Raw genomic sequence first — 72,089 nt, forward strand, 5'->3', positions numbered from 1 at the left:
TCCCGCAACCGCCGGTCAATTTGAATAGCCAGTGCCATAGTATCATTCAGACCTGTGGGAATGGGAAAACCCACCATAACATTCTTAATGGCTTCAGAAAGACCATTTCTAAAATTAGCGGCCAGTGCACACTCGTTCCAATGTGTCAGCACGGACCATTTCCGAAATTTTTGGCAATACACTTCAGCCTCGTCCTGCCCCTGAGACATAGCCAGCAAGGCCTTTTCTGCCTGAATCTCAAGATTGGGTTCCTCATAAAGTAAACCGAGCGCCAGAAAAAACGCATCAAGATCAGCCAATGCCGGATCTCCTGGTGCCAGCGAAAAAGCCCAATCCTGAGGGTCGCCCCGTAAGAACGAAATAACAATTTTTACTTGCTGAGCAGAATCTCCAGATGAACAGGGTCTCAGGGACAAAAACAATTTACAATTATTCACGAAATTCCTAAACTTAAACCTGTCTCCGGAAAACAGTTCAGGAATCGGTATTTTAGGTTCTGACATAGGATTTCTGATAACATAGTCTTGTATGCCCTGCACACGAGTAGCCAGCTGGTCCACACTTGTAATCAAGGTCTGGACATTCATGTCTGCAGCAAGCATAGCCACTCTGAGGTAACGGGGAAGAAGAAAAAAAAAAAAAAAAAAAAAAAAAAACTCAGAATCTTCTTTCTTATAATCCCTCTTCTGCAATGCATTAAACATTTAATACGGGCCTGGCAAACTGTTATGACCCCAATGGCGAGGGTCTCAGAGGAACGTGGAAGTCTGCAGAATACAAAAATCCAGCTCATAGGGCAGTGGTAACTGGGTTGACCATATATCTACTCCTAACGCCAACACTAGAAGTAGCCGGGGATCATTCCTACGTTGATTCTAGATGACACGCGCCAGCCGGAGAATCTAGCTACCCCTAGTAGAGGAAAACAAAGACCTTTCTTGCCTCCAGAGAAGGGGACCCCAAAGCTGGATAGAAGCCCCCCACAAATAATGACGGTGAGGTAAGAGGAAATGACAAACACAGAAATGAACCAGGTTTAGCACAGAGAGGCCCGCTTACTGATAGCAGAATAAAGAAAGGTAACTTATATGGTCAACAAAAACCCTATCAAAATCCACACTGGAAATTCAAGAACCCCCGAACCGTCTAACGGTCCGGGGGGAGAACACCAGCCCCCTAGAGCTTCCAGCAAAGGTCAGGATGTAGATATGGAACAAGCTGGACAAAAATACAAAACCAAAACAAATAGCAAAAAGCAAAAGGCAGACTTAGCTGATATAACTGGAACCAGGATCAGTAGACAAGAGCACAGCAGACTAGCTCTGATAACTACGTTGCCAGGCATTGAACTGAAGGTCCAGGGAGCTTATATAGCAACACCCCTAACTAACGACCCAGGTGCGGATAAAAGGAATGACAGAAAAACCAGAGTCAAAAAACTAGTAACCACTAGAGGGAGCAAAAAGCAAATTCACAACAGATAACACACTGTTCAATATGTGGCCTGTATTTTTTTTTTATCGCAAAATAGTGTATAGAACTAGGGTAACACACAGGCAAAAAAGGTGAATGGAAGCCTCAAATGCCACAATTTGTAGCCCACGGATAGATGAGGCATGTGACAGAGACAGCCTACTTTCAAATATCTGGCCTGTATTTTTTTTTTTTGGCCAGCTAAATTGTGTCAATAAGTAGGCTATAACACAACAAAAAAAATTCTATGGAGGCCTGAAATGGCACAATTTTGAGCGCAATGATATGCGATCCGTGTGGCGGACAAAATCCAGTGTAAAATATCTGCCCTGTAGCTAAATATTTTTTGGGCAGCTAAATATTTTTTGGGAGCAGCAAAATGGTATAAAAAAAACTGTATAAGACACTTCAAAAAAATTCTTCAGTACCACAAAAAATGGCAGAATTTTCTGCGTTCTCTGATGTGATGGCTGGGATGGGCAAACCCATTTAAAATTGCTGGATTTTCACGCTGTACTATGAAAAGGATCTGGCTGCATCAACAAGCAAATATATGAATAAAGATAATTATTATTATTATTATTAACCCCTTCATGACCCAGCCTATTTTGACCTTAATGACCGGGCCGTTTTTTGCAATTCTGACCAGTGTCCCTTTATGAGGTAATAACTCAGGAACGCTTCAATGGATCCTAGCGGTTCTGAGAATGTTTTTTCATGACATATTGGGCTTCATGTTAGTGGTAAATTTAGGTCGATAATTTTTGCATTTATTTGTGAAAAAAATGGAAATTTAGCGAAAAATTTGAAAATTTTGCAATTTTCAAATTTTGAATTTTTATTCTGTTAAACGAGAGAGTTATGTGACACAAAATAGTTAATAAATAACATTACCCACAAGTTTACTTTACATCAGCACAATTTTGGAAACAAATTTTTTTTTTGCTAGGAAGTTGTAAGGGTTAAAATTTGACCAGCGATTTCTCATTTTTGCAACGAAATTTGCAAAACCATTTTTTTAGGGACCACCTCACATTTGAAGTCAGTTTGAAGGATCTATATGGCTGAAAATACCCAAAAGTGACACCATTCTAAAAACTGCACCCCTCAAGGTGCTCAAAACCACATTCAAAAAGTTTATTAACCTTACAGGTGCTTCACAGCAGCAGAAGCAACATGGAAGGAAAAAATTAACATTTAACTTTTTAGTCACAAAAATGATCTTTTAGCAACAATTTTTTCATTTTCCCAAGGGTAAAAAGAGAAACTGGAACCCAAAAGTTATTGTACAATATGTCCTGAGTACGCCAATACCCCATATGTTGGGGGAAACCACTGTTTGGGCGCACAACAGGCTTCGGAAGGGCAGGAGCGCCATTTGACTTTTTCAATGAAAAATTGGCTCCAATCTTTAGCGGACACCATGTCGCGTTTGGAGAGCCCCTGTGTGCCTAAACATTGGAGCTCCCCCACAAGTGACCCCATTTTGGAAACTGGACCCCTCAAGGAACTTATCTAGATGCACAGTGAGCACTTTGAACCCCCAGGTGCTTCACAAATTGATTGGTAAAAATGAAAAAGGACTTTTTTTTCACAAATTTCTTTTAGCCTCAATTTGTTCGTTTCCACATGGGCAACATGATAAAATGGATCCTAAAATTTATTGGGCAATTTCTCCTGAGTACACTGATACCTCACATGTGGGGGTAAACCACTGTTTGGGCACACGGCAGGGCTTGGAAGGGAAGGAGCGCCATTTGACTTTTGAATGAAAAATTAGCTCCAATTGTTAGCGGACACCATGTCGCGTTTGGAGAGCCCGATGTACCTAAAGATTGGAGCTCCCCCACAAGTGACCCCATTTTGGAAACTAGACCCCCCAAGGAACTTATCTAGACATGTGGTGAGCACTTTCAACCCCCAAGTGCTTCACAGAAGTTTACAATGCAGAGCCGTGAAAATAAAAAATCATTTTTCTTTCCTCAAAAATTATGTTTTAGTAAGTAATTTTTTATTTTCACAAGGTTAACAGGAGAAGTGGACCCCAATATTTGTTGCATTTTTGTCCTGAGTATGCTGATACCCAATATGTGAGGGTAAACCACTGCTTGGGAGTACGTCGGGGCTCGGAAGGGAAGTAGTGACGTTTAGAAATGCAGACTTTGATGGAATGGTCTGCGGGCATCACGTTGCATTTGCAGAGCCCCTGATCTGCCTAAACAGTAGAAACCCCCCCACAAGTGACCCCATTTTGGAAACTAGACCCCCCAAGGAACTTATCCAGATTTGTGGTGAGCACTTTGAACCCCCAAGTGCTTCACAGAAGTTTATAATGCAGAGCCATGAAAATAAAAAATAATTTTTCTTTCCTCAAAAATTATGTTTTAGCAAGCAATTTTTTATTTTTGCAAGGGTAACAGGAGAAATTGGACCCCAATAGTTGTTGCCCAGTTTGTCCTGAGTATGCTGGTACCCCATATGTGGGGGTACACCACTGTTTGGGCGCATGTCAGGGCTTGGAAGGGAGGGAGCACCATTTGACTTTTTGAACGCAAGATTGGCTGGAATCAATGGTGGCGCCATGTTGCGTTTGGAGACCCCTGATGTGCCTAAACAGTGGAAACCCCTCAATTCTAACTCCAACACTAACCCCAACACACCCCTAACCCTAATCCCAACTCTAGCCATAACCCTAATCACAACCCTAACCCCAACACACCCCTAACCACAACCCTAACCCCGACACACCCCTAATCCTAATCCCAACCCTAATCCTAACCCTAATCCCAACCCTAACCACAACCCTAACCCCAACACACCCCTAACCATAACCCTAACCACAAGCCTAATCTTAACCCTATTTTCAACCCTAGCCCTAATTCCAACCCTAACTCTAATTACAACCCTAAACCTAAGGCTATGTGCCCACGTTGCAGATTCATGTGAGATTTTTCCGCACCATTTTTGAAAAATCCGCAGGTAAAATGCACCGCGTTTTACCTGCGGATTTACCGCGGATTTCCAGCGTTTTTTGTGCGGATTTCACCTGCGGATTCCTGTTGAGGAACAGGTGTAAAACGCTGCGGAATCCGCACAAAGAATTGACATGCTGCAGAAAATACAATGCAGCATTTCCATGCGGTATTTTCCGCACCATGGGCACAGCGGATTTGGTTTTCCATAGGTTTACATGGTACTGTAAACCTGATGGAAAACTGCTACCAATCCACAGCGGCCAATCCGCTGCGGATCCGCAGCCAAATCCGCACCTTGTGCACATAGCCTTAGGGTATGTGCCCACGCTGCGGATTCCATTGTGGAATTTTCCGCAGCGGAATTGATAAATCCGCAGTGCAAAACCGTGGTTTCTAGTGCGGTTTCCACTGCGGGTTTACACCTGCAGTTTTCTATTGAAGCAGGTGTAAACCCGAAGCGGAATCCGCACAAAGAATTGACATGCTGCGGAATATAAACCGCTGCGTTTCCGCACGTTTTTTTTTTCCGCAGCATGTGCACTGCGGATTTCGTTTCCCATAGGTTTACATTGTACTGTAAACTTATGGGAAACCGCTGCGGACCCGCAGCTGCGGAAATGCTGCGGTTCCGCAGCGAAATCCGCAGCATGTGCACATACCCTAATTCTAACCCTAACCCTAATTCTAACCCTAATTCTAACCCTAACCCTAGAGCCCGAACCCTAGCCCTAACCCTAACCCTAACCCTAGCTCTAACCCTAACCCTAGTGTAAAAATAAAAGTAAATATATTTTCTTTATTTTTATTATTGTCCCTACCTATGGGCGTAATAAAGGGAGGGTTCATTTACTATTTTTTTTATTTTGATCACTGTGATAGGTTTTATCACAGTGATCAAAATGTACCTAGAACAAATCTGCCGGCCAGAAGATGGCGGCACCCATGGAGCAGACGGGCGGACACCGGGAGGCTCGGTAAGTATGAGGGGGGGATCAGAGCACGGGGGGATCGGAGCACGAGGGGGTGGGATCGGAGCACAGGGGAGCGGACAGGAGGACGGGGGAGCGGACAGGCAGACGGAGGGGAGCAGAGCACAGGACAGAGGACTGGGGAGGCGATCGGTGGAAGTGGGGGGGGGGGCAGATCAGGGTTTCCAGCCATGGCCGATGATATTGCAGCATCGGCCATGGCTGGATTGTAATATTTCACCATTTTCATAGGTGAAATATTACAAATCGCTCTGATTGGCTGTTTCACTTTCAACAGCCAATCAGAGCGATCGTAGCCACGAGGGGGTGAAGCCACCCCCCCCCTGGGCTGAAGTACCACTCCCCCTGTCCCTGCAGATCGGGTGAAATTGGAGTTAACCCTTTCACCCGATCTGCAGGGTCGCGATCCCTCCATGACGCCACATAGGCATCGCAGGTCGGATTGGCACCGACTTTCATGACGCCTACGTGGCGTCACTGGTCAGGAAGGGGTTAATGGAGAAAAAAGGGGGCTCTGGATTGCTTTGGAATAAAATAATCAGGATTAAGAGGCAAAAAAAATTATTCCTAGCCACTGATACCTGTGGCTAGTTATATACGGTCAATATATATAATAGGCAGCAGCAGACAGTAATGGAATGGACCCTCTTGATGTATGCAATGATATCTACATACCCACATACAGTGCCTGCATGCCTTGCACTGATATGTATATAGCCACATACACTCCCCTGCCTACCTAGCACTGCAAGCTATATACCCTCTAATCAGTCCTTAGAAAGACTGTTGGTTTAGCTGGATTTGTGGATTCTATGATGTGTGAGGCAGTGACTCCTGTTACAGCTAGGGGGCGCTGTTTGTGCTCTCCAGAAGGCGTAGTGAGGTGTAGTGAGGCCATGAGGACGTATTGTGGTCACAGCGGAAGCTGTGATTAGAATGGTGAAGCAGTGACTGATTAAAAGCCCTGTAGTTAAGGGGAGGTGTGTCAGTGTTGGGCTTGGAAGCAGACAGAGCAGTTGTCTGCAGAGCACTCCCTGTGTGAGGCAACACAGGGACTAGAGGTTCCAAAGAGACTGACACCCTGCATCTCAGGCTGTCTTTTGTTTACCAGGCTGCGATCCGGAGGATAAAACGTGCTGTGCACTGCGTGAGTAAAGAGACTTGGTCCCGGCGTGCGGACGCCCATGGAAACTGGAAGGGAAGTCCGGCCTGTTTAGGGACTGCAAACTAAAGCCATGTACTATGTATTCTAATTGTCTGTGTGACACATTAGAGGAACGTTTTGTTTTGACCTTGCTTGGGTCACTGCCGTTTCACTGCGTACGGTGCTACCACTGGATCACAGATGGTATACCCACACTAACTTATAAATCGCCAAATCTGACCCTATCTCGGCAGCAACTATCCCTACACTATCTGAATGCGAGGAGCATGGCAGCGGCAGGTCTCTTATAGATCTGGTGACGCTGTGCAGCCAGCCAATCACTGTAATACCACAACCAAGATGGCTGCTGCATTACAATGCGTGGCAGACAATCCCTGCATGTTAATTGGCTCTCTAAAGAGCGCCAAATAGGCAGGGCGGGGACCCGAGCTCTCGCTGAATAATAACGGAAATGCTCGGCTCTCCCCGAGTACAGCGAGCACAGCGATGCTTGGGTGAGTACCGAGCATTACCGAGTATGCTCGCTCATCACTATTGATGTCCCATGATCTGTCCCATGTGCACAATGATAACACTCACAATGCAATGTATTGTTTATTTGGCTGGTACCTGCTACGAGAATATATGATTTTCCTAAAGAGAAAGAGGCAAAGCATAACAAGGTTGAATTTGATACCCTTCTGAGGATATAATTATTTATGTAATGATAAAGCAGAGATTTACTATTATAAAGAATAAATCAAATAAAAAAATATAATTTTAAGACATGCCTTCAGCTAGAGGCGTAAAGTGAACACTGTAATTGACTTCAAAGCCATCGTTGTACATGTAGAGTAGGCGGTCATTGGCATTGTAGGACAGACTGTGAATATTATCTAATGTCTTGTCAAATGGTATTTTCAGATGATGCTCCTCACTGGTGTTGGTATCATATGAGTAGAAGATCTCTTCTTCCCTAGTGTTGATGGTTCTTGTTGCATACATGATCCCACATACCATGAATGCGTTGGTAACACTTGGCTTATACACAGAAGTGGTCCATGTTTCTATTAGATCAAGGGATGTTGTATTCAGCAGTCCAATAACCATGTTACCCAGCACATCTTCTTTTGAATAAAGCACCCACAGACCATACTCATCTCCCTCAAAATCTACATCTTGGTTCAAGGAACCTGCATAAGAAAATCTGGTACCTAAATTAGGTAGAGTCTTACGCTCCACTTTATTGGTATCCAGGTTGAGTTTGCATATATCCCTGGTGTTGCAGTTGTAGAAAATTGAGTTGTTATACAGCGTTAACCCACTGCCTCTACCAGATGTTGGAGTTGACTGGTCTTTGAAGTTTTTGTACTGCTTGAGATCTTTATAGGTTTGATATAATCTTACATTAGTGATGTAGTAGCTATTATCGCTGGAGAGCACCCAGTATAACTCCTGTGTAGAGCCAAAAAATGAATCCTTGCCCCATCCACCTGTTTTGAAGGATGTTCCTCTCCAGTTGACCTGGACAACTTGTGGTTTGCTAACATTCAAAATTCTACCATGTTCACAAGTAACTGAAAGAAAAGAAGTACAGTAATTTAATAGAAAAACTAAATAAAATGCATTACCATTTTGTCATGGGTTTACCACGACAAAGAAGCACCAGAAGATCACATCGTTTGATTTCACATACTCCTGCACTGATCATAAGCACTTCTCCTTCATACTAAATGGTGCAGGTTTCTATTAACAGTGCAGGGGTTATTCTGTTCAGCTTGGAGTTTCTGAAGCTTGCCACCTTGGATGATCTCAGCTGTTAAGTAGTGGCCACTCCCCTCTCCTATATATATTGCTTCTGGGAATCTCGAATGCCAGTGTTAAGTCTTGCACTGCCTGGTGAGGAGTGGAGGTGTTGGTTGTTGGTAGAGGCTTTTGGAGTGTTTACCTTTCACTGTTGCTAGGTGTTTCAGCTGTGTGCAAATCCTCATCCTCTCCTATTTAGTTTCCATTGCTTCTCTACCCAGTGTTCCTCTCTGTTGTCTGTGAGTACATATTTGTATGATTGGTAGTTTTCCATGTGTAAGGGGGTGACAGAGGACGTCATATGCCTCCCCCTCATTGAACAGTGTTCACATTAAATACGTGCAGTTCCATAGAGTTTATAAATGCTAATGTATTCATTTACTGTTATTGTGATGTGTATGTGTAACACCTCAGGTTCCTGTTTGTTACATTGGCATTGCTTTCCTCACGGGGAGAGTGATGTCATGCTTGGAAGCGAGCAATGATTCCTTTTATCATGTATTCACACCAGTAGCGTAGCGTTGTAGCCACGCCCCCTTGAGTTGCCTCACCGCCCGCCTCCGGCTTCCTCCTCAACTATAGACGTGGGCGGACTCTGAGGACAGAGCGGCAGCACCCGGACTGGTTTCTGGCACGGGGGCAGAGTTGTGAGACACTCCGTGTCTGTGTGACCGCGGGAGCAGCGAGCGGATCTCCAGACTGTAAGTGAATGTATGTGTCTCTCCCCCTCTCCATGCAGCGCTGCCCTGCTGCGGTTACAGCAGAGACTCTGACAGCATAGGAGGACTGACAAACTAAACTTTGTCTCCCCATGGTGCGCGCACCCCGCTCCCACTCTCCCCCTGGTACCCATCCATCGGATTCTCCACCAACCTGGTGCAGCACCCCTTACATTCTATGGGGGCTGCCACCTGCCTGCGTTACATTCTATGGGGGCTGCCACCTGCCTGCGTTACATTCTATGGGGGCTGCCACCTGCCTGCGTTACATTCTATGGGGGCTGTGCAGCATTATATTCTATGGGGCTGTGCTGTATTACATTCTATGGGGACTGAGCTGTAATGCTGGATACAGCAGTCAGCGGCGCAGCTGGATGACACCATTCAGCGCCGTGGGAGTGGAAGCTGCCGGCTGCTGCGAGGGAGCGCGGTGAAAGGTGTTTGTGTGTACTGATGGAGAAGGCAATGATGGGGGTGGGGTAACCATGTGTGGCCATTATACTGCACCCAGCATTGTGTGGGGCCATTATACTGTACCCAGCATTGTGTGGCCATTATACTATACCCAGCATCGTGTGGGGCCATTATACTGTACAAAGCATCATGTGGCGCCATTATACTGTATGGACCATCACGTGGGGCAAGTATACTGTACGCAGCATCATGTGGGGCCATTATACAGTATGGAGCATAATGTGGCCAATGGCCATTGTACAGTATGGAGCGTCGTGTGTGGCCATATTTTTTTGTTCATAATTATTGTTAACGAAACATTGTGATCAGAAGTGCTAAATGGGTGTGGTTGGGGCGTGGCTAGTTGTGAAATGGGTGTGGCCTAAAATTTGCGGAGGGGGACAGGGTACTGAGGGGTGAATGTGAGACCATTTGGGTGTTGTGAGAGCAGAAGGTGGGTGAGGTGGGACAGGGCACTGAGGGGTGGATGTGAGATGATGGGGGTATTGGGGCTAAAGTGGGGGAGGGGAGACAGGTCACTGGGGGCTGAATATTATAATGTTTTGTTATGATATTATATGTACTCCATCATGTAATATTTGCTGGCTGGAGATGGGGGGATGGTAGGGGGCTATTGATAAGTACCACCTGGGTCTTTTATGAGTATTAGTATAAGGAGCCCGCATACAGTAACCAAGAGCTGCATCACATTTACAGCACCACTCCAGCATTTTTTTTTATTTCATTGCTGGAGTGGAGCTGAAAATCCCCGTCCCCTGCCCCCCTGTCTGATACTCACCTTCCGGCATTTTCATCTGTTTTTGTCTCCGCTCGGCTCCGTCTCCTGCAGTTTGTGACCTGTCCGAGGCTCCAGTGTTTCATGGAGCGGCGCAGAGGTCACTAATCAATGTGAGTCTGTGGGAGCCTCGTCCTGGCCTGTTCTTTGCTCTCAGGCTATGTGCCCACAGTGCGGATTGGCCGCTGCGGATTTGCAGCAGTTTTCCATCTGGTGTACAGTGCCATGTAAACCTATGGAAAACCAAATCCGCAGTGCACATGGTGCGGAAAATACCGCACGGAAACGCTGCGTTGTATTTTCCGCAGCATGTCAATTCTTTTTGCGGATTCCGCAGCATTTTACATCTACTCCTGTAAAGGATTCCGCAGGTGCTAAAACGCAGGTGAAATCTGCACAAAAACACAGGAAATCCGTGGTAAATCCGCACACGAATCCGCAACAAGTGCACATAGCCTCATAGTCTTACATTGAGCGCTTGTGACATAGCTTCTAACTTCTGGCCTGTCAGAAGCTGCGCTCACAAGTTTGAGCAGTGGGACTGCAGCAGTGCCGCAAAATAGTGAATACGCCGGAGGATGAGTAAATGACCGGGGCATCCAAATCATTACAGGGAGCTGTGAGTCCATCATACTGTGTATACGGGAGCTGCGGGCCCATCATACTGTGTATAAGGAAGCTGCGGGCCCATCATACTGTGTATACGGGAGCTGCGGGCCCATCATACTGTGTATAAGGGAGCTGCGGGCCCATCACACTGTGTATAAGGGAGCTGCGGGCCAATCATACTGTGTATAAGGAAGCTGTGGGCCCATCACACTGTGTATAAGGGAGCTGCGGGCCCATCATACTGTGTATAAGGGAGCTGCAGGCCCATCATACTGTGCATAAGGGAGCTGCGGGCCCATCATACTGTGCATAAGGGAGCTGCGGGCCCATCATACTGTGTATAAGGAAGCTGCGAGTCCATCATACTGTGTATAAGGGAGCTGCGGGCCCATCATACTGTGTATAAGGGAGCTGCGGGCCCATCATACTGTGTATAAGGAAGCTGCGAGTCCATCATACTGTGTATACGGGAGCTGCGGGCCCATCATACTGTGTATAAGGGAGCTGCGGGCCCATCATACTGTGTATAAGGAAGCTGCGAGTCCATCATACTGTGTATAAGGGAGCTGCGGGCCCATCATACTGTGTATACGGGAGCTGCAGGCCAATCATACTGTGTATAAGGGAGCTGGGGGTCCATCATACTGTGTATAAGAAAGCTGCGGGTCCATCATACTGTGTATAAGGGAGCTGTAAGTCCATCATACTGTGTATAAGGGAGCTGCGGGCCCATCATACTGTGTATAAGGGAGCTGCAGGCCAATCATACTATGTATAAGGGAGCTGTGGGCCCATCATACTGTGTATAAGGAAGCTGTGCACACATCATACTGTGTATAAGGGAGCTGCGGGCCCATCATACTGTGTATAAGGGAACTGTGGGCCCATCATACTGTGTATACGGGAGCTGTGGGTCCATCATACTGTGTATAAGGGAGCTGTGGGCCCATCATACTGTGTATACGGGAGCTGTGGGTCCATCATACTGTGTATAAGGGAGCTGCGGGCCCATCATACTGTGTATATGGGAGCTGTGGGCCCATCATACTGTGTATACGGGAGCTGCGGGCCAATCATACTGTGTATAAGGGAGCTGCGGGTCCATCATACTGTGTATAAGGGAGCTGGGGGCCAATCATACTATGTATACAGGAGCTGTGAGTCCATCATACTGTGTATAAGGGAGCTGCAGGCCAATCATACTGTGTATAAGGGAGCTGTGCACACATCATACTGTGTATAAGGGAGCTGTGGGCCCATCATACTGTGTGTAAGGGAGCTGCGAGCCCATCATACTGTGTATAAGGGAGCTGCGGGCCCATCATACTGTGTATAAGGGAGCTGCAAGCCCATCACACTGTGTATAAGGGAGCTGCGGGCCCATCATACTGTGTATAAGGGAGCTGCAGGCCCATCATACTGTGCATAAGGGAGCTGCGGGCCCATCACACTGTGTATAAGAGAGCTGCGGGCCCATCATACTGTGCATAAGGGAGCTGCGGGCCCATCATACTGTGCATAAGGGAGCTGCAGGCCCATCATACTGTGCATAAGGGAGTTGCGGCCCATCATACTGTGTATAAGGGAGCTGTGGGCCCATCATACTGTGTATAAGGGAGCTGTGGGCCCATCATACTGTGTATAAGGAAGCTGTGGGCCCATCATATTGTGTACAGGGGAACTGTGAGGGACATCTGTTGTGAAATTGGATTTTGGGCTCCCCCGGTGGCCACTGGTGGAATTGAACTGGTGTGCATCATCCCCTCTGTTCACCTGTTTCCATCAGGATGTGGGAGTCGCTATTTAACCTTGCTCCTCTGTCACTTCCATGCCGGTCAACATTGTAATCAGAAGCCTTTCTGTGCATGTTCCTGCTGCTAGACAACTCCCAGCTAAGTTGGACTTTAGTCCTCGTTTGTTTTTGCATTTTGTTCCAGTTCACAGCTGTAGTTTCGTTTCTGTGTCTGGAAAGCTCTTGTGATCTGAAATTGCCACTCTGATGTTATGAGTTAATACTAGAGTCTTAAAGTAATTTCAGGATGGTATTTTGATAGGGTTTTCAGCTGACCATGAAAGTGCCCTTTCTGTCTTCCTGCTATCTAGTAAGCGGACCTCAATTTTGCTAAACCTATTTTCATACTACGTTTGTCATTTCATCTAAAATCACCGCCAATATATGTGGGGGCCTCTGTCTGCCTATCGGGGAAATTTCTCTAGAGGTGAGCCAGGACTATATTTTCCTCTGCCAGGATTAGTTAGTCCTCCGGCCGGCGCTGGGCGTCTAGGGATAAAAACGTAGGCAACGCTACCCGGCTACTGTTAGTTGTGCGGCAGGTTTAGTTCATGGTCAGTTTAGGTTCCATCCTTACAAGAGCTAGTACTTATGTTTGCTGGGCTATGTTCTATTGCCATTGAGAACCATAACAGTTTGACCGGCCCAAAAGGGTTAAATTAATTGACAGAGAAAGGAGAGAAAAGAGAAGTCTGCTGAAGATTTTTTTTTTTTTTTTTTTCCCTTCCCTTCAGTTCTGAGTGTGCTTGTAATTGAATCTCTTGCAAGTCTGCCTATATTGCAGCCTTTCTCTCTCTCTCTCTCTCCTTCTAATCCTGGAATGGCTCTGTGTTCACCTGTTTAAAATGGATATTCAGAGTTTAGCTGCAGGTTTGAATAATCTCACCACGAAAGTTCAAAATTTACAAGATTTTGTTGTTCATGTTCCTATATCTGAACCTAGAATTCCTTTGCCTGAATTTTTCTCGGGGAATAGATCTTGCTTTCAAAATTTCAAAAAATAATTGCAAGTTGTTTTTGTCCCTGAAATCTCGCTCTGCTGGAGATCCTGCTCAGCAGGTCAGGATTGTGATTTCCTTGCTCCGGGGCGACCCTCAGGATTGGGCTTTTGCATTGGCTCCAGGGGATCCTGCGTTGCTCAATGTGGATGCGTTTTTTCTGGCCTTGGGGTTGCTTTATGAGGAACCTCAGTTAGAGCTTCAGGCGGAAAAGGCCTTGATGTCCCTATCTCAGGGGCAAGACGAAGCTGAAATATACTGCCAGAAATTCCGTAAATGGGCTGTGCTTACTCAGTGGAATGAGTGCGCCCTGGCGGCGAATTTCAGAGAGGGTCTCTCTGATGCCATTAAGGATGTTATGGTGGGGTTCCCTGTGCCTGCGGGTCTGAATGAGTCCATGACAATGGCTATCCAGATCGATAGGCGTCTGCGGGAGCGCAAACCTGTGCACCATTTGGCGGTGTCTACTGAGAAGACGCCAGAGAATATGCAATGTGATAGAATTCTGTCCAGAAGTGAACGGCAGAATTTAAGACGGAAAAAATGGGTTGTGCTTCTATTGCGGTGATTCAACTCATGTTATATCAGCATGCTCTAAGCGTACTAAGAAGCTTGATAAGTCTGTTTCAATTGGCACTTTACAGTCTAAGTTTATTCTATCTGTGACCCTGATTTGTTCTTTATCATCTATTACCGCGGATGCCTATGTCGACTCTGGCGCCGCTTTGAGTCTTATGGATTGGTCCTTTGCCAAACGCTGTGGGTATGATTTAGAGCCTCTTGAAACTCCTATACCCCTGAAGGGGATTGACTCCACCCCATTGGCTAGTAATAAACCACAATACTGGACACAAGTAACTATGCGGATTAATCCGGATCATCAGGAGATTATTCGCTTTCTTGTGCTGTATAACCTACATGATGTGTTGGTGCTTGGATTGCCATGGCTGCAATCTCATAACCCAGTCCTTGACTGGAAAGCTATGTCTGTGTTAAGCTGGGGATGTAAGGGGACGCATGGGGACGTACCTGTGGTTTCCATTTCATCATCTATTCCCTCTGAGATTCCTGAATTCTTAACTGAATATCGTGACGTTTTTGAAGAACCTAAGCTTGGTTCATTACCTCCGCACCGGGAGTGCGATTGTGCCATAGATTTGATTCCGGGTAGTAAATACCCTAAGGGTCGTTTATTTAATCTGTCTGTGCCTGAACATGCTGCTATGCGAGAATATATAAAGGAGTCCTTGGAAAAGGGACATATTCATCCTTCGTCATCTCCCTTAGGAGCCGGTTTTTTCTTTGTGGCTAAGAAAGATGGCTCTTTGAGACCGTGTATTGATTATCGGCTTTTGAATAAAATCACGGTTAAATATCAATATCCGTTGCCACTGCTGACTGATTTGTTTGCTCGCATAAAGGGGGCCAAGTGGTTCTCTAAGATAGATCTCCGTGGGGCGTATAATTTGGTGTGAATTAAGCAGGGGGATGAGTGGAAGACCGCATTTAATACGCCCGAGGGCCACTTTGAGTATTTGGTGATGCCTTTTGGTCTTTCAAATGCCCCTTCAGTCTTTCAGTCCTTTATGCATGACATTTTCCGTGATTATTTGGATAAATTTATGATTGTGTATCTGGATGATATTTTGATTTTTTCGGATGACTGGGACTCTCATGTCCAGCAGGTCAGGAGGGTTTTTCAGGTTTTGCGGTCTAATTCCTTGTGTGTGAAGGGTTCTAAGTGCGTTTTTGGGGTTCAAAAGATTTCCTTTTTGGGATATATTTTTTCCCCCTCTTCCATCGAGATGGATCCTGTCAAGGTTCAGGCTATTTGTGATTGGACGCAACCCTCTTCTCTTAAGAGTCTTCAGAAATTTTTGGGCTTTGCTAACTTTTATCGTCGATTTATTGCTGGTTTTTCTGATGTTGTTAAACCATTGACTGATTTGACTAAGAAGGGTGCTGATGTTGCTGATTGGTCCCCTGCTGCTGTGGAGGCCTTTCGGGAGCTTAAGCGCCGCTTTTCTTCCGCCCCTGTGTTGCGTCAGCCTGATGTTGCTCTTCCTTTTCAGGTTGAGGTCGACGCTTCTGAAATCGGAGCTGGGGCAGTTTTGTCGCAGAGAAGTTCCGATTGTTCCGTGATGAGACCTTGTGCCTTTTTCTCGCGTAAATTTTCGCCCGCCGAGCGGAATTATGATGTTGGGAATCGGGAGCTTTTGGCCATGAAGTGGGCTTTTGAGGAGTGGCGTCATTGGCTTGAGGGGGCTAGACATCAGGTGGTGGTATTGACTGACCACAAAAATCTAATTTATCTTGAGTCCGCCAGACGCCTGAATCCTAGACAGGCGCGCTGGTCGTTGTTTTTCTCTCGGTTTAATTTTGTGGTGTCCTACCTGCCGGGTTCTAAGAATGTTAAGGCGGATGCCCTTTCTAGGAGTTTTGAGCCTGACTCCCATGGTAACTCTGAACCTACAGGTATCCTTAAGGATGGAGTGATATTGTCTGCCGTTTCTCCAGACCTGCGGCGGGCCTTGCAGGAGTTTCAGGCGGATAGACCTGATCGTTGCCCACCTGGTAGACTGTTTGTTCCTGATGATTGGACCAGTAAAGTCATTTCTGAGGTTCATTCTTCTGCGTTGACAGGTCATCCTGGAATCTTTGGTACCAGGGATTTGGTGGCAAGGTCCTTCTGGTGGCCTTCCCTGTCTCGAGATGTGCGAGGCTTTGTGCAGTCTTGTGACGTTTGTGCTCGGGCCAAGCCTTGTTGTTCTCGGGCTAGTGGATTGTTGTTGCCCTTGCCTATCCCGAAGAGGCCCTGGACGCACATCTCGATGGATTTTATTTCGGATCTTCCTGTTTCTCAGAAGATGTCTGTCATCTGGGTGGTGTGTGACCGTTTCTCTAAGATGGTCTATTTGGTTCCCCTGCCTAAGTTGCCTTCTTCTTCCGAGTTGGTTCCTCTGTTTTTTCAAAATGTGGTCCGTTTGCATGGTATTCCGGAGAATATCGTTTCTGACAGAGGAACCCAATTCGTGTCTAGATTTTGGCGAGCATTCTGTGCTAGGATGGGCATAGATTTGTCTTTCTCGTCTGCTTTCCATCCTCAGACAAATGGCCAGACCGAGCGGACGAATCAGACCTTGGAGACATATTTGAGGTGTTTTGTGTCTGCAGATCAGGATGATTGGGTTGCTTTTTTGCCTTTAGCGGAGTTTGCCCTCAATAATCGGGCCAGCTCTGCCACCTTGGTGTCTCCTTTTTTCTGTAATTCGGGGTTTCATCCTCGATTTTCTTCTGGTCAGGTGGAATCTTCGGATTGTCCTGGAGTGGATGCTGTGGTGGAGAGGTTGCATCAGATTTGGGGGCAGGTAGTGGACAATTTGAAGTTGTCCCAGGAGAAGACTCAGCTTTTTGCCAACCGCCGGCGTCGGGTTGGTCCTCGGCTTTGTGTTGGGGACTTGGTGTGGTTGTCTTCTCGTTTTGTCCCTATGAGGGTTTCTTCTCCTAAGTTTAAGCCTCGGTTCATCGGCCCGTACAAGATATTGGAGATTCTTAACCCTGTGTCCTTCCGTTTGGACCTCCCTGCATCTTTTTCTATTCATAATGTTTTTCATCGGTCATTGTTGCGCAGGTATGAGGTACCGGTTGTGCCTTCCGTTGAGCCTCCTGCTCCGGTGTTGGTTGAGGGCGAGTTGGAGTACGTTGTGGAAAAAATCTTGGACTCCCGTGTTTCCAGACGGAAACTCCAGTATCTGGTCAAATGGAAGGGATACGGTCAGGAGGATAATTCTTGGGTGACTGCCTCTGATGTTCATGCCTCCGATCTGGTCCGTGCCTTTCATAGGGCTCATCCTGATCGCCCTGGTGGTTCTGGTGAGGGTTCGGTGCCCCCTCCTTGAGGGGGGGGTACTGTTGTGAAATTGGATTTTGGGCTCCCCCGGTGGCCACTGGTGGAATTGAACTGGTGTGCATCATCCCCTCTGTTCACCTGTTTCCATCAGGATGTGGGAGTCGCTATTTAACCTTGCTCCTCTGTCACTTCCATGCCGGTCAACATTGTAATCAGAAGCCTTTCTGTGCATGTTCCTGCTGCTAGACAACTCCCAGCTAAGTTGGACTTTAGTCCTCGTTTGTTTTTGCATTTTGTTCCAGTTCACAGCTGTAGTTTCGTTTCTGTGTCTGGAAAGCTCTTGTGATCTGAAATTGCCACTCTGATGTTATGAGTTAATACTAGAGTCTTAAAGTAATTTCAGGATGGTATTTTGATAGGGTTTTCAGCTGACCATGAAAGTGCCCTTTCTGTCTTCCTGCTATCTGGTAAGCGGACCTCAATTTTGCTAAACCTATTTTCATACTACGTTTGTCATTTCATCTAAAATCACCGCCAATATATGTGGGGGCCTCTGTCTGCCTATCGGGGAAATTTCTCTAGAGGTGAGCCAGGACTATATTTTCCTCTGCCAGGATTAGTTAGTCCTCCGGCCGGCGCTGGGCGTCTAGGGATAAAAACGTAGGCAACGCTACCCGGCTACTGTTAGTTGTGTGGCAGGTTTAGTTCATGGTCAGTTTAGGTTCCATCCTTACAAGAGCTAGTACTTATGTTTGCTGGGCTATGTTCTTTTGCCATTGAGAACCATAACAGACATCATACTGTTTGACGGGAGCTGCAGGCCCATCATACTGTGTATAGGGAACTGTGAATGCATATTGTGCATATGGGAGCTGTTGGCCCATTACACTGTATATAGGGGAGCTCTGGGGGGCATTATACTTTCTATAGTTCTGTCAGCATTACACTGTGTATAGGGGAGCATTGGGCTCATACTATCTATAGGGGAGCAGTGGGATCATACTGTGTAGAGGGGAGCAGTGGGAACATCATACTGTGTAAAGGGGAGTTATAGAATCATCATACTGTGTATAGGGGAGCTGTGGGGGCCTTAGACTGTGTATAGGGAAGCTTTAAGTTCACGATACTGTGTGTAATGGAGCAGTACATGGGGGAACTTAGGGGACATTATTATTGTGCATATGGTCCAATATGGCGGTAAAGTCAATGTTCGTTTTTGTATATAGATTTATTTTCAATAACAGTAGGGTCACATTTTGAGGTTCCCCTATATTCACAATAAGTGCGCAACCGTAGCTGTAATCAGGGTTAGCTGGTTAGGGGCCCACTCAGATGTTTCGCCCCCCCTAAGTTGAAACCCTAGCTACGCCTCTGATTCACACACATGCAACACAGTTATGACTCCAGGCCAGAAGGGGAGGCTCTAAACCCGGTTTCAGGGGAGCTTCCCTGTATATAAATATATATTGTAGTCTGGGGGAGGAGTTAGACAGTCTGTCAGAGGGACAGAATGGAGAGGAAGTACACGGTGAGAGTCTGAGAGAGAAAGAGGCACGGTGCAGCCATGAGAGGTGCTGCAGCTTCTTGAAGAAATTAGAACAGAACAGTTTTCAGAGACAGTGAAGGAGGGAAAGAAGCAAAGGAGAGTTAAGAGCTGGAGAGAGAAGCTGTGACTGGGCTTCCTCCATGCTGAGTGCAGAAACCGGTAGCCGTAAGACCGAAGTTGTAGAGGTAACTCTATGCCCCACGGAAGAAACCGGCGGACAGCGGATTGCAAGTTACCTGTTCACCATTGACATCCGAGGACACAGTATCAGAATAGAGCCCGTGATAGAGATCCTGTAAAAAGGCTCCAGCTACCTGTCATACGGGTAGTGTCCTACCCACAAGGGGGACAGAGAAGAAATGTGAGGACCTTGTGTGAGGCCTAAGGCAGCAAGGGACAACACCACAGTGCTAGTAGGAAGGCTTCCAACCCCACCTCGTAAAGGGGAGACTGCAACCCTGTGTCCTCCATTTCTTTCTATACCACCTACCACCGGTCCCAACTACACCGGGAGCCCTGGGGACCCAGCTTCACCTGTGGGAAGCCATACCATGCCTGCTGCCACAACATCACCCCAGAGGACCCCGTTAAGCAGCGTTGGTCACCCCTTACCGAGTACCACAGGTGGCATCACGAACTTTTATTACTTTATTCAAATCCCTTTAAAAGACTGTCCCTTTTACTTTGGCGACCAGGGCCACAGACCGGGCCGCCGCCGCTGTGACACATCCCTTAAAGTACTGGACCCGGTACCGAGTACCCCATGGCCCTGGTGGGCATTCCATATGTACTTTACATGTATTGTGTACAGGATCAGGGATAGAAGATAGAATAGAAAGGTAGCGGTAGCATATGACAATAGTGGGGCATACTAGAGCTAGAGAATGAGAGTGTTAGAATAAGCATAGTTAGGATAAGGGGTTTTCCCGACTGGGAGGAGTTACAGATGGATGTAGGGCAGAGCAGTGGGCTATAGTGGGAGACTTCCTTGTTGGTAGACAGTAGTGATGCAGCAATGAGAGAAGGCAGTCAGATAGCCATGGGGGTGAAGTTGCTGAGGCAAGAAGGGATCCCAGGCTGAGCAGCGTGCAAGTAGTCACCATCTTATGCAGTAACCATTCCAAGGAGCATCCAGGGCCTACAGCAGGGATTAGGCAGAGCTGAGCTCTCGTTTTACCTTTTCCTATTGAAACCGGACAAGGGGAATGGGAGGAAGCTGGTGGACCTAGGGGCATGGATGCTGCAGAAGGGAATGGAGTATTTGCAGGGGCAGAGTTTGCTGAGACAGACAGAGATTGTCAGAAGAGGCAGAGATTGCCAGGAGATACAGAGATTGTTGGTCGAGCCAGGGATATCAGTGTCTTCAGGAAGGAAGTTGTCAGAGGGGGCATGGAAAGCTCCAGGAATGTCCTTGTATGTGAACTGTGCTGTATCTGTAATAAGAACCCTGTTGAAAAGTAAAGTTGAACTGTTATGTATGGACATGGAGTCTGTAGTTGTTTGTGAGAACCGTGAATCTGGGGCCGGGATGGTCAAAACAGAAGGGACCCTGGAATCTAATGTAAGTGTTCTAATTTGTGTTTCCTTTGTGGGGTGCCAGGGTGTGGGAATGCAACAACACCTCGCCACGACTACCACCCTGACCTCCTCACACATGTACGTCCTTTCTTGTTTGTCTGGTTTGTGTATATACATACAATATTCCTCCCCACTTCCCATGGTAGAGGAGGGTGACAGATCTAGGGCTGATTCAGCAAGGTTCAGCAAGGTACATGGCCCCAGCATCTTCACCATCAGAGGTAATCTGGGGACCAGTGATACCTAGGGTGCCCCTAGCATTAGGGACAGGGAAGGAGCTCATGGCCCTGGGTACTCTGACGACAGAATCGTGACACATTTATTGCTACAAAATGAAAATAGGTCCAGAGGCCATGTCGGTCATTTATGACCAGCAGACAAGAGCCCTGTCAGCCTCTTCTTACCTGCCAGTATGGCTATTGTCTCTTCTGATTAGTAGGTTCGGAGCTACTAGACTCAGGTAACTTACAAAGGATGTTTATTTTTTCACTTTGGTTTATCAAAATGCAAGTTTCCAAGGTGCTCTACCTATGTAGCCTAGGTATCTTTGTATTTGTATATATTTTTACTGCATAACAAACAGCATAAAAACAAAAACAAAAAAAACATTGTGGAATTGTGAGATTTTCACATTTTTAACTCACTTGGAATTTTTTTTACTGTTGTCCAATACATTGCATCATAGAATTGATGATGTCATTCAAAAGTACAACTTGTCGCATAAAAACATAAAAAACAAACCCCTCATATGGCGGTTGGAAAAAGGGGAGAAAAAAATGAAAGCGCAAAAACAGAAAATAGCCCAGTCAATAAGAGGTTAAACATCACTAAAAAATCTGCAGTAATTGCCTGAAAATTCACTTCACATACTTCTTGCTCTGTTCACCTTCTGCATGCACTCTACACATAAGGCCGGAGTCACACTACCGTAGAATACGGACGAGTGCTATGCGAGAAAACATCGGCTCAGTGTTAATCTATGGGGCAGCTCACATCACCGTATTTTTTCTCAGGCGTATTCGACTTGTGAGTAAAATCGCAGCATGCTGCGATTGTATACGTATATTGTCCAAGACTCACCAATGCAAGCCTATGGGTGCGAGAAAAACTCGGACGCCACACGGATCATCAGACTAGCTTGCGACAAATACGCACACATTTTCCTCATTTCAGCCCATTGAGCCATTAAATTCAATGGGGAAAATCAGTGAGAAATTTAAAGCCACACGGATGTCATACGGATGCATAAGTGAGAGAAAATCGCATCATCGCATTGCAAACGCATTACACACGGATTGCACAGTGAGACTCGGACCAATTTTCCATACGTGTGTCTCCAGCCTAAGGGCTCATTTCCACTGGCGAGGAAAACGGACGAGTGCAATCCGATAAAAAATCGGATTGCACTCGGACCAATGTTATTCAATAGTTGTCTTTTCATTTGCGATTTTTTTCTCAGCCGAAATCGGACTGAGAAAAAAATCGCAGCATGCTGCAATTTGCTGCGAGTCTCAGACGAGACTCGCCAATGCAAGTCAATGGGTGCGAGAAAAAAATCACACAGCACTCGCACCATGCGAGTTCTGTCCGATTTGTACGCACCGGTGTCCTTTGAAAAGCCGGTAATTCAGCGCGGTGTACAGTAAAATCACACTGACAGGTTGGAATAGAGTAGATATATACACATAGAATAGGTATATATACATATATATATATATGTCAGTGAGACACCTATATATGTATATTTATATTTAATGCAGCGCAAGATAGCATTAAAGCCGCTAATTCAATTGCCGGCTTTTCATTTCTCCTTCCCAAACCCGACATGATATGAGACATGGTTTTCATACAGTAAACCATCTCATATCCCCCTTTTTTTTGCATATTCCACACTACTAATGTTAGTGGTGTGTATGTGCAAAACTTGGCCGCTGTAGCTGCTCAAATAAAGGGTTAAATGGCGGAAAAAATTGGCGTGGGCTCCCGCGCAATTTTCTCCGCCAGAGTGGTAAAGCCAGTGACTAAGGGCAGATATTAATAGCCTAGAGAGGGTCCATGGTTATTGGCCCCCCCTGGCTAAAAACATCTGCCCCCAGCCACCCCAGAAAAGGCACATCTGGAAGATGCGCCTATTCTGGCACTTGGCCACTCTCTTCCCACTCCCTGTAGCGGTGGGATATGGGGTAATGAAGGGTTAATGCCACCTTGCTATTGGAAGGTGACATTAAGCCAGGTTAATAATGGAGAGGTGTCAATTATGACACCTATCCATTATTAATCCAATTGTTTGAAAGTGTTAAAAAACACACACACATGATTTAAAAGTATTTTAATGAAATAAACACAGCGGTTGTTTTAATATTTTATTGCTCTCTCAATCCATTTGCAGACCCTCGCTTGGCAAAACAATAAACACACAATATACATACCTTCTGCTGACCCGTCACGTCCCACGAGGTAATCCATCTGAAGGGGTTAAAATAATTTACAAGCAGGAGCCCTGCAAAAGCAGCTGTGCTCGTGCTTGTAATTCCCCGGCGAATGAAGGAAATGTAGGTCATTGACCTACATTTCCTTCAGTCGCGGTGATGCGCCCCCTGGTGGATGTCCTCATATGACCTGGAGCGTGGGAAAAAGTTCCCAGGCTGCAGTTCATGAGAACATCCAGCAGGGGCGCATCACCGCGACTCAATGTAAGTATAGATCACTGCTTTCCTTTCAGCACCCGGGGATTACAGGCACGAGCGAGTGGTTTATCGCAGCTCCTGCCTGTAATATTAGTTAACCCCTCCAGATGGATTACTTCGTGGGACGTGATAGGACATCAGAGAGGGTATGTATCTTGTGTGTTTATTGTTTTGCCAAGCGAGGGTCTGAAAATGGATTGAGAGAGCAATACAATATTAAAACAACCGCTGTGTTTATTTCATTAAAATCCTTTTTAATCATGTGTGTGTGTGTTTTTTAACCCTTTCAAACAATTGCATTAATAATGGATAGGTGACATAATTGACGCCTCTCCATTATTAATCTGGCTTAATGTCACCTTCCAATAGCAAGGTGGCATTAACCCTTCATTACCCCATATCCCACGCTACAGGGAGTGGGAAGAGAGTGGCCAAGTGCCAGAATAGGCGCATCTTCCAGATGTGCCTTTTCTGGGGTGGCTGGGGGCAGATGTTTGTAGCCAGGGGGGGCCAATAACCATGGACCCTCTCTAGACTATTAATATCTGCCCTCAGTCACTGGCTTTACCACTCTGGCGGAGAAAATTGCGCGGGAGCCCACGCCAATTTTTTCCGCAATTTAACCCTTTAATTTCATAGCTAGAGACCCCAAATTTGACCCACAGACACTTCTTACATTAGTGAAGAGGAATATGTAATAAAAGAAGGGATATGAGATGGTTTACTGTATGTAAACCATGTCTCATATCCTGTCGGGTTTGTGAAGAAGAAGGAAAAAGCCGGCAATTGAATTAGTGGCTTTTATGTTATCTAGCGCTGCATTAAATATAAATATACACATATAGGTGTCTCACTGACATATATATATGTATATATACCTATTCTATGTGTATATATCTTCTCTATTCTAACCTGTCAGTGTGATTTTACTGTACACAGCGCTGATTTGCCGGCTTTTCAAAGGACACCGGTGCGTAAAAATCGGACAGCAATACGGATGTCATACGGATGTCAGACGGATGTTGCGATAAAAAATCGCATGACACTCGCATGATTTTCCTCCGTTTTTTCGGTCCGTTAATCTTACCGATTTGTCTCTCGCCAGTGGAAATGAGCCCTACTTCTTAGAGTACACTGCACCATTTTATCTGCTTCCCCAAGTATTTGGACCAGAAAGCATCAGCAATATCAGCATTTTTCCAATTAATTGATGATATTTTCTTTGACAATCCTTCTCTTGACTGATTTTTAATTTCTGAATCACAGCTACATTGATCCTATAAATTTCATAATGCCATTGATATCAAGCTTATGAATTTCAAACAATTAACCTCTTTCTGACATCGAGAGTAATAGTATGCCGATGTCGGACTCCCTCTATTTGATGTGGGCTCTAGCCGCAGGAGGAATTGCGATCCACCTGCGGCTGTTAACCCGTTAAATGCCGTTGTAAAACTCTGACAGTGGCATTTAAAACAGGCATCCGGCAAGCACGCCGGAAATCTGCCCATCGGTGACCCCCGTCATGTGATCGCAGGTAACCGATGGGTTGGCATGACAACCAGAGGTCTCCTGCAGACCTCTATGGTTGTCACTGCCGGATTGCTATGAGCGCCACCCGGTGGTCGACTGTCATAGCAAGCGAGTAATACTACTATATAGAAGGGATCTGATCATTGCCTGTATGTAGCATAGCCGATCAGATTATGGCAGCTTCTAGTCTCCCATGGAGAATATTGAAGCATGCCAAAAGTTAAAAAAAAAATGTTTTAAAATATTAAAAAAATAAAAAATGTATAAAAGTTTAAAAAAAAATCAAACCTACACATATTTAGTATCGGCGAGTTCAGAATTGCCCGATCTATCAATAAAAAAAAAAATGATTTGATCACTAAACAGTGTAGCGAGAAAAAAAGTCACAACGCCAGAATTACATTTTTGTGGTCGCAAGTACATTGCATTAAAATGCAATAATGGGAGATCAAAAGATCGTATCTGCACCAAAATGGTATCATTAAAAACGTCATCTCGACAAGCAAAAATATGCCCTCACGCAACCCCAGATCACGAAAAATGGAGACGCTACGGGTATCGGAAAATGGTGCATTTTTTATTTTTTTTAACAAAGTTTGGAATTTTTTTCACCACTTACATAAAAAAGAACCTAGATATGTTTGGTGTCTATGAACTCGTAAAGATCTGGAGAATCATAATAGCAGGTCAGTTTTAGCATTTAATGAACATAGTAAAAAAGCAAAACAAAAAACAAGTGTGGAATCGCACTATTTTTGCAATGTCACCACACTTGGAATTTTTTTCCCGTTTTCCAGTACGCGATGTGTTAAAACCAATGGTGTAGTTTCAAAGTACAGCTCGTCCTGCAAACAACAAGCCCTCACATGGCCATGTTGACGAAAAAATAAAAAAGTTCTGGCTCTGGGAAGAAGGGGAGCAAAAAACAAAATACTTAAAAGCAAAAATACCTCCGGTCATGAAGGCGTTAAACCACCGATGATCAGAGGAACTTAATTGATGTAAATATGATCCCCAGTAGATGAGATCTAGGAATTTATACTCCACTTAAAGGGAACCTGTCAGCAGGATTGTGCACAGTAACCTACAGACAGTGTCAGGTTGGGGCCGTTATACTGATTAAAATTATACCTTGGTTGATGAAATCCGTCTTGTGGTTGTTGTTTAATTTTGATTAACCCCTTAACTCCTGGGCCATTTCCTGTTTGTGCGTTTTCATTTTTTGCTCCCCTTCTTCCCAGAGCTATAACTTTTTTATTTTTTAGTCAATATGGCCATGTGAGGGCTTGTTTTTTGTGGGACAAGTTGTACTTTTGAACAACACCATTTAACATATCATGTACTGGAAAATGTTAACAAAAATTCCAAATGTGGTGAAAAAAAATCAAAAATTTGTAAAAAAAAATAAAAATGGCACCATTATCTTGAGACCTGTAGCGTCTCCATTTTTCATTACCTGGGGCTTGGTGGTGGCTTATTTCTTGCGTGTCGAGCTGACATTTATATTGATACAATTTTGGTGTAGATACAATGTTTTGATTGCTGGTTATTGCATTTTATTGCAATGAAAGTGGCACCCAAAAAATTTAATTCTGGCGTTTTTATTTTTTTTCTTGTTACGCTGTAACGATTGGGTTAATTCTTTTTTTATATTGATAGATCGGGCGATTCTGAATGCGGCGACACCAAATATGTGTCTATTTAATTTTTTTAGGGTATGTGTCCACGTTCAGGAAACGCTGCGTTTTTGACACAGCGCTGAGCCGCAGCGCCAAAAACGCAGCGTCCAGATGTTAATGAAATCCCATCTCCACTGTGCAGGAAAAAACGCATGCGTTTTTCCCGCAAAAATGCACATGCGTTGCGTTTTTTCAGAACGCAGCATGTTGCTACAATGAGCAAAACACGCAGGAACACCGCAGGTGACCTGCCAGTGACCTCAGGATTTTACCTGCATAAAATCCTGACCAAAGCCTGAAGCAAACCTGAACATGGACACATACCCTAATTGTTTTATTTTGAATGAGGTGAAAGGGGGGGTGAGTTGAACTTTTAGATTTTTTTTTTATATTTTTAAAAACATTTTTTTTTACTTTTTGCATGCTTCAATAGTCTCCATGGGAGACTAGAAGCTGCAGTACTTTGATTGCCTCTTCTACATACAGGGGATGATCAGATCTCCTGTGTGTAGCAGAAATGTTCACTTGCTAAAGGCCCCGTCTCACATAGCGAGATCGCTAGCGAGATCGCTGCTGAGTCACAAGTTTTGTGACGCAACAGCGACCTCAGTAGCGATCTCGCTATGTGTGACACGTACCAGCGATCAGGCCCCTGCTGCGAGATCGCTGGTCGTGTCGGAATGGCCTGGACCGTTTTTTGGTCGTTGAGGTCCCGCTGACATCGCTGAATCGGTGTGTGTGACACCGATCCAGCGATGTCTTCACTGGTAACCAGGGTAAACATCGGGTTACTAAGCGCAGGGCCGCGCTTAGTAACCCGATGTTTACCCTGGTTACCAAAAAAACAAACAGTACATACTCGCCTTTCGGTGTCCAGGTCCTTTGCCGTCTGCTTCCTGCTCTGACTGACTGCGGCCGTACAGTGAGAACACAGCACGTCACCGCTGCGCTCTGCTCTCACTGTACGGCGGCTCAGTCAGAGCAGGAAGCAGACGGCAAGGGACCTGGACACCGAAAGGCGAGTATGTACTGTTTGTTTTTTTTGGTAACCAGGGTAAACATCGGGTTACTAAGCGCGGCCCTGCGCTTAGTAACCCGATGTTTACCCTGGTTACCGGGTGCTGCAGGGGGACTTCGGCATCGTTGAAGACAGTTTCAACGATGCCGAAGTCGTTCCCCTGATTGTTGGACGCTGGAGAGAGCTGTCTGTGTGACAGCTCCCCAGCGACCACACAACGACTTACCAACGATCACAGCCAGGTCATATCGCTGGTCGTGATCGTTGGTAAATCGCTATGTGAGACGGGGCCTTAAGAGCGCCGACCATGGCAATCTGGCAATGACAACCACAGAGGTCTGCTGCAGGTCTCTGGTTGTCATGCCTGCCCATTGGTGACAGGATCCTTCCTGTAAGCACGAGTTTAATGCCGCTGTCAGAGATTGACAGAGGCATTTAACTAGTTAACAGTCATGGGTGGATCATGATTCCACCTGCGGCTGTTGCGGGCACATGTCAGCTGTATAGATCAGCTGTCATGTATTTGGAAATGTGTGGGCTCAGCACTGGAGCCTTCGCCAAAGGCCGGGGTCACACTAGTCTGTAATACGGATCAGTGCTATGCGATAAAGAATCGGATAGAACTCGGACCAATGTTAATCTATGGGGCAGTGTTATGATCCTAGTGGGAAAGGATCTCTTGTATTCCTGCTAGGTTTGCAAAACTAAAAACCAGCTCTAGGGAGGTGGTAACTAGGCTGACCGCATACCTAATCCTAACACTCAACTAGAAGTAGCCGGTGAACGTACCTAAACAATTCCTAGATGTCTCGAGCCAGCCGGAGAACTAACTACCCCTAGAGAGAAGACCTCACTTGCCTCTAGGGAAATTAACCCCAAGATATAGGAAGCCCCCAACAAATAATAACGGTGAGGTAAGAGGAAAACACAAACATAGAGATGAAAATCAGATTCAGCAAAGTGAGGCCCACTAAGACTAGATAGCTGAAAATAGGAAGTGGACTATGCGGTCAGCAGAAAACCCTGTAAAACATCCACGCTGGATATTCAAGAACCCCCACACCGACTAACGGTGTGAGGGGAGAATATCAGCAACCCTAGAGCTACCAGCAAGCAAGAAAATCACATTTTGGCAAGCTGGACAAAAAAACATGAATAAGACAAATGATCCAAAGTATGCAAAAAACACTTAGCTTCTCTTGCTAGAGACAGATGGCAGGAATCAGGAAGAAACAGATTTGGACTGAATACATTGATGACCGGCACAAGACTGAGGCTCCAAGAGGGCTAAATAGGGAACACCCACAGCCCTAACGAAACAGCTGAAGTCCAAGCCAGAAGAAAGACAAATCTATACAATACCGCTTGTGACCACAAGAGGGAGCCCAGAAACACAGTTCACAACAGTACCCCCCCCTTGAGGAGGGGTCACCGAACCCTCACCAAGACCCCCAGGGCGATCAGGATGAGCAGCGTGAAAGGCATGAACCAAATCGGCCGCATGAACATCAGAGGCGACAACCCAGGAATTATCCTCCTGACCATAGCCCTTCCACTTAACCAAATACTGAAGCTTCCGTCTAGAGATACGAGAATCCAAGGTCTTCTCCACCACGTACTCCAACTCGCCCTCAACCAACACCGGAGCAGGAGGCTCAACAACAGGAACCACAGGCACCACATAGCGCCGCAACAAAGACCTATGGAACACATTATGAATGGTAAACGACGCCGGGAGGTCCAAACGAAAAGACACCGGGTTAAGAACCTCCAAAATCTTATAAGGACCGATAAAGCGAGGCTTGAACTTAGGAGAGGAGACCTTCAAAGGGACATACCGAGAAGACAACCAAACCAAATCCCCAACACGAAGTCGGGGACCCACACCGCGGCGGCGGTTGGCAAAACGCTGAGCCTCCTCCTGTGACAATTTCAAATTGTCCACCACATGGTTCCAAATCCGCTGCAACCTATCCACCACAGAATCAACCCCAGGACAGTCAGAAGGCTCAACCTGACCCGAGGAAAAACGAAGATGAAAACCAGAATTGCAGAAAAAGGGCGAAACCAAAGTAGCAGAACTAGCCCGATTATTAAGGGCAAACTCGGCCAGTGGCAAGAAAGTCACCCAATCATCCTGATCAGCAGAAACAAAACATCTTAAATAAGTTTCCAACGTCTGATTAGTTCGCTCGGTTTGGCCATTAGTCTGAGGATGGAAAGCCGACGAAAAAGATAAATCAATGCCCATCTTAGCACAAAAAGATCGCCAGAATCTGGACACAAACTGGGATCCTCTGTCAGACACAATATTCTCAGGGATGCCATGCAAACGAACCACATTCTGAAAGAACAAAGGAACCAAATCAGAGGAGGAAGGCAACTTAGGCAAGGGCACCAAATGGACCATCTTAGAAAAACGATCACACACCACCCAGATGACAGACATTCTCTGAGACACTGGAAGATCCGAAATAAAATCCATGGAAATGTGCGTCCAAGGCCTCTTCGGGATAGGCAAGGGCAAAAGCAACCCGCTGGCACGAGAACAGCAAGGCTTAGCCCGAGCACAAATCCCACAGGACTGCACAAAGGAACGCACATCCCGTGACAAGGAAGGCCACCAAAAGGACCTAGCCACCAAATCTCTGGTACCAAAAATCCCAGGATGCCCCGCTAACACCGAAGAATGAACCTCGGAAATAACTCTGCTGGTCCATCTATCAGGGACAAACAATTTCTCTGGTGGGCAACGATCAGGTCTATCAGCCTGAAATTCCTGCAGCGCTCGTCGCAAATCTGGGGAAATGGCAGACAAAATCACTCCCTCTCTGAGAATACCAGCAGGTTCTGAGACTCCCGGAGAGTCAGGCACAAAACTCCTAGAAAGAGCATCAGCCTTCACGTTCTTCGAACCAGGCAGGTACGAGACCACAAAGTCAAAACGGGAGAAAAACAACGACCAACGAGCCTGTCTAGGATTCAGGCGCTTGGCAGACTCAAGATAAATCAGATTTTTGTGATCAGTCAAGACCACCACACGATGCTTAGCTCCCTCGAGCCAATGTCGCCACTCCTCAAATGCCCACTTCATAGCCAACAACTCCCGATTACCAACATCATAGTTCCGCTCAGCAGGCGAAAATTTCCTTGAAAAGAAAGCACATGGCTTCATCACAGAGCCTTCAGAGCTTCTCTGCGACAAAACAGCCCCTGCACCAATCTCAGAAGCATCCACTTCGACCTGGAAGGGAAGCGAGACATCTGGCTGGCACAAGACTGGCGCTGAAGTAAACCGGCGCTTAAGCTCCCGAAAGGCCTCCACGGCTGCAGGAGACCAATTAGTAACATCAGAACCTTTCTTGGTCATATCCGTCAAAGGTTTAACCACGCCAGAAAAATTAGCGATAAAACAACGGTAAAAATTAGCAAAACCCAAGAACTTCTGAAGACTCTTAACAGACGTGGGCTGAGTCCAGTCATGAATGGCTCGGACCTTAACTGGGTCCATCTCCACCGTAGAAGGGGAAAAAATAAAACCCAGAAAGGAAACCTTCTGTACTCCGAAGAGACATTTTGAGCCCTTCACAAACAAAGCATTATCACGCAGGACCTGAAACATCATCCTGACCTGCCTCACATGGGAATCCCAATCATCAGAAAAAAACAAAATATCATCCAGATAAACAATCATAAATTTATCCAGATAATTCCGGAAGATGTCATGCATGAAGGACTGAAACACAGAAGGAGCATTAGAGAGTCCAAAAGGCATCACCAAGTACTCAAAATGGCCCTCGGGCGTATTAAATGCTGTTTTCCATTCATCTCCCTGCTTAATGCGCACAAGGTTATACGCACCGCGAAGATCTATCTTGGTGAACCAACTGGCACCCTTAATCCGAGCAAACAAATCAGACAATAATGGCAAAGGATACTGAAATTTAACTGTGATTTTATTCAAAAGATGATAATCAATACAAGGTCTCAAAGACCCGTCTTTCTTGGCTACAAAAAAAAATCCTGCACCAAGAGGGGAAGAGGATGGGCGAATATGTCCCTTCTCCAAAGACTCCTTGATATAACTCCGCATCGCGGCATGTTCTGGCACAGATAAATTAAAAAGTCGTCCCTTAGGAAATTTACTACCAGGAATCAAATTTATAGCACAATCACAGTCCCTATGAGGAGGAAGGGCACTAGCCCTGGGCTCATTAAATACATCCTGGTAGTCAGACAAAAACTCAGGGATCTCAGAAGGAGTGGAAGAAGCAATAGACACCAACGGAGCATCGCCATGAATTCCCTGACAACCCCAAGTTGACACAGTCATAGCTTTCCAATCTAGAACTGGATTATGGGCCTGTAGCCATGGCAGACCCAAAACGACGACACCACGCAAATTGTGCAGTACAAGAAAACGAATCACCTCCTGATGTACAGGAGTTATGCACATTGTCACTTGCGTCCAATACTGAGGTTTATTCTCTGCCAATGGCGTTGCATCAATTCCTCTAAGAGGAATAGGAAATTCCAAAGGCTCCAGGACAAAACCACAGCGCCTGGCAAACGACAACTCCATCAGACTCAGGGCAGCACCAGAATCCACAAAAGCCATGACTGAGTAAGAAGACAATGAACAAATTAAAGTCACAGACAAAATAAATTTAGGCTGTAGAGTACCAATGGCGACAGGATTAACGACTTTTTTTAAGCGTTTAGAGCATGCTGAGATAACATGCGTAGAATCACCACAGTAAAAGCACAACCCATTTTGACGTCTATGATTTTGCCGTTCGGCTCTGGTCAGAATTCTGTCACATTGCATAGAGTCAGGTGTCTGTTCAGAGAGCACCGCCAGAGGATTAGCAGATTTGCGCTCCCGCAAACGCCGATCAATCTGAATGGCCAGAGTCATAGAATCCTTCAGATTTGTAGGGATGGGAAACCCCACCATCACATTCTTAATTGCTTCAGAAAGACCATTTCTGAAATTTGCGGCCAGAGCACACTCATTCCATTGAGTAAGCACGGACCATTTCCGAAATTTCTGACAATACACTTCAGCTTCATCCTGACCCCGAGAGATAGCCAGCAAAGCCCTTTCTGCCTGATTTTCAAGATTAGGCTCCTCATAGAGCAATCCAAGCGCCAGGGAAAACGCATCAACATTCACCAATGCAGGATCTCCTGGCGCCAGAGAGAAGGCCCAATCTTGAGGGTCGCCACGCAAGAAAGAAATAACAATTTTAACCTGGTGAGCAGAATCACCAGAGGAACAAGGTTTCAAAGACAGAAACAATTTACAATTATTCCTAAAATTCAGGAACTTAGATCTATCTCCAAAGAACAGCTCAGGAATAGGTATCTTTGGCTCAGACATAGGACTACGAGTGACAAAATCCTGAATGCCTTGCACCCTTGCAGCAAGCTGATCCACACTAGAAATCAGAGTCTGAACATTCATGTCTGCCTCAGAGCTCAAGGCCACTCAGAGTATAAGGGGATGAAAGAAGCTAGACAGACTGCAGCAAAAAAAAAAATCTACTCAGAACTTCTTTTTGATCCCGCTTCTGCAATGCATTAAACATTTCCTTTTTGGCCGGTCATACTGTTATGATCCTAGTGGGAAAGGATCTCTTGTATTCCTGCTAGGTTTGCAAAACTAAAAACCAGCTCTAGGGAGGTGGTAACTAGGCTGACCGCATACCTAATCCTAACACACAACTAGAAGTAGCCGGTGAACGTACCTAAACAATTCCTAGACGTCTCGAGCCAGCCGGAGAACTAACTACCCCTAGAGAGAAAAGAAGACCTCACTTGCCTCTAGGGAAATTAACCCCAAGATATAGGAAGCCCCCAACAAATAATAACGGTGAGGTAAGAGGAAAACACAAACATAGAGATGAAAATCAGATTCAGCAAAGTGAGGCCCACTAAGACTAGATAGCTGAAAATAGGAAGTGGACTATGCGGTCAGCAGAAAACCCTGTAAAACATCCACGCTGGATATTCAAGAACCCCCACACCGACTAACGGTGTGAGGGGAGAATATCAGCACCCCTAGAGCTACCAGCAAGCAAGAAAATCACATTTTGGCAAGCTGGACAAAAAAACATGAATAAGACAAATGATCCAAAGTATGCAAACAACACTTAGCTTCTCTTGCTAGAGACAGATGGCAGGAATCAGGAAGAAACAGATTTGGACTGAATACATTGATGACCGGCACAAGACTGAGGCTCCAAGAGGGCTAAATAGGGAACACCCACAGCCCTAACGAAACAGCTGAAGTCCAAGCCAGAAGAAAGACAAAACTATACAATACCGCTTGTGACCACAAGAGGGAGCCCAGAAACACAGTTCACAACAGGGCAGCTCCTATTATCTGTTTTTTTCTCGGATATTCAGGATTTGAGTGAAATCGCAGCATGCAGCGATTGTCAGCGTATCTTGGCCGATAATTGCCAATGAAAGTCTATGGGGGTGAGAAAAATACGGATTACACACGGACCATCAGTGTGACTTGCGAGAAATGCGCAGTGGTGTTCAATAGAAAAGCCGGTAATTCAGTGTGGTGTACAGTAAAATCACACTGGCAGGTTAGAATAGAATAGATAGACTAAATGTCTACACATAGTATAGGGAGATATATATACAGTATGTCAGTGAGACACATATATATATTTATATTTAATACAGCGCTAGATAGCAGGAAAGCCAGTAATTCAATTGTCGGCTTTTGCTATCTCCTTCCCAAACCTGACAGGATATGAGACATGGTTTACATACAGTAAACCATTTCATATCACTTCTTTTTTTACATATTCCTCACTTCTAATGTTCGAAGTGTCTGTGTGTAAAATTTTGTGGCTATGGCTGTTAAAATAAAGGGCTAAATCATGGAAAAAATTGGCGTGGGCTCCAGCACAATTTTCTTTGCCAGAGTGGGAAAGCCAATGACTGATGGCAGATATTAATAGCCTAGAGAGGGACCATGGTTATTGCCCCCCCCCCCCCCTGGCTAAAAACATCTGCCCCCAGCCACCTCAGAAAAGGCACGTCTGTAAGATGCGCCTATTCCGGCACTTGGCCTCTCTCTTCCCACTCCCCTGTAGCGGTGGGATATGGGGTAATAAAGGGTTAATGTCACCTTGCTATTGTAAGGTGACAGTAAGCCTGGTTAATAATGGAGAGATGTCAATAAGACACCTATCCATTATTAATACAATAGTAGGAAATGGTTAATAAAACACACACACATTTTGAAAAAAGTATTTTAATGAAATAATGACACATGGTGCTGTAATAGTTTCGAGCATGGGAAAATATTCAGAAAAATTCCCATGCTACAGTTCATATGAGGTTATGCCAGCAGGGGGCGCAGCACCGCAAGTCTAGGTAGCTATGTTCCCCTGCTTTCCATTCATTTCCCACTTTTTACAGGCAGGAGCACAGCTGCATTAGCAGGCTTTTGCTTGTAAAATTATTTAACCCCTTCTGATGGATTTACATCGTGGGACATGACTGTAACGCCGGAGAGGTATGGGATATTGTTTTTTTTTTATTTTAACTTTGTTTCAGGTGACAAGGGTCTTCAATTAGATTGAGCGTATAATAAGCTATTACAACACCCTGTGTCTTTATTTCATTAAAATACTTTTTTCCTAATGTGTGTGTGTATTATTAACCCTTTATTAATATAGGATTAATAATGGATAGGTGTCTTATTGACACCTCTCCATTATTAACGTGGTTTAATTTCACCTTACAATAGCAAGGTGACATTAACCCCTTATTACCCCATATCCCACCGCTACAGGGGAGTGGGAAGAGAGGCTAAGTGCCAGAATAGGCGCATCTTACAGATGTGCCTTTTCTGGGGTGGCTGGGGCAGATGTTTTTAGCCAGGGGGGGGTCCTATAACCATGGTCCCTCTCTAGGTTATTAATATCTGCCCTCAGTCACTGTCTTTCCCACTCTGGAGGAGAAAATTGCACGGGTGCCCACGCCAGCTTTTCCATGATTTAACCCTTTATTTTAACAGCTAGAACCCCCAAATTTTGCACACAGACACTTCTAACATTAGTTATGAGGAACATGTAAAACAAGAAGGGATATGAAATGGTTTACTGTATGTAAACCAGGTCTCATATCCTGTCAGGTTTGGGAAGGAGATAGCAAAAGCCGGCAATTGAATTACTGGCTTTTCTGCTTTCTAGCGCTGTATTAAATATAAATATATATATATATATATATATATATATACATATATATATATATATATATATATATATAATATATGTGTGTGTCTCACTGACAAATATATATATATATATATGTATAGATAGATATGTATATATATATATATATATATATATATATATATATATATATATATATATAGACTGTATATATGTTTTTACGAATATTTGAGCCCATGGATCCATTCTATGTCCATTTTGCAAGCCGGCGAGAAAATCTCGCCGTATGGATGCCATACGGATGACACACGGATATTTTTTGGAGAAAAAATCGCATCCTCCCATTGAATACGGATCACTGTTCAGGAGATTTTCTGCATATCTCGGCCATAAAAAACGGACCGTATTTTTATACGTTGTGTGTGACTCCGGCCAAACAGAGGTAATCCGACACGTGTGTACTATTACGTCACATATCAGAAAGGGGTTAAACAACAACCACAAGACGAATTTCATCAAGAAAGGTATCATTTTAATCAGTATAATGGCGCCAACTTGACAATGTGTGTAGGTTACTCTGCACAATTCTGCTGGCAGGTTCCCTTTAAGCAGCACAGAGTAAATATGCACTTAGAGTAAATATGCACTTACCAAATTGTGTGCGAAGAGGAGACTGATGACTCAGTTTGCATTCATTCAGACGTTTTTGTAAGGAAGAAATTTCCCTTCGGACTTTTAGAATGTTGTTCTTGTCATGTCTCTCCAGCTGGTTCACCAAGACAGATATGTTCTGAAGCTATCAGAAGATTAACAAAATGTGCTTATTTTTGTACTAATATAGTCCTATATATTAAATATAAAAATTCAACAAATTCCAAACTTTATCTATGCAATATATGGTAAGATGTCATGTCCATTAGAATCCTCATGAATCACCAGAATTAACTATTTAATGGAAGACTGAAGATCTGAGTTTTATCACCAAGGATTTCATAAAGTCTAATTTCAAATTTTGCTTCTTTTTGTTCAAGTTTTCACGTCTGTACTAGGGATGAGCAAATAGCTTCAGATAAGAGGTTATCTGAATAGCTATAGCGCTTACCGAATAGCTGCATCGGTAAACCCGGATACATGGAGCGCTCCTAATAATCAGCTGTGAGCCCAACAAACAAGCTCTCCATACATGTTTTGTGACTGTCACACAGCCATGAAGAGAAAACACCGTGTGCACTGCTATTTATGGTGCGGAGACTAGGTACCCAAATCCTTAAGATAGATAGAAGAAAAAAGTCTCGCACTCAACTTCAGTATATTCGTAGATTTAATGGGTGCTGATGTAGCACTAGATCTAGTGCTACATCAGCACCCATTAAATCTACGAATATACTGAAGTTGAGTGCGAGACTTTTTTCTTCTATCTGTCACACAGCCATGACACATGTAGCTGCAGCGCCGAACAGCTGATTATTGGGAGCGCCCAGGTATCCGAGTTCCCGATGCAGCTATTCGGTAAGCGCTATAGCTATTCAGATAACCTCTTATCTGAAGCTATTCGCTCATCCATAGTCTGTACATGTCTATTGTCGATTAACTACAGTTGTCATAAGAACTTAACTTCATTTTTTTTTATTTAAACCACTTATTAATGATCTAAGTCCCATTACCAGCCAGGGACTCAGACTCAACAACCTCAACTTCAAGCATCTTAATATCTCATATATTTAGCTTCCCTATGTCAAAGGCTTCTTGTTCATTAATTACAAGACTCATCAGTCCTTACCTCTATGTACAGAGCTTCTACTTTCTCATTTGAACCATTTAATGAAGTTTTTAGTTCCATCACCAAAGCTTCCATTTCATTAATCTCCACTTTCAACATATCAAAATCTAGTTGGTTGTAAGAAACATCTTTGTCACATGTCTCCACCTTCAATGTCAAGTTCCTTATATTTTCTAGGTAACTATCCAGCCTTTGTTGGTAGTTTTGTATCTGACAAATAAAATATAAGAATAAGAACACATTATATAGAGCAAGAGCAAGATTCTGGGATACTTTTGATCAAGGTCCCAATCTTTGAGTTCATGACTATGAGTTCTATGTTCTCAATGAGTTGGCTTCTGTGTTCTCCACCAACCTTGCAAGCCATAATAAATTAACAGATAGGCCAATTAGATTCTGAGCCCGACAGAGACTCCTTTATAAAATTGGCTAACAGTTTATCTCTATTGTTATCTCTGTTGACTATACACATTAGATGACTACTGCCTCAACCCACCACTTTCAGGAGAGTCAGCTAGCCATCGAATGTGTATGAGGGTATCTAAACGCTCTTTGGACAGTAGATTTGGGGAAAAGATGGTTCAGGCATGTATAATCTTTCAAGATTTAAACCAAAAAAGAAAAGGAGTATAAATAACCTAATCAATATGCAAATTTGGTTCAAGTAGACAACTAGACCTTATACCTAAAAAAACGCTAGAACACTAGAATCAATCATGAAAACGTAATACAAAGAATCACATTCATAATAAACACAACTTTATTAAGGACACCAAGCAAAAATACACTACAAAAATGAGACTAGACATGATAAAAACATATAACAAATAACTAAAAACAAGGGGAGCAGGGCATCACATACAATACAAACATGATCTATAATAAGATAAGGAGAATATCATAGCCAAAAATATATCATTAAATCTTATTAATTAATAAAGTGCTATGCATATAGTAAATCGAGATGGTACTGGAAGAAGTTTATATAATAAATAAAAAAGGGTGCTAAGTACATATAAGGTGGTATATATATATATATATATATATATATATATATATATATATATATTTATAGATGCCCCAAAGTGCAAATAATGGTCTATAAATTGCTCCATAGAGAGTAACGATAAAGTAAATATACTAACCAGGATTCATCCTATATGTGGTGCCGCTGCTACCCTGTGTTTATAATGAATTTCATTCTTTGTATTACGTTTTCATGATTGATTCTAGTGTCCAAGCAGTTTTTCAGGTATAATAATCTTTCAAAATGCCTGACCCTTCTTTTCCCGAATGAAAAAAAATGGTTTCTGGCAATGAGTATCTCCAACCCATCGGCAACCCACAATCAAGTCACGGGTGGGCCGATGGCAAGTGGAATGATGCGCTTCCATGACAACTGTGATTTTTAAGGCAGGTTCTGGTTGTAATACACAGCTGGGTATGATCTGCTGGGTATGAGACGATCTCACCCGTGCACACTGCATGTACCCATTTCCAACTTGCACCGTACATGTATGGCCGATGTCAGGAAGGGGTTAAGAAAGTATCAGCTGCATCCCTCCATGTATCCCTGTACCTTTTCAATTTCTTTCTGAAATCTGAGACTCAAGTTCAGGTTGGATGCCTCCAAAAATTCCATCCTTTCTGCTGGAAACATGTCTGGAATGGCAAAAGAACAATGGCAGGTCCCATGTTCATCCATTGAGCCAACCACAACCTTCTACAAAAAAAATAGAAGAAAACATTTTAAATTCTTCCTTTAAAATTATTTACATTTTACTCTCAAGAAGAAAAAAATTAACTAAACTATATAAGTTTTCTATATTTCCGCTTTTTAAAAGAAAAATCCCAAAATGTTCAAACTATATTATTTTACGCATTCATACAACATTCAGATCTTATATCTCTATGTTTCCTACATACAGAAGATGTAGTCTGTACCCGGCAGACCCCCAGACTCCACAATAGCAGGATGATGGTCTTCATCTTGTATTTGTGTTCTGTATGTCTCTGTATATCATTGAACTATACTTTATATACTTTTTTAAAGCAAGGTGTGGCAAACAATTTATTCTTAAGTTCGTTGAGTTCCACCCTTTTTTTTTGCTATTTGACCAAGTATTAATTATGCATGCAGTATGGCTGAGCTTTAGCCACGTGTTCACAAGTATTTTGCCGCCAAGAAAGATGATGTGACCTTCAAATGCCTCCTTTATGTTGTTTTTAAAATTGTAGCTAAAATTCAAAAGACTAATGGACAAGTAAAAATAAACAGAGGCTGACAGCACTCACTTCTCTGGGGAGCCCGTTCCACGTCCAGGGAACCCTCCTGGATATTCCAAAACCGTCCAATGCAAAATGAACAGCGCTCCAATCAGGTGTAGAAATCTCCAAATAGTGCTTTATTAAGCCATGGTATAGCAGCAACGTTTCGACCAACACTTGGTCTTTGTCAAGCATGCTTGACAAAGACCAAGTGTTGGTCGAAACGTTGCTGTATACCATGGCTTAATAAAGCACTATTTAGAGATTTCTACACCTGATTGGAGCGCTGTTCATTTTGCATTGGATGGTAATGGACAAGTAAAATCAAGATGTTTAAGCTACATTTATGTTGTATGCATTGTTAAAAATATATGCATTTCTGGATAGGGACCTAAGGCAGGGGTGGGCAATTCATTTTCCCAAGGGGCCGTGAGAGACCCTTTCTGTTGTGGACGCCGAACCAATAGGCCAAAATTAATTATGTTCAATATTAATATTAACATATTGATTATAATTGTTATATTAATATTAATTGTATCACTTAATATTGAGCAGAATTAAGTATGGTGGCATCCCTTTTATACCCTATGAGCCCACACACAGCCCCTATATATCATAAGAGAGCTCATGTAGCCTCCTATATACAGTTTGAGCCCCCACATAGCCTCCTATGTACAGAATAAGCCCCACATAGCCTCCCATATTCAGCATGTGTTCACGTAGCCTCTTATATACAGCATGTGCCCTACATAGCCTCTTATATACATCATGTGCCCCATGTAGCCCCTGATATAGGGCATGCACCCCTTGTAGCCTCTGATATACAGCAAGCACCTCACGTAGCCTCTGATATTCTGTATGTGCCCCATGTAGCCTCTGATATACACCATGTGCCCCACGTAGCCCCTGATATACACCTTGTGCCCCATGTAGCCTCTGATACACACCATGTACCACACATAGCCTCTGAGATTCAGCATGTGCACACATACAGTGGGTACAGAAAGAATTCAGACCCCTTTACATTTTTCACTCTTTGTTTCATTGCAGCCATTTGGTAAATTCAAAAAAGTTCATTTTTTATCATTAATGTACACTCTGCACCCCATCTTGACTGAAAAAAAAACAAAAATGTAGACATTTTTGCAAATTTATTAAAAAAAGAAAAGCTGAAATATCACATTTTCATAAGTATTCAGACCCTTTGCTCAGTATTCAGTAGAAGCACCTTTTGAGCTACTACAGCCATGAGTCTTCTCAAGAATGATGCAACAGATTTTTCACACCTGGATTTGGGGATCCTCTGCCATTCTTCCTTGCAGATCCTCTCCAGTTCCGTCAGGTTGGATGGTGAACGTTGGTGGACAGTCATTTTCAGGTCTCTCCAGAAAGGATCAATTGAGTTTGGGTCAGGGCTCTGGCTGGGCCAGTTGAGAATAGTCACAGACTTGTTTTGAAGCCACTCCTTTGTTATTTTAGCTCTATGCTTAGGGTCATTGTCTTGTTGGAAGGTGTACTTTTGGCCAAGTCTGAGGTCCAGAACACTCTGGAAGAGGGTTTCACGCAGGATATCTCTGTACTTGGCCGCATTCGTGTTTCCTTCAATTGCAACCAGTCATCCTGTCCTTGCAGCTGAAAAACACCCCCATAGCATGATTCTGCCACCACCGTATTTCACTGTTGGGATTGTATTGGGCAGGTGATCAGCAGTGCTTGGTTTTCTCCACACATACCGCTTAGAATTATCACCAAAAAGGTCTATCTTCTTCTCATCAGAACAGAGAATCTTATTTCACATAGTCTGGGAGTTCTTCATGTGATTTTTTAGAAAACTCTATGTAGGCTTTCAAATGTCTGGCACTGAGGAGGCTGCAGTGATAGTTGACTTTGTGGACCTTTCTCTCATCTCCCTAATGCATATGTGGAGCTCAGCCACAGAGACCTTGGGGTTCTTCTTTACCTCTCTTGCCAAGGCTCTTCTCCCACGATTGCTCAGTCTGGCTGGACGGCCAGGTCTAGGAAGACTTCTGGTGGTCCTGAACTTCTTCCAATTAAGGATTATGCAGGCTACTGTGCTCTTAGGAACCTTGAGTACTGCAGAAATTCTTTTGTAAACTTGGGCAGATCTGTGCCTTGCCACAATTCTGTCTCAGAGCTCCTTGGCCAGTTCCTTTGACCCCATGATTCTCATTTGGTCTGCCATGCACTGTGAGCTGTGAGGTCTTATATACACCGGTGTGTGCCTTTACAAATCAAGTCATAACAGTTTAGTTAAACCTAGCTGGACTCCAATGAAGGAGTAGAACCATCTCAAGGAGGATCACAAGGAAATGGACAGTATGTGACTTAAATATGAGTGTCTGAGCAAAAGACCTGAATACTTATGACCATGTGATATTTCAGTTTTTCTTTTTTAATAAATTTGCAAAAAATTCTACATCTCTGTTTTTTTCAGTCAAGATGGGGTGCAGAGTCTACATTAATGAGATCAGATCTGGGCCCTATATACTGCATTATAGAATGCTGTACATAAGGTCTGAAAGCTGATGGCCATATCTCATACCGGCCAAACCTGGTGACAGGTTCCCTTTAAGTTTGTGTATGTGGTCATATCTTGAACTTGTAGTTTGTCCTGATGAAGAGGTCGGATGACTTTGAAACAGGTTGCTAATAAACCGCATATACATAAATAAAAAAGTGGATTGGCACATACCGTCCCGTGCAACAAAATCCTTTATTGTGGCATCATCATACCAACAGCAGGCAGATAAAACGGTGGAGCAAATACAGATGACGATCGTTTCACGCTTACATTGCACTTCAACAAGTCATAATAAACCGCATAGAATACTCTTGAGTCTCCTGGATTCTTCCATTGGCTAACATCAGCAGCACAGTTAACCCACTTCTTTCCACTCCTGCTTTTCACTATCTATTGTAATTGGTGGGATTCAGTGTTATCTATATACGTATTTCCTTTTATTGTAATCCTGTCTGTGATGATAATGAGATGATTACTGAAAAGTCATCTTTACAGAACAGGAAGAACCTGACTATTATTAGGCTCCATCTTCAGCGTGGAAAGGGTATAATTTCAGATTCTTTTTTTTTTTCAATATAGATAGAAACATGGAAAGTAAAAAAAAATAGCAAAAAATGGTATTAAAGTAAAAGCTTAATTTAAACACTAGGTCATTTTCTGATGACACATTCCCTTCAAGCTTGTAATGGCTATGCTATAATTGAAGAAAGGGCATGCCATCCTTTGCTTGCCACCCCTTCTTTTTGCTATAAGTCAAACAGTAGGAGATCTTATCACAGTTGTGTAGCCATAGGGAATGGGAGGACCCATTGTACCTGGGGAACCTGAATCCTGGTGCCTCATGGAGCCCAGATGTACCTCTGCTGTAAAGAAAGACACAATTACAAATGGCGCTTTTTATCTTCAAGGTGTACTTTTGGGTGAAGGAAAGCTGAGCTACCATTTGCTCATAAGGCATCCCAATGATGTCAGTGCTTACTTGACTTGCTCTTTATATGACCTCTTGTTGTTTTCAAGTCATTTAAAATAAAGCACAAACGCAAAATGTTCTGTCTGTCTATATTCTATTCAGGTGTCTGAAGTTTTTGCTATTCGTTTCTTCTGTCAGGCCCCGTCCCTCTATTCATATGTCATTTATTTAAGTGCATAATTTAGATATTATCTCCAAGTAAACAGATAAATGCATTCCTACAGGTTTCCTTTAGCAAGTGTCCCCTTACAAATTGGGCTAAAGGTGAAAAGACAATGCAGGGTGTGGACACGGAAGACAATGAGATGGATAAGGAAGAAGAGATGTCATCACTTATTTCCTTATTGGTTTAAGTAGACTGTGTTGTTTTTTCTTATGGGTTCGAGTTCATCAACGAATTTACAAAGTGTAACATCCAAAGACAACAATAAAGAAAAGCTTTTCTCGTTTCATATTGAAGGACGTATAGTACTGTGCAAAATGTTTAGGTAGGTGTGGAAAAAATACCCCAAAGTAAGAATGTCTTAAAAAATAAAGTGTTAATAGTTTATTCTTATCAATTTAAAAAGTGCAAAGTGAATCAACAAAAGAGAAATCTGAATCCCACCAATATTTATTACTAGATGTACTACCCGGCTTCGCCCGGGTTAATGACTGCTGTTAGCAAAATAGAATGTGTTAACAAAAATTTATTCTGCACACAAAAACCACAAAACAAATAGATAGAAATGTAATTATTAAAAGGCAAAAACTAAGCTAATAGAAGCATTTCACAACATATATTAGCTTTGTTATACTGAGAATGTCTTTGTTGCCTATATTAACCAATCAGAGCTCAGGTTAATTAACTGTAGCAAAATAGAAGCTGAGCTGTGATTGGTTGCTATTGGCAGCCTGATAAATCCCCAGCCAACAGTAAGCCCTCCCCCCTGGCAGTATATATTAGCTCACACACACACATAATAGACTGGTCATGTGACTGACAGCTGCCGTATTTCCTATATGGTACATTTGTTGCTCTTGTAGTTTGTCTGCTTATTAAACAGATTTTTATTTTTGAAGGACAATACCAGACTTGTGTGTGTTTTAGGGCGAGTTTCATGTGTCAAGTTGTGTGTGTTGAGTTGCGTGTGGCGGCATGCATGTAGCGACTTTTGTGAGATGAGTTTTCTGTGGCGACATGCATGTAGCAACTTTTTGTGTGTCGAGTTGCATGTGACAGGTTAGTGTAGCAAGTTGTGTGCAGCAAGATTTGTGCATGGCGAGTTTTGCGCGTGGCGAGTTTTATGTGTGGTGCGTTTTGAGTATGTGCAAGTTTTGTGTGAGGCAACTTTTGCATGTGGTGCAACTTTTGTACATGTGGCAATTTTTCTGTGTGTGCAAGTTTTGCATGAGGTGAGTTTTCCATGAGGTGAGTTTTGCACATGTGGCGAGTTTTGCGTGAGCCTAGTTTTGCATATGGCGAGTTTTGCATGTAGCGAGTTTTGCGCGTTGCGAGTTTTGAGTGGTGACTTTTGTGTTTCGACTTTTATGTGGCGAGGTTGGTGTGTATGTGGTGAAATGTGTGCTGAGAGTCGTATATGTGTTCAAGCACGTGGTAGTGTGTGGCGCATTTTGTGTTTGTGTTCATATCCCCGTGTGTGGTGAGTATCCCATGTCGGGGCCCCACCTTAGCAACTGTACGGTATATACTCTTTGGCGCCATCGCTCTCATTCTTTAAGTCCTCATTGTTCACATCTGGCAGCTGTCAATTTTCCTCCAACACTTTTCCCTTCACTTTTTCCCCATTATGTAGATAGGGGCAAAATTGTTTGGTGAATTGGAATGCGCGGGGTTAAAATCTCACCTCACAACATAACCTATGACGCTCTCGGGGTCCAGACGTGTGACTGTGCAAAATTTTGTGGCTGTAGCTGCGACGGTGCAGATGCCAATCCCGGACATACACACATACATACATACACACATTCAGCTTTATATATTAGATATACCTGTATGTAATCTCCTGTATATAGTATATACCTGTGTGTCATCTCACCTATATATAGTATATATCTGTGTGTCATCTCCTCCTGTATATAGTATATACCTGTATGTCATCTCCTCCTATACATAGCATATACCTGTATGTCATCTCCTCCTGTATATACTATATACCTGTAGGTAATCTGCTCCTGTATATAGTATATACCTGTGTGTCATCTCCTCCTGTATATAGTATATACCTGTATGTCATCTCCTCCTCTATATAGTATATACCTGTGTGTCATCTCTCCTGTATATAGTATATATCTGTATGTCATCTCCTCCTGTATTAGCCCTCGTTCACACGTTATTTGGTCAGTATTTTTACCTCAGTATTTGTAAGCTAAAATGGCAGCCTGATAAATCCCCAGCCAACAGTAAGCCCACCCCCTGGCAGTATATGTTAGCTCACACATACACATAATAGACTGGTCATGTGACTGACAGCTGCCGGATTCCTATATGGTACATTTGTTGCTCTTGTAGTTTGTCTGCTTATTAATCAGATTTTTATTTTTGAAGGATAATACCAGACTTGTGTGTGTTTTAGGGCGAGTTTCGTGTGTCAAGTTGTGTGTGTTGAGTTGCGTGTGGCGACATGCATGTAGGGACTTTTGTGAGATGAGTTTTGTGTGGCGACATGCGTGTAGCAACTTTTTGTGTGTCGAGTTGCATGTGACAGGTTAGTGTAGCAAGTTGTGTGCAGCAAGTTTTGCGCATGGTGAGTTTTGCGCGTGGCGAGTTTTATGTGTGATGCCTTTTGAGTATGTGCAAGTTTTGTGTGAGGCAACTTTTGCATGTGTTGCAACTTTTGTGCATGTGGCAATTTTTCTGCGTGTGGCAATTTTTCTGCGTGTGCAAGTTTTGCGTGTGGCGAGTTTTCCATGAGGTGAGTTTTGCACGTGTGGCGAGTTTTGCATGTGGAGAGTTTTGCGCGTGGCAAGTTTTGAGCGGCGACTTTTGTGTTTCTACTTTTATGTGGTGAGGTTGGTGTATGTGTGGTGAAATGTGCGCTGAGGGTGGTATATGTGTTCGAGCACGTGGTAGTGTGTGGCGCATTTTGTGTGTGTGTTCATATCCCCGTGGTGGTGTGGTGATTATCCCACGTTGGGGCCCCACCTTAGCAACTGTACAGTATATACTCTTTGGCGCCATCGCTGTCATTCTTTAAGTCCCCCTTGTTCACATCTGGCAGCTGTTAATTTGCCTCCAACACTTTTCCTTTCATTTTTTCCCCATTATGTAGATAGGGGCAAAATTGTTTGGTGAATTGGAAAGCGCGGGGTTAAAATTTCATCTCACAACATAGCTTTGACTCTCTCAGGGTCCAGACGTGTGACTGTGCAAAATTTTGTGCCGGTAGCTGCGACGCCTCCAACACTTTTCCTTTCACTTTTTCCCCATTATGTAGATAGGGGCAAAATTGTTTGGTGAATTGGAAAGCGCGGGGTTAAAATTTCACCTCACAACATAGCCTATGACGCTCTCGGGGTCCAGACGTGTGACTGTGCAACATTTTGTGCCTGTAGCTGCGACGCCTCCAACACTTTTCCTTTCACTTTTTCCCCATTATGTAGATAGGGGCAAAATTGTTTGGTGAATTGGAAAGCGCGGGGTTAAAATTTCACCTCACAACATAGCCTATGACGCTCTCGGGGTCCAGACGTGTGACTGTGCAAAATTTTGTGGCTGTAGCTGCAACGGTTCAGATGCCAACCCCGGACATACATACATACATACATACACACATACACACATTCAGCTTTATATATTAGATTATTATTATTATTATTATTATTATTATTTATTTATATAGCACCATTGATTCCATGGTGTTGTACATGAGAAGGGGTTACATACAAATTACAGATGTCATTTACAGTAAGCAAACTAACAATTGACTGAAACAGAGGGGTGACGACCCTGCCCTTGCAGGCTTACATTCTACAGGATGGTGGGGATGGGGACAATAGGTTGGGGGTTGCAGGAGCTCGGGTGATGGTGAGGCGGTAGCTTCGGTAGTGGTGAGGAGTCAGCAGGGTCAGTGCAGGCTGTAGGCTTTCCTGAAGAGGTGGGTATTCAGGTTCCATCTGAAGGATCCAAATGTGATTGATAGTTGGATGTGTTGGGGCAAAGAATTCCAGAGGATGGGGGATATTCTGGAGAAGTCTTGGAGGCGGTTGGGTGAGGAGCGGATAAGTGTGGAGGAGAGAAGGAGGTCTTGGGAGGACCGGAGATTACGTGAGGGAAGATATTGGGAGATTAGTTCAGATTTATATGGGTGACACAGGTTATGGATGGCTTTGTAGGTCAGTATTAGTAATTTGAAATGGATACGGTGAGGGAATGGGAGCCAGTGAAGAGATTTGCAGAGGGGGGAAGCGGAGGAGTAGCGAGGAGAGAGATGAATTAGTGAGGCAGCAGAGTTAAGAATGGACTGGAGAGGTGCAACCGTGTTAGCAGGGAGGCCACAGAAAAGGATGTTGCGGGAGATGATGAAGGCATGCACAAACATTTTAGTAGATTGACGGTTGAGGAAAGGATGGGTTCTGGAGATATTTTTGAGCTGGAGGCGACAGGAGGTGGAAAGAGCTTGGATGTGCGGCTTGAAGGACAGGGAAGAGTCAAGGGTTACTCCGAGGCAGCGGACTTCCGATACGGGGGAAAGTGTGATGTCGTTAAATGTGATAGATAGGTCAGGTATGGCAGATCTATGAGATGGAGGGAAGATGAAGAGTTCAGATTTGTCCACATTGAGTTTGAGGAAGCGAGAGGAGAAGAAGGAGGATATGGCTGATAGACACTCCAGGATTCTGGACAGCAGAGAGGTGACATCTGGGCCAGAAAGGTAGATCTGAGTGTCATCAGCATAAAGGTGGTACTGGAATCCATGGGACTTTATGAGTTGTCCCAGGCCAAGTGTATAGATTGAGAAGAGTAGGGGTCCTAGAACAGAGCCTTGGGGGACTCCATCAGAGAGAGGGTGGGATGAGGAGGTAGTGTGGGAGTGGGAGACACTGAATGTGCGGTTGGAAAGGTATGAGGAGATCCAGAATAGGGCGAGGTCTTTGATGCTAAAGGAGGAGAGGATCTGTAGTAGGAGGCAATGGTCAACTGTGTCAAAAGCAGAGGACAGGTCTAGAAGAAGGAGTACAGAATATTGTCCGTTAGCTTTGGCTGTAAGTAGATCAATAGTGATTTTGGTCAGGGCTGTCTCAGTTGAGTGATGGGGGCGGAAACCAGATTGTAGATTGTCAAATAGCAAATTAGCTTCCGACTCACACTAAGCAAGGAATTAGAGATTGTTTTAAGATGACTACTTGGTTCTTGGAACAAACAATAGCAGGTCGTCCGCCTCTGTGAGGATGACTCGCGGATTGGGTCATATAAACCCGAGGATGTGGGAGTGGAAGCCGTGTGCTCTCCCCCCTTCCCCCTTCCTTCATTTCCCCAGATGTTTCCCCCCCCCCCCCTCCCCCCCCCCCTCCATTTTCCTAAGTATTTTCCTCATACTTCTCTGTCTTTCTGCCCATTCTGGCATAACGTCAAAATATGGCAACGATAGATAATAAAGACCAACAACAGACCTTTTAGATTAGCCATTCTACTTATTTGTTATGTCTATGTAAATTATTTTATTTACTTATTCCGTATTGCTCGAAATGTGACGTAACATTGTCTGATTGATACAAGAATGTGCAGATTTTATATTTGTATTGTCAAAAAAGTTTAATAAAAACATTATTGAAAAAAAAAAAAAAATAGCAAATTAGATGAGAGGTGGGAGGAAAGTTCAGCGTGGACGTGCTGCTCCATGATTTTGGAAGCGAATGGAAGCAGCGATATTGGGCGATATCTGGACATAGCTGTTGGGTCGAGGGTTGGCTTTTTAAGGATAAGCATGATTGTGGCATGTATAAAAGCAGAAGGAAAGGTGCCATAAGTTAGTGATAGGTTGAAGAGGTGGGTTACGGATGGGATAAGTGTGGTGGTGAGGTTGGGAAGGAGGTGGGATGGGATGGGGTCAAGAGAACAGGTGGTGAGGTGCGATTTGGAGAGGAGACAATTAAGCCCTCCTTCAGTGATCTTGGAGAGGGAGGTTATGGGGTTTGGGCATTGGGCACTCCATATCTTCTGTGGATGTCCCTTGTACTAATCCTTCCGTCTCTTCATGTAATCCCAGACAGACTGGATGATGTTGAGATCAGGACTATGTTGGACCGAATCATCACTTTCCAGGACTTCTTGTTCTACTGTACGTATACACTGAAGATAGTTGTTAATGGCATTGGCTGGATGTTTGGGTCGTTAACTGGCTGCAGAATTAATTTGGAGCCAATGAGACACCTCCCTGATGGTATTACATGATGGGTAAGTGTCTGCCTCAATTTCTCTTGATATACAACCAGGAATAGTGGATTTCAGATGCACTACTGATTCCAAGATCCAAAGACAAGATGATTGAATGAAAATGTTTTATTGTCAAAGCTTTTCAAAGTCGGTAACGACTCTTTCTTCTGGAAAACCACATGGTTTCCAGGTTGCAATCATGCGGGTAAATATTCAATTGCACCTTGGGCAGTGCGTTTTGCACACATTTTTGTCCTGAATTTTTCAGCATTGAGGACACCATAAATTACCAATTCCTTTTGCTGAAATGCATCCCAAACTTACAAGGACTCTCCACTGAGCTTCACTATTGCCTGCAGACACTCATCTATATATATAATTGTCTAAGGGTTTTTCCGTCTGTCTGTCTTTCTGTCTGTCTGTCCTGGAAATCCCGCGTCTCTGATTGGTCGAGGCTTCCAGGCCTCGACCAATCAGCGACGGGCACAGTATCGACGTAGATGTCATAATGGTTGCCATGGCGATGATGATGTCATAAAGGTTGCCTCGACCAATCAGCGACGGGCACAGTCTGCCGCGAATTCTGGAATCATCATTGTCCATATACTACGGGGACATGCATATTCTAGAACACCCGATGCGTTAGAATCGGGCCACAGTCTAGTCTATATATATAATTGTCTAAGGGTTTTTCCGTCTGTCTGTCTGTCTTTCTGTCTGTCTGTCTGTCCTGGAAATCCCGCATCTCTGATTGGTCGCGGCCGCCAGGCCTCGACCAATCAGCGACGGGCACAGCATGGCGACGATGATGTCATAAAGGTTGCCTCGACCAATCAGCGATGGGCACAGTCTGCCGCGACTTCGCCTCGACCAATCAGCGACAGGCACAGTATCGACGTAGATGTCATAATGGTTGCCATGGCGATGATGATGTCATAAAAGTTGCCTCGACCAATCAGCGACGGGCACAGTCTGCCGCGAATTCTGGAATCATCATTGTCCATATACTACGGGGACATGCATATTCTAGAATACCCGATGCATTAGAATCGGGCCACAGTCTAGTTATTGTATAATTCTCCAGTCTTTCAATGAACAAACTGCCGTCTCTGACAATAAAATATTTCACTTTTTAAGTCATCACTCAGTCCAGAGAAATTGCTGCCATTTTTCTGAACAGCAGCTCCTATAATTTCATGAATAGTTTAGCCAATTGGCCTTGTTTCCAGAAGTTATAATTTTTGGCCTCCATTCTTCCATGAAACCACTTCTGGCCAGTCTTCTCTGAACAGTAGGTGGGTGTAGCTGGGTCTCACTGGTTGCTGCCATTTCTCAGCTGTTGTCACTGCGGGACATCTTCCGATTTTGAAGAGAAGTGAGCATGACGTGTCTTTAATCTGCTGCAATAAGTTTCCTTGGTCATCCACTGTGTCTACGGTCCTCAACGTTTTCCATTTCTTGGCATCCCCAATGTTGAGATAAATGGGCAGATACTTATACATAAAGGAAATTTTTTTTTTTGCAAAATTCATCAATTATCATACACCATTTTTATGAATAAGGCACAAAATCTACTAGCCCAAATTAAAAGACAAGACAAAAAATAGCACAAATTTGGAATCAGGACCTATGTGCTTTATATTTTGTCTGTCTTCAAATCTGAGATCAGATTGCAGAAAGAAAATCTCTTCCAACTTAAAGTTGTTGTCTGTTATATTTTATTATTGTACAAATAGCCTCCCCATTACGGTATGTCTCCTGATGAACAGACACCCTTTCACAGTCAGAATATGCCCAGTTGAAAGTCTACATTCAATCCAATACACAGTACTCCAAGGATTCCAGACTACATCTGCTGAAATCAGGTCAAACCCATTCCAAACCACTAGATCTGCCCATAGGGTATTTTTCCTTTGAGGAGTTTTCTTAAAGAAATCAGCACATCAAACACTTGCATTCTAGATGTCCAGGGAAGGAAATTATAAAATTGTCTGAAGATGAAGGTTGCCAATTTGGTGTCATTTTCATGGTCTGGCTCAGGACACTATTAACACATCATATACTCTAGAGACAACCTGATCTTGACCTTGTGAAGTAGTCAAACCGAACTTGCCCAATTATTGTTCTTCATGCCTGGTCTCCAGCCCAATGCCAAATCTCAGCAGTTAATCCAATCCTCCAACTCACCACTACTTCCATTGTGCAGACTATCACTTTTTCCAAACCTTTGAAATTCCCAGCGTTGTTTTGTTCATACTGTAATTGATTGACGGAGGGTGTATGATTGTTTTATTATGAAAAGGATAGAAATCCACTCCAAGACATTTCAAGCAAATTTGGCTAAAATTGATTCAATGCAAATTGAAGTTGTGTTGAATTTTTAGGAATTCATTGTACTCTGTGAATTCAAACAATTTCCGATTAGATACAAGCAAATCTTCTAAAATTATCACCATCATTTTACATATTACAGACAATACAAGGTTGCCACCTTGACATTTTATTTTTTTCTGGACAGCTTAGCAAAAAATCATGGGCAGACAATATTTTTACAGACACATTGGAAAACTATAATAAATCAATATGTGAGCCATGTCTACAGCACACAATTCTGATATGAGACTTCATCTGCACTCAATGTAAACTGTAAAATGATGATAACCACAGTCAAAAAATAATTTAAACAAGTTTCTTCAGCTTCAAAAAAATCATGGACACCTTCATACTTTCTTTTAACAGACAGGCCAAAAAAGACTGAAGCAGCCAGAAAAGGCTCACACGACCTCGGGCGTGGCTGAGTGTGCTTCCCCATAGGGCCTTGCAGCTATCACATCATACGTTATATACGTTATAGCAGAGTTAATAATGAGGGACTATCATAACCCGTATAAAAGTAGAAGCAGGAAATGCAGCGGCCATTTGGTGATAAATCTGGATAGTGAGATGACATTGATAATGAGGGAAAGCCATAAGACACTGGAGAAACTGTGCAAATAGTATGTGACAGCTCCACAGAGAAGTAGGGTTATGGTCCTTTTTCCCATACCCATATACAGGTGCTTCTCGCAAAATTAGAATATCATCAAAAAGTTAATTTATTTCAGTTCTTCAATGCAAAAAGTGAAACATATATTATATAGAGTCATTACAAACAGAGTGATCTACCGTATTTTTCAGACTATAAGACGCTCCGGACCATAAGACGCACCCCAAATTTTCAGAAGAAAATTAGGGAAAAAAATTAATGCGTCAAAAGAGGGTCTGTCTTACAGTCTGAATTATTCAGCTTACCTGGGGGGTAGGGTGTGATAGGGAGCGCTGGTGGAGCGGGGTCTTAGGAGGTGTTTGGTGGTCTGGCTCATCCCAGGCTGGTGCAGCAGGCTCGGTGGTGCGGTGGCTCCGCCATTTTGTGAAAGCCCCCACACATCCATCCCATGCTGATGCAGGGCAGTTTGGCAGATGATTGATGGTGCAAGGGCTCTGATGGCATTTGTGGAAATTCCGGAGCCCCCGCACATCCATCCCAGGCTAGTGCGCGGCACTTTTGCAGATGATCGGTGGTGCAGGGGCTACCGAAATCTCATTCTGCCGCATCCAGCGGCCATTTTGATGAAGATCAACTCATCATTACAGCAATGGAAGTGCGAGGGCTCCGGCCTTTCACAAAACACCGGCGGAGCCCCTGCACCAATGATCATCTGCTAAAGTGCCACGCACCAGCCTGGGATGGATGCGCAGGGGCACCTGAATTTCCACAAATGCCAGCGGAGCTCCCGCACCACCGATCATCTGCCAAACTGCCGCGCATCAGCCTCAGATGTGTCTCTTGGTAAGTGCATTCCGAACATAAGACACATCCCCATTTTCCCCAAAAATGTTTGGGGGGGAAAGTGCGTCTTATGGTCCGAAAAATACAGTATTTCAAGTGTTTATTTCTGTTAATGTTGATGATTATGGCTTACAGCCAATGAAAAGTCATTATCTCAGTAAATTAGAATAATTAACAAAAAACACCTGCAAAGGCTTCCTAAGGTATTTTAAAACGTCCCTTAATCTGATTCAGTAGGCTCCTCAATCATAGGGAAGTCTGTTGACTTGACAGATTTCCAGAAGGCAGTCATTGACACACTCCACAAGGAGGGTAAGCCACAAAAGGTCATTGCTACAGAAGCTGGCTGTTCAAAGAGTGCTGTATCCAAGCATATTAATTTAAAGTTGAGTGGAAGTAAAAAGTGTGGTAGAAAAAGGTGCACAAGCAACCGGGATAAACCGTAGCTTTAAAAGGATTGTTAAGAAAAGGCAATTCAAAAATTTGGAAGAGATTCACAAGGAGTAGACTGCTGCTGGAGTCATTGCTTCAAGAGCCACGACACATGTCCATCTAGGACATGGGCTACAAGTGTCACATTCCTTGTATCACGCCACTCATGATCAATAGACAACGCCAGAAGCATCTTACCTGGGGAGAAGGAGAAAAAGAACTGGACTGTTGCTCAGTGGTCCAAGGTGTTATTTTTAGATGAAAGTAAATTTTGCATTAAATTTGGAAATCAAGGTCCCAGAGTCTGGAGGAAGAGTGGAGAGGCCACAATCCAGGCTGCTTGAGGTCTAGTGTGAAGTGTCCACAATCAGTGATGGTTTGGGGAGCCATGTCATCTTCATGTGTAGGTCCACTGTGTTTTAACAAGACCAAAGTCAGCGCAGCCATCTACCAGAAAATTTTAGGCACTTCATACTTCCCTCTGCTGACAAGCTTTTTGGAGATGGAAATTTCATTCTCCAGCAGGACTTGGGACTTGTCCACACTGCCAAAAGTACCAATACCTGGTTTAAAAACAACAGTATCACTGTGCTTCATTGGCCAGCAAACTCGCCTGACCTTAACCCCATAGAGAATCTATGGAGTATTGACAAGACGAAGATGAGAGACACCAGACCCAACAATGCAGACGAGCTGCAGGCTGCTATCAAAGCAACCTGGGCTTCCATAACACCTGAGCAGTGCCACAGGCTGATCGCCTCCATGCCATGCCACATTGATGCAGTAATTGATGCAAAAGGAGCCCCACCAAGTATTGAGAGCATTTACTGAGCATACATTTCAGTAGGCCAACATTTCGGATTTTAAAATCATTTCTCAATGTGGTGTTATAAAGTATTCTAATTTACTGAGATAATGACTTTTTGATTTTTATTGGCTGTAAGCCATAATCATCAACATTAACAGAAATAAACATGTGAAATAGATCACTCTGTTTGTAATGACTCTTTATAATATATGAGTTTCACTTTTTGTATTGAAGAACTGAAATAAATTAACTTTTTGATGATATTCTAATTTTGTGAGAAGCACCTGTATATAGAGTTTACTTAGACAGTAGTAGGGCTGTTTGTATTAAAGAGCTTGAAAGAGGTCTAGTACAGTCTTAGGAGACCTCAGAGTGTCTTAGGCTACGTTCACATTTGTGTTGTGCGCCGCAGCGTCGGCGCCGCAGCGCACAACGCAAACAAAAACGCGGCAAAACGCACGCTAAAACGCTGCGTTTTGCGCCGCATGCGTCGTTTTTGGCCGCAAGTTGGACGCAAAAAAAATGCAACTTGATGCGTTTCTTGCGTCCAACGCTTGCGGCCATGCGGCGCTAAACGCAGCACAACGCATGTCCATGCGCCCCCATGTTAAATATAGGGGCGCATGACGCATGCGGCGCCGCTGCGGCGCCCGACGCTGCGGCGCTGACCGCAAATGTGAACGTAGCCTTACATGTTTTTTAAGGCAATTAGAGGCTTTATCATACCTTTGATTGTCACAGACAGAAGGACATCATGGTCAGAATAAGAGGAACAAGGCAACGAGAAGGACCAGAAACCCGATGGCTTGATACAATCAAGATAATGGTGGAGAAGACTCTGGTGGACCTATCTAGGCTTGCACAAGATCAATTTTTCTCCAGAGATCGAGCGGAAGGCAGTAAATAAAAATAGTAATCATAATAAACACAAGTGACTAAAACTAGATTCCCCACCAACAGAGCTAGAAGTGACTCCACTACACTGTGGGAATACAGCTTGTAATCATAGGTGATCAGATCGATATTTTAACCCAATAGATAAGACAATAAGAACGTCTACCTTCTCATGGGAAGCGTTGTCGAGAGTTTTATAACTCAAGTATTATTACAATATCAGTCTGAATATTATGACTATATTATTTTGCTTCCTACACATTTATTATGTTATTATGGTGTTGGCTCTCACCAGCTTCCCTAAACTTATCTTTCGTTTGTCTTAATGATAAATGTCATTAAAAATATGACAATTTATTGTTTCCAGAATCCCAAAAACTTGTTTGCTTTTTTTCTTAATCTGAGCTGGAACATTGCATGATGTAAGATATCAGGAAATGAATATAATACTTGTATTGTATCTAGAACTTTGTGCTCTAAGTTAGAAGCATTAGAGAAATTGAAGGTAAATATTTGATATATCATTAAGGATTAGGCAATTAGATTCTGCGAGTTCTACATTTTAAAGCATATGGACACCTCCAGAGACTTTTTTGCTTTTACTTAGTAGCATGTATTTTGGACAAAAGTAATCTGTACAGTTCAGTTTCATTAAAGAGGTTTTCTCATTATTGATATTCAGGAGTACACCTCTCCCCTGCCTCTTGGCCTCTTGCCTGTGAGTGGGTGGTGCGCTCCTGATGATCAGTAGTTCAGGCTGGCGGCATGGCTGCTCCTTTTGCCCGAACTCTGCACTCTTCGGTTCTACTAGCATTGACAGTTTTGCCTCTGCAGCATCAGAGCGCAAAAACGCAGATCCATCATTCCTGCCAGCTTAATAGCAGCGCTTTCAAACTCTAAAGCAAAGTAGTTGCAAGTGCTCTGCTCTTTGTCTAGGAAACCAGCCAACTATGGTTGACTGCAGAGGTAGTCGGTATGCTTGGCAACAAACTATAAACAGAAAGAATTTTTAATAATTTTGCTATTTCTTTTTCTCTCTTTTTCTCTCAATTTCTTTTTTTCAACACTTTGCAATTTTACCTACGTAATAAAATGAAACAACTGTTTTAAACATTCTATAGTTAATGTGTTGGGCTGTGTATTGCTGGCTTCAGAATGCATTAACTAAGAATTCATTAGTGAGAATCTAGTATCATGGAAGATAATGGACTATTTCTAGCAGCGATGCCACAACGAAAAGGAGACTTGAGTCCCGCGAGTACAGGAACAAACGTTAATTATTATACATACAACGCACTTTGGCTCTATGGAAGGAGCCTTCGACAGGTATGATAAAACAGACATAAAGCTGTGTTTTTATACTTTCAGAAAGCGGGTCAGACAGATGTATGTATTCAATTAGTGGGTATGAGTCTGGACTAAAGGCACAAATTTAAAAACCAAGTGGTAGACATAAGTTTATGCTTTTTTGGTATGCTCAGTGATTCCAGCAGGCAGGCCCCAGGATTTGTCAGAGATATATTTGGAGCGATATGTATTGGAATGAGCATTTATGGATCAAGTGTTGTGGTTAATATATAAATGAGAGCAGGGCTGCCACTAGGAATTTCGGGGCCCCATACTGGCAAAATTTTCGGGGGCCCCTTGAGACTCCCAGTCCCAGACGCCCAGGCTCCACCCCTCAAACTGTCCACAGTCCCACCGCTCTCTCTTGAAAAAATGCCACTTCTCACCAATCACACATTAACAGTTCCCATCACCAGATCACACATATAACAGCAGCTTTTGCTTTGGCCAAAAGATTTTTCTAATCTGCCACCACAACAAGGCAGACTCTTTTGGCCGAGCTCTACTCTACGTTAACCTATTAAAAATTTGTTAAAATATGCAATACAATTTAGGAGTATTTTTTATTTATTTTTCAATTTTTAATTTGACCAATAATATCATATACAAGGGACAAATACACTGCACCATGACCAGATCACATATTACCACCACATAGTGACCTGTAATACCACGTACAAGGAACTAATACTGCCACACCATGTCCAGATCACATATTACCACCACAGTGACCGAATAATAACAGATACAAGAGACAAATACCACCACACCATGTCCAGATCACATATTACCACCACAGTGACTGAAAAATAGCACATACAAGGAACAAATACCGCCACACCATGACCAGACCACATATTACCACCACATGGTGACGAATAATACCACATACAGGGAACAAATACTGCTACACCATGGCCGGACAACATATTACCACCACATAGTGACTGAATATTAAAATACTGATCATTAACCCCTTCCTGACAGACGTACTATCCCGTCGAGGTGGGGTGGGCCCATATGACCACCGACGGGATAGTACGTCATACGCGATCGGCCGCGCTCACGGGGGGAGCGCGGCCGATCGCGGCCGGGTGTCAGCTGCCTATCGCAGCTGACATCCGGCACTATGTGCCAGGAGCGGTCATGGACCGCCCCCGGCACATTAACCCCCGGCACACCGCGATCAAACATGATCGCTGTGTGCCGGCGGTATAGGGAAGCATCGCGCAGGGAGGGGGCTCCCTGCGGGCTTCCCTGAGACCCCCGGAGCAACACGATGTGATCGCGTTGCTGCGAGGGTCTCCTACCTCCTTCCTGGCTGCAGGTCCCGGATCCAAGATGGCCGCGGCATCCTGGTCCTGCTGGGAAGGAGGTGGCTTACCGAGTGTCTGCTCAGTGCAGACGCTGGTAAGCCTGCAGCCCTGTCAGTGAGATCGGTGATCTGACAGAGTGCTGTGCACACTATCAGATCATCGATCTGTGATGTCCCCCCCTGGGACAAAGTAAAAAAGTTTAAAAAAAAATTTTCCACATGTGTAAAAAAAAAAAGAAAAAAATTCCTAAATAAATAATAAAAAAAAAAAAATAGATTATTCCCATAAATACATTTCTTTATCTAAATAAAAAAACAAAACAATAAAAGTACACATATTTAGTATCGCCGCGTCCGTAACGACCCAACCTATAAAACTGCCCCACTAGTTAACCCCTTCAGTAAACACCGTAAGAAAAAAAAAAAAAAACGAGGCAAAAAACAACGCTTTATTACCATACCGCCGAACAAAAAGTGGAATAACACGCGATCAAAAAGACTGATATAAATATCCATGGTACCGCTGAAAACGTCATCTTGTCCCGCAAAAAACAAGCTGCCATACAGCATCATCAGCAAAAAAATAAAAAAGTTATAGTCCTGAGAATAAAGCGATACCAAAATAATTATTTTTTCTATAAAATAGTTTTTATCGTATAAAAGCGCCAAAACATAAAAAAATGATATAAATGAGATATCGCTGTAATTGTACTGACCGAAGAATAAAACTGCTTTATCAATTTTACCAAATGCGGAACGGTATAAACGCCTCTCCCAAAAGAAATTCATGAATAGCAGGTTTTTGGTCATTCTGCCTCACAAAAATCGGAATAAAAAGCGATCAAAAAGGTCACGTGTCCGAAAATGTTACCAATAAAAACATCAACTCGTCCCGCAAAAAACAAGACCTCACATGACTCTGTGGAGCAAAATGTAGAAAAATTATAGGTCTCAAAATGTGGAGACGCAAAAACTTTTTTGCTATAAAAAGCGTCGCTGGTTTCACACTTGCGTTTTTGTCTGCAGCGTTTTTTGCACAAAAAACGCATGCGTTTTTTCCCTATATTTAACATTGAAAACGCATGCGGTTTTTTTGTACGCGTTTGGTCGCGTTTTCAAACGCATGCGTTTTTTTTCTGCATGCGTTCATTTTCAGAAATACAACCTGCAGTATTTTCTTGCGTTTTTAAGCACATGCGTTTGTTTGCGTTAAAAACGCATGCATTTTTATCGAAAAAAAACAGAAAACACACTGAAAAGCCACCCACCACCATCAAGGTGATAAAGGGATCCAAACCCTAACCCTAACTCTACCCCTAACCTCACCCCTAACCGTTTAATGAACATTTTCTGACAGTCATAGTGCCACGTATTTCAGTGCCACGTATTTCAGTGCCACGTATTTCAGTGCCACGTATTTCAGTGCCACGTATCACGTATTTCAGTGCCACGTATTTCAGTGCCACGTATTTCAGTGCCACGTATCACGTATTTCAGTGCCACGTATCACGTATTTCAGTGCCACATATTTTAGTACCACGTATTTCAGTTGCACGTATTTCAGTGCCACGTATTTCAGTGCCACGTATTTCAGTGCCACGTATCACGTATTTTAGTGCCACGTGTTTCAGTGCCACGTATTTAAGTGCCACGTATTTAAGTGCCACGTATTTCAGTGCCACGTATTTCAGTGCCACGTATTTCAGTGCCACGTATTTAAGTGCCACATATCACATATTTCAGTGCCACGTATTTAAGTGCCACGTATTTAAGTGCCACGTATTTCAGTGCCACGTATTTCAGTGCCACGTATCACGTATTTCAGTGCCACGTGTTTCAGTGCCACGTATTTAAGTGCCACGTATCACGTATTTCAGTGCCACGTATTTCAGTGCCACGTATTTCAGTGCCACGTATTTCAGTGCCACGTATTTCAGTGCCACGTATTTCAGTCACGTTTAGGGTTAGGGGTAGGGTTAGGGTTAGGGTTAGGGCTAGGGTTGGAGGTAAAGTTAGGGTTAGGGTTGGGGCTAAAGTTAGGGTTGGGGCTAAAGTTAGGGTTAGGGTTTGGATTACATTTACGGTTTGGATTAGGGTTGGGATTAGAATTATGGGTGTGTCAGGGCTAGGGGTGTGGTTAGGGTTACCGTTGGGATTAGGGTTAGGGGTGTGTTTGGGTTAGGGTTTCAGGTAGAATTGGGGAGTTTCCACTGTCCAGGCACATCAGGGGCTCTCCAAGCGCGACATGGCGTCCAATCTCAATTCCAGCCAATTCTGCGTTGAAAAAGTAAAACAGTGCTCCTTCCCTTCCGAGCTCTCCCGTGCGCCCAAAAAGGGGTTTACCCCAACATATGTGTTATCAGCGTACTCGGGACAAATTGAACAACAACTTCTGGGGTCCAAGTTCTCTTGTTATCCTTAGGAAAATAAAAATTTGGGGGGCTAAAAATCATTTTTGTGGGAAAAAAAAGATGTTTTATTTTCACGGCTCTGCGTTATAAACTGTAGTGAAACACTTGGGGGTTCAAAGTTCTCACAACACATCTAGATAAGTTCCTTGGGAGGTCTAGTTTCCAATATGGGGTCACTTGTGGGGGGTTTGTACTGTTTGGGTACATCAGGGGCTCTGCAAATGCAACGTGACGCCTGCAGACCAATCCATTTAAGGCTGCATTCCAAATGGCGCTCCTTCCCTTCCGAGCTCTGTCATGCACCCAAACAGTGGTTCCCCCCCCCCCACATATGGGGTATCAGCGTACTCAGGACAAATTGTACAACAACTTTTGGGGTCTAATTTATCCTGTTACCCTTGTGAAAATACAAAACTGGGGGCTAAAAAATCATTTTTGTGAAAAAAAAAAAGAATTTTTATTTTCACGGCTTTGCGCTATAAACTTTAGTGAAACACTTGGGGGTTCAAAGTTCTCAAAACACATCTAGATAAGTTCCTTGGGAGGTCTAGTTTCCAATATGGGGTCACTTGTGGGGGGTTTGTACTGTTTGGGCACATCAGGGGCTCTGCAAATGCAACGTGACGGCTGCTGACCAATCCATTTAAGTCTGCATTCCAAATGGCGCTCCTTCCCTTCCGAGCTCTGTCATGCGCCCAAACAGTGGTTCCCCCCCACATATAGGGTATCAGCGTACTCAGGACAAATTGGAAAACAAATTTTGGGGTCCAATTTATTCTGTTACCCTTGTAAAAATACAAAGCTGGGGGCTAAAAAATCATTTTTGAGAAAAAAAAAAAATTATTTTCACGGCTCTGCATTATAATCTGTAGTGAAACACTTGGGGGTTCAAAGCTCTCAAAACACATCTAGATAAGTTCCTTAGGGGGTCTACTTTCCAAAATGGTGTCACTTGTAGGGAGTTTCAATGTTTAGGCACATCAGGGGCTCTCCAAACGCAACATGGCGTCCCATCTCAATTCCAGTCAATTTTGCATTGAAAAGTCAAATGGCGCTCCTTCCCTTCCAAGCTCTGCCATGCGCCCAAACAATGGTTTACACCCACATATGGGGTATCAGCGTACTCAGGACAAATTGCACAACATTTTTTGGGGTCCAATTTCTTCTCTTACCCTTGGGAAAATAAAAAATTGGGGGCGAAAAGATCATTTTTGTGAAAAAATATGATTTTTTATTTTTACGGCTCTGCATTATAAACTTCTGTGAAGCACTTGGTGGGTCAAAGTGCTCACCACACATCTAGGTAAGTTCCTTAGGGGGTCTACTTTCCAAAATCGTGTCAATTGTAGGGAGTTTCAATGTTTAGGCACATCAGGGGCTCTCCAAACGCAACATGGCGTCCCATCTCAATTCCAGTCAATTTTGCATTGAAAAGTCAAATGGCGCTCCTTCCCTTCCAAGCTCTGCCATGCGCCCAAACAATGGTTTACACCCACATATGGGGTATCATCGTACTCAGGACAAATTGCACAACATTTTTTGGGGTCCAATTTCTTCTCTTACCCTTGGGAAAATAAAAAATTGGGGGCAAAAAGATCATTTTTGTGAAAAAATATGATTTTTTATTTTTACGGCTCTGCATTATAAACTTCTGTGAAGCACTTGGTGGGTCAAAGTGCTCACCACACATCTAGATAAGTTCCTTAGGGGGTCTACTTTCCAAAATGGTGTCACTTGTAGGGAGTTTCAATGTTTAGGCACATCAGGGGCTCTCCAAACGCAACATGGCGTCCCATCTCAATTCCAGTCAATTTTGCATTGAAAAGTCAAATGGCGCTCCTTCCCTTCCAAGCTCTGCCATGCGCCCAAACAATGGTTTACACCCACATATGGGGTATCAGCGTACTCAGGACAAATTGCACAACATTTTTTGGGGTCCAATTTCTTCTCTTACCCTTGGGAAAATAAAAAATTGGGGGCGAAAAGATCATTTTTGTGAAAAAATATGATTTTTTATTTTTACGGCTCTGCATTATAAACTTCTGTGAAGCACTTGGTGGGTCAAAGTGCTCACCACACATCAAGATAAGTTCCTTAGGGGGTCTACTTTCCAAAATGGTGTCACTTGTAGGGGGTTTCAGTGTTTAGGCACATCAGGGGCTCTCCAAACGCAACATGGCGTCCCATCTCAATTCCAGTCAATTTTGCATTGAAAAGTCAAATGGCGCTCCTTTCCTTCCGAGCTCTGCCATATGCCCAAACAGTGGTTTACCCCCACATATGGGGTATCAGCGTACTCAGGACAAATTGTACAACAACTTTGGGGGTCCATTTTCTCCTGTTACCCTTGGTAAAATAAAACAAATTGGAGCTGAAATAAATTTTGTGTGAAAAAAAGTTAAATGTTCATTTTTATTTAAACATTCCAAAAATTCCTGTGAAACACCTGAAGGGTTAATAAACTTCTTGAATGTGGTTTTGAGCACCTTGAGGGGTGCAGTTTTTAGAATGGTGTCACACTTGAGTATTTTCTATCATATAGACCCCTCAAAATGACTTCAAATGAGATGTGGTCCCTAAAAAAAAATGGTGTTGTAAAAATGAGAAATTGCTGGTCAACTTTTAACCCTTATAACGCCGTCACAAAAAAAAATTTTGGTTCCAAAATTGTACTGATGTAAAGTAGACATGTGGGAAATGTTACTTATTAAGTATTTTGCGTGACATATGTCTGTGATTTAAGGGCATAAAAATTCAAAGTTGGAAAATTGCAAAATTTTCAAAATTTTCGCCAAATTTCCATTTTTTTCACAAATAAACGCAAGTTATATCGAATAAATTTTACCACTAACATGAAGTACAATATGTCACGAGAAAACAATGTCAGAATCGCCAAGATCCGTCAAAGCGTTCCAGAGTTATAGCCTCATAAAGGGACAGTGGTCAGAATTGTAAAAATTGGCCCGGTCATTAACGTGCAAACCACCCTTGGGGGTGAAGGGGTTAATAAAAAAACACAATGCTATCACCCAAAGGGCCATTATACACAGGAGATCTGTACTAAGTATGTAGTGTCTGTGTACAGGTAATACAGTGACATTATACACAGGAGCTCTGTATAAAGTGTCAGTGTAAAAGTAATACAGTGATCACTGGTGACATTGTACACAGGACCGCTGTATATAGTATACAGTGTATAGTGTCAGTGTACAGGTAACACACTGACTCACCAGTGACGTCTCTAGGTGTATTCCTCCAGCTTCATCTTAATCCAGCACAGACCACCATCACTTCTTCCAGCCAGGAGTCGTCTCTGCAGGAAATAACACAGTTATCTAGAGCTCCGCTTGCAGAACAAATTACTTAATTTTACTTAACATAGTGTCGCTCTGCGCAGTAACAGGACCCCCCCCCCCCATTTAAAACAGTATCCTCAAAAAATAAAATAAATACATCACTGCAGTAATAATATCCTTTAATTAGCCCCTATGGTAATAATATCCCCCAGCCTTGCCCTGTGTATCTCATTCCTGGCTCCAGCCATATGTTTTCCCATTTTGCCCTCATGAGTATCCATCCTGCCCCATCTGTCCTCATGATCCTGCTCCATCTGTCCCCATGATCCTGCTTCATCTGTCCCCATGATCCTGCCCCATCTGTCCCCATGATCCTGCCCCATCTGTCCCCATGATCCTGCCCCATCTGTCCCCATGATCCTGCTCCATCTGTCCCCATGATCCTGCCCCATCTGTCCCCATGATCCTGCCCCATCTGTCCCCATGATCCTGCCCCATCTGTCCCCATGATCCTGCCCCATCTGTCTCCATGATCCTGCCCCATCTGTCCCCATGATCCTGCTCCATCTGTCCCCATGATCCTGCCCCATCTGTCCCCATGATCTTGCCTTCATCTGTCCCCATGATCCTGCCCCATCTGTCCTCATGATCCTGCCCCATCTGTCCCCATGATCCTGCTCCATCTGTCCCCAGGATCCTGCCCCATCTGTCCCCATGATCCTGCCCCATCTGTCCCCATGATCCTGCCCCATCTGTCCCATGATCCTACAGCCCCATCTGTCTCCATCGTATCCATCCTGCACCATGATCCTGCCCCATCTGTTTCCATCCTGCCCTCGTGTCTCCCATCCTGCCCCCGTGTCTCACATTCTCCTTTCTCCCATCCTGCTCCCGTGTCTCATATTCTGCCCCCTGTGTCTCACATTCTGCCCCGTGTCTCACATTCTGCCCCCCTGTGTCTCACATCCTGCCCCGTGTCTCATTATGCCTCATGTCCCACATTCTTCCCCTGTGTTGTTTCCATTCCTTCGCCCTGTGTTTTCATTCTGCCTCGTGTTGTTTCCATTCCTGCCCCCTATGTTTTCATTCTGCCCCCTGTGTTGTTTTCATTCTGCTCCCTGTGTTTTCATTCTGCCCCGTGTTGTTTTCATTCTGCCCCGTGTGTTTTCTTCATTCTGCCCCCTGTGTTGTCTTCATTCTGCACCCTGTGTTGTCTTCATTCTGCCCCGTGTTTTCTTCATTCTGCCCCCTGTGTTTTCTTCATTCTGCCCCGTGTTTTCTTCATTCTTCCCGTGTTTTCATTCTACCCCTGTGTTGCTTTCATTCTGCCCCCCTTTGTTGTTTTCATTCTTCCCCGCGTTTTCATTCTGCCCCCTGTGTTTTCTTCATTCTGCCCTTTTGTTATTTTCATTCTGCCCCCTGTGTTATCTTCATTCTGCCCCCTCTGTACTCTTCATTCTGCCCCCTGTGCAGTCTTCAATTTGCCCCGTGTTGTCTTCATTCTGCCCCCTGTGTTGTCTTCATTCCTGCCCCCTGTGTCTCCAATCTGCCCCTGGCTTGCCGCATTCAGTAAAAAAAAAAAACACCTTTCTTCTTACCTGGCCGGGCTCCAGTGCCGACGTCCATCCCAGATATTTCAGCGCGGACTCACCGGCGAATGACAATGACGTCATACGCCGGCGACGTGCGCGCTGACATCAGCTGCCAGCCTCCGATTGGCTAGCGGCTTTAACTATTGCCTTGCGGGCCCGTCCGGAACCTGCAATGGAACCTGCGTCTCGGGGAACGGGGCCGGGCCCGATGGGCAGATGAGACGGGGCCCGATGCGGGCCCCCTCTGCCCACCGGGCCCCATACGCCAGTCAGGGCAGTAATGCCCTGATGGCGGCCCTGAATGAGAGTTACAAAAAGATGTAACTTTATGTTTTGGCCAAAGTTGCATATGTCTTCTATAAACCCTATAAAACTGTAATGAGACCAGCAATAAAAATAATAACTCAATTACAAATATCCATATTTCCAAATCCATATCTCAGGTAACATTTTTTTCCCACCTGTTAATAGCAGCAACATTTATCACAAGTCACAGGATTATTCATTTTATTACACATAAATTAAGGCTATGACCAGTGGAAGAGAGGAAGTATACATGTCATAAATGTGTGTATATATAGTTGGTAACACGAGCCAGTGGGACAGAAGACAAGAAGGACACCATGTTCACCATCTCCATTTTACTCCTAGGCATTGGCCAGATTCACGCAGCCAACTTGGTAAGCTCAAATGAACATTTTACTGTTTTTAAAGTATAATATGTCAAAATTCTTTTCACTTGGGTGTAGAAAACTAATTTTGAGCTGTCCTACAAGAACATTCTAAGCTATTGTTAATTTTTTTATAGCACCAAAATATTGAACTATTCAGGTTTCTCAATTATTAACCGTAGTACGGAGTAGCCAAAAACAATATTGTATGGTTTTTAATACCTTTAGAAATATTACTCAATAGTTAAAGACCTACACCTCAAAAGACAATTATATAGAGCTCTCTAAGGATGTGAGTATAGTCTGCAGAGTAGTAATGCAATTCATAAGTTTAATGTTTGCATATATCTTGATGCACACGATGCCTGCATTTTTTGTTAGAATCTATTGCTGTGACTGCAGGTTGCACCTGATCACACTTGCTTCATTCTGTTAACTCGGCGTCAGGCACATCTCTGGCACACTAGAGTGTGGGTACAATGCCCCTGACAGGCACATGTTAGAAAATCATGACAGTGATAGTGAACCAACCAGCAACCCAAAATCCACTTATTTATCACAAGTTGCCAACATGGCTATTTAACCTGGGGCTGAAGCAAACATCACAGAAGATTTGCAAAACACACACACTGCCCCTCTGCAAAATACACACACACACACACACACACACACACACTGCCCCTCTGCAAAATACACACACTTCCCCTCTGCAAAATACACACACTGCCCCTATGCAAAATACACACACTTCCCCTCAGCACAATATATATACACTGTCCCACTAAATAAAGCAGCCATCCATCCCCACACACTACCTCTGACTAAACTGTTCCCCCTTTCACAATAATACATTTAATGTTCAGCTCCTCCTGAAGCTCTTACCAGTGCTCGCCTGCCTGCACTGTCTCTGCAGCTCTGTGGTCACGACACAGGCAGCAGGATGATGAGGTCAGTAGCATGATGATGTCAACACTGCTGCACATTGGACAGGCGCTCCTCTGCCCCAGTCCCGGTGCAGCACTGTTCAAATGTATCTATGTATTTTAAATGTGAATACATTTGAACAAGGGAAGGGAGCAGCGTCTGGGTGGTGGTGGGCCTGGTGTGCATACCCACAGAGAGGGCTCTGCATGCCCCATCTGGCATGAATACCTTAGGTTCGCCACCACTGACCTATGATATATAGTTATCTCAATTTCAGGGCTCTGAATTTAATCAATGATGTTCATAGGGATATATTAACGAAGAGTATATGAAATCTGATGCAAAAAAATATTTAATAACCGTAAAAGTAATAAATTAAAAAGTTCCAAATTTCGCAACCACCGTCAAATAGCCTCCAGTTTTCAGGACATAACTATTACTAAACATTAAAATTAGTTTCATGCCCCATGACGAAGCCTTGGGTGAAACGTGCGTTGGGGCTTGTGGACCAGGGTACATGTACACTAACCCCTTTTATTGACATACCATCTAGATATAAGTATTTACTTATCTTACCTTTCTCACTAAATCATAATAGTCATAGCACTATGCTCCCCGACTAGGGGAATTTTTAGTAGGGTCTTTGCCTGTTTAGTGTTGTTTCTAATAAATTTTACACTGTATACATTGTACATGTGTACTGGTACCACTTTCTGGAATATTCCAACTTTCTGTGTTGCTGTGTTTCCCTTTATTCACATCCAACATATACATAGTTACTAGCTACTGAATGACAATAACACATAGAGAAATTGAAGTACAATACCTAAAAAAACACATATGATTTATTCTTAGGTCCAAATTTTATCTAAAGTCATCCCTTAAAAGAGTTAAAAATATTGTTTGATTAGAAGAACTTAATCTTTGCGCATCAAACTTGTCATCATTGCACACTATCATGCCCCAAAGATGTAAATATACCCAGTGTAAATCTTAAAGTGTTTAAAATTTAAATTAAAAAATAAGTTTTTAATAAATTGAGAACTACTAGCTACAGAAAATAGGCACAGTGATGGGGGCAAAGTACACCCCAGGTATGCAAAATTTTTTAGAATGATGTAGGATAAACGTTTTGGGCCAAATTTATTAGGACTGGCATTGAATATGTCAGGCTTAATTTCTTAATTTCTTAACCCATTATCTACCAATGTCCTTATTTTGGGATGCCTAATCTTTTGCTTCTAGCAACTAAGATTTTATAATTAGGTCCAATTTTTTGTGTTGTGTTTGTAAAATGAATGTTTTCAAAACAGGAAATCATGTTATTGTCATTTTTAATTGAATATTCTTCCACCCAGATAGCTTTCAAAGCACCTATTTTCGAGGTTTTTGCTGTCCCATTTTTGGGACATTGTGTCACGGGAAGCCTAGGTAGGCAAGAGCTAATAACCCAGGCCCCTGCGATTTCCCTCAACTCTGGGAAACCCTGACTGACCCTCTCCCAGAGTTTACACTGATGGTGTGCATGTCTGGGCCTCCACCCTCACCCTGTCTCCTGTTTCAATCCTAGGCTGAAACCTCCACCCACCACCCAGTGAAGAGACCATACACCAATACCCACAGTTAGCACAGACAAGGATAACGGAAAATATGCACGACGCCGCAGTCACACAGGAATACTGTTGTGTATCCGCTTTTTGGGCTCCCCTGGTGGTTGCTGGTGGTACTGGTGACTTGTTTGCACTTTGCTGCTTCTGTTCACCTGCTTCCATCAGTGTTTGGGAGTTTCCTATTTAGCCTTGCTCTCCAGTCTTTTCCTTGCCGGTCACCATTGTAACCAGAGCCTCCGGTTGCATGTTCCTGCTACTAGTCTGCTGATCAGCTAAGTGGACTTTGTCCTTTTGTTTTGTACCTTTTGTCCAGTTTGCAGTTTTGTTATTCTCTGTAGCTGGAAGCTCTTGCGGGCTGAAATTGCCACTCCTGTGTCATGAGTTGACACAGGAGTCTTAAAGTAATTTCAGGATGGTTTTTGAAAGGGTTTTTAGTTGACCGTGAAGTCCTCTTTTGTATCCTTCTGCTATCTAGTAAGTGGACCTCTCTTTGCTAAATCTACTTTCATACTGTGTATGTCTTTTCCTCTTAATTCACCGTTATTACATGTGGGGGGCTGCTATCATCTTTTGGGGTATTTCCCTAGAGGTAAGCCAGGTCTGTTTCTTCCTCTACCAGGCGTAGATAGTCCTCCGGCTGGCGCGTGGCATATAGGAAGCCGTAGGTATGCTCCCTGGCTACTGTTAGTTGTGTGGTAGATTTAGCTCACGGTCAACTCGAGTTTCCATCACCCGAGAGCTCGTTCGTTACTTATATGTTTCTTACGTTCCCTTGCCATTGGGAACCATGACAGAATACACTATAAGTGCACAGGGCAAAACAAATACAAATAAAGGAAGGAGAAAATAAGACAAAGGGAAATACACCACCAGATACGATACTCCTTCTCCTAGACCACCACTCCAGACCGAGATAACTAAGCACAAGACAGAAGCTATAATCGGCGACGCCCAATTTTCAGAAGAACTATTTAAAGGCAGTGGGCGTGACCCAGCTTCCAATCCGAGCACCAGCTAAATTAACCCCGGACCAGCTAGATAAAAACTAGCCGACGCCACTGAGCGCATAGTGGACAAAAGCGGAATTACCGTTGTCTGTCGAACGCCCTAGTATGAACAGCGTCTGACATGACAGTACCCCGCCTTCTACGAGGGACCCCAGGGCCCTCACGACTTATAGGACCCGGCTTGTCCGGATGGCGGCGGTGAAACATACTGACCAGCTGATCCGCATGAATGTCCGAGGCTGGTACCCAAGACCTCTCCTCAGGCCCATAACCACGCCAGTGTACCAAGTACTGTAAAGTGCGGCGCACTACACGAGAGTCAACCACCTTAGAGACTTCAAATTCCAAATTACCATCCACCAAGACTGGAGGTGGCATCGGCGCCGCTACCACGGAACCCACCACCTTCTTTAAAAGAGACCTGTGGAAGACGTTGTGTATCTTATACACCGTAGGAAGCTCCAAACGGTACGCTACAGGGTTAATGATGGCGGTGACCCTAAATGGACCAATAAACCTAGGACCCAATTTAAGGGATGGTATTTTGAGTCTTATGTTTTTTGTGGATAACCACACCCAGTCATCCACACTCAGGTCCGGACCTGGCACACGCCTACTGTCAGCCACACGTTTGTACCTAGCACCCACACTCAGCAAGCGCTGTTTAACTCTCCTCCAGACTGATGACAGTTGTGCTCCTAACTGGTCTTCCTCCGGGACGCCGGAAGAGCCCCCCTGACTCAAAGTACAAAATTGAGGATGTAGCCCGTAAACACAAAAAAACGGAGACTCCCCAGAAGACTCCTGGCGGTGATTATTGATGGCAATCTCAGCCAAAGGAAAGAACGTCGACCACTCTTCCTGGTTATCAGAAACAAAGCAGCGTAAGTACTGCTCCAAATTTTGGTTCATACGCTCGGTCTGACCATTTGACTGAGGATGAAACGCCGAACAATGAGACAACTTGATCCCCAGCCGTGAGCAAAACGCTTTCCAAAATTTTGCCACAAACTGAGTACCTCTATCAGAAATGATGTCAGACGGAACCCCATGAAGTCTGACCACCTCCTGCACAAATACCTGATCCAGAGTCTTAGCGTTAGGCAACGAAGGCAAAGACACAAAGTGCGACATTTTTGAGAACCGATCAACAATCACCAAAATGACCGTGTTCCCAGCTGAGGAGGGCAAGTCAGTGATAAAATCCATGGAGATCTCTGTCCATGGCTTACTAGGTACCTCGAAAGGAAGTAGTGTGCCAACAGGACGGGAACGGGGCGTCTTAGCCCTAGCGCACGTGGTGCAAGCTGACACGTATGAGACCACGTCCTGTCGGATTTTGGGCCACCAAAACCGACGTGACACCAACTCCAAAGTACCCCTGACCCCTGGGTGGCCAGCCAGGACAGCATCATGATGCTCCGCCAAAACCTTTAAGCGGAGATGAAGCGGTACATACGATTTGTTGATGGGAAGCTCAGATGGTACCTCCTCCTGGGCCTCGGCAATCTCAGCCTCAACCTCGGTTGTGAGAGCCGAAACCACAACACCCTTTTGAAGGATGGGTACAGGATCTTCCCGAGGTTCTCCCCCCGGAAAACACCTGGACAGAGCGTCCGCCTTAGTGTTTTTAGACCCAGGTCTGTAAGTAACAACAAAGTTGAACCGTGTGAAAAACAATGCCCAGCGAGCCTGCCTGGGAGATAGACGCTTGGCAGACTCCAAATAAAGCAAATTCTTATGGTCGGTAATAACAGTAACCTGATGAACCGACCCCTCCAAGAAGTGTCGCCATTCCTCAAAGGCCAACTTGATTGCCAACAATTCCCTGTTGCCGATATCGTAGTTACGTTCGGCAGACGACAGTTTCTTGGAGAAATAGGCGCAAGGACGCAAATCGCTCAAGGATGAGCCTTGTGACAACACCGCCCCCACACCAACCTCAGACGCATCGACTTCCACGACAAAAGGTTTGATACATCTGGCTCCACAAGAATGGGGGCCGAAACAAAACTGTTCTTAAGAAATTCAAATGCGCGCACAGCAGCCTCAGGCCAAACGGAGAAATTGGTACCCTTTTTAGTCATGTCAGTTATCGGTTTAGCAATGATAGAAAAGTCTTTGATAAACTTCCTATAGTAGTTAGAAAACCCAAGGAACCGCTGAAG

General features: G+C 43.9%; 2 protein-coding genes across 2 annotated transcripts in view; one reads left to right on the forward strand and one right to left on the reverse strand.

The window, feature by feature from the left end:
• Nucleotides 1–7,184: 7,184 nt before the first annotated feature.
• Nucleotides 7,185–39,635, reverse strand: LOC143809419 (olfactomedin-4-like). Its single transcript, XM_077292486.1, has 5 exons — nt 39,556–39,635; nt 39,209–39,352; nt 37,630–37,839; nt 36,501–36,645; nt 7,185–8,158 (listed from the first exon to the last, which is right to left on the reverse strand). The coding sequence occupies exons 1-5, from the start codon at nt 39,616–39,618 to the stop codon at nt 7,362–7,364; spliced, it is 1,359 nt and encodes a 452-aa protein (XP_077148601.1). The 5' UTR covers nt 39,619–39,635; the 3' UTR covers nt 7,185–7,361.
• Nucleotides 39,636–66,316: 26,681 nt separating this feature from the next.
• Nucleotides 66,317–72,089, forward strand: part of LOC143809420 (olfactomedin-4-like) — an 18,210-nt gene continuing 12,437 nt past the window's right edge. Inside the window, exon 1 of the mRNA XM_077292487.1 lies at nt 66,317–66,389. Within this exon, the coding sequence (XP_077148602.1) occupies nt 66,333–66,389 (57 nt within the window). The 5' untranslated portion in view covers nt 66,317–66,332. The remainder of the gene's footprint in view (nt 66,390–72,089) is intronic.

Source organism: Ranitomeya variabilis, chromosome 2 (assembly GCF_051348905.1).
Source record: "Ranitomeya variabilis isolate aRanVar5 chromosome 2, aRanVar5.hap1, whole genome shotgun sequence".
Classification (NCBI taxonomy): Eukaryota; Metazoa; Chordata; class Amphibia; order Anura; family Dendrobatidae; genus Ranitomeya; species Ranitomeya variabilis.

What these genes read in the sequence shown, in the direction of transcription:
- LOC143809419 (XM_077292486.1), bottom strand. Translation starts at nt 39,618, where the DNA reads ATGAAGACCATCATCCTGCTATTGTGGAGTCTGGGGGTCTGCCGGGTA. An exon ending in TAGAAGCTCTGTACATAGAG is followed by an intron (nt 36,646 to 37,629) that starts GTAAGGACTGAT and finishes ATCTTCTGATAG; the next exon opens with CTTCAGAACATATCTGTCTT. An exon ending in TCCTCTTCGCACACAATTTG is followed by an intron (nt 8,159 to 36,500) that starts GTAAGTGCATAT and finishes CTTTTCTTTCAG; the next exon opens with TTACTTGTGAACATGGTAGA.